Source organism: Acanthochromis polyacanthus, chromosome 4, assembly GCF_021347895.1.
Source record: "Acanthochromis polyacanthus isolate Apoly-LR-REF ecotype Palm Island chromosome 4, KAUST_Apoly_ChrSc, whole genome shotgun sequence".
Classification (NCBI taxonomy): Eukaryota; Metazoa; Chordata; class Actinopteri; family Pomacentridae; genus Acanthochromis; species Acanthochromis polyacanthus.
The window spans coordinates 9,970,960-10,043,048 of NC_067116.1; the positions used below are offsets into that span (position 1 = coordinate 9,970,960).

The window sequence follows — 72,089 nt, forward strand, 5'->3', positions numbered from 1 at the left end:
GTGTGCGTGTGTGTGTGTGTGTGTGTGTGTGTGTGTGTGTGCGTGTGTGCGTGCGCTGATTGGATGAGCTCAGAGCCCTTTTTTGGTCCTTTAAAGTTATAAGCTTACATAAATAAAGTGGAGCAAGATCGTTAAGAGCTTTTAAAAACACGTAAAAGTTTAAAAAGGTTTCTTGACTGGACTGGAAGTCAGTGGAGAGTGTAAAGAACTGGAGTGATGTGCTCACTTCTGGGCATGTTTGTTAAAAGATGCGCTGTAGTATTTTTGCATGAATTGCAGGCAGCTGTTGGACAACTGGGAGATGCCTATATAAAGTGCATTGCAGTAGTCCAGTCTTGAACCGATCAAAGCATGAATGGCTTTTTCAAGGTCAGTGTGGTTTAAAAAAGGCTTGACTTTGGCTAAAAGGTGCAATTGCAAGAAACATGCTTTGACAACATTATCAATTTTTTTCTTAAATTTCAAAATCTGTGAACTCATCCACACCTACTTGTCATTTCCACATCCAAGAACATTCTCATTTGCGCATTCTGTATCACTCTTGTATATTCTCGTATATTTTGTTAATTTTTTTTATTGCTGTATTACATATTCTATGTTCTTATCTTAACAGAATTTCCCTCTGTGGATTAATAAAGGCTGTCTAAGTCTAATTCTGTCATTTTGAAACTACAGACCAATTTATTTACCTATTACGTGCATTATTGATTACCTGACAGGAAGGCCACAGTTTGTCAGGCTGGGGAACCGTGTTTCTGGGACATTAATGAGTAGTACTGGGTCTCCACAAGGAACAGTCCTGGCTCCATTCCTGTTCACTCTGTATACATCTGACTTCAAATACAGCACTGAGTCCTGCCACATTCAGAAATACTCTGATGACACTGCTATCGTGGAATGCATCAGAAATGGACATAAAGCTGAATACAGGGATCTGATAAATGCCTTCAGTGACTGGAGTCACAAAAACTGCCTGTTATTCAACACCTCAAAGACAAAGGAAATGATCATAGATTTCCGCAGATCCAAAACCCCTCTTGAGCCAGTGAACACTTGTGGTGTGGACATCGAGGTGGTGACATCATATAAATATTTAGGTGTCCATCTTGACAATAAATTGGACTGGTCTAAAAATGTAGACTTCATCTACAAAAAGGGCCAGAGCTGACTTTTTTTTTTTTTTGCCTCAGAAGACTTAGATCTTTAGACATCTGCAGTAAGATGCTGCAGATGTTTTATCAGTCTGTGGTAGCAAGTGTCCTGTTTTATGCTGCAGTCTCCTGAGAAGGCAGTATAAAGAACAAGGATGCAAGGCGTCTGAACAAACTGATGAAAAAAGCTGGCTCTGTGGTTGGAATCAGATTGAACACATTGAAGGATGAGGTGGAGAGACAGGCACTGAGCAAGATGGAGGCCGTTCTGACAAATATGGATCATCCACTTCACATCTGCCTCAGTGAACAGCAAAACATTGGTGGACGGCTCCTATCCCTGCTCTGCAGGACTGAAAGATTCAGGAAATCTTTTTTGCCATCAGCAATCAGACTATTTAATTCAAAAGCAAAAAGATGAGACCAGACAATTGAATTTCCCTTTGGGGATCAATAAAGTCATTCTATTCTATTCTATTCTATTCTATTCTATTCTATTCTATTCTATTCATATATGTATTGCCTACATTTATTAATTTTAGGACTAATTTCAAAGCAATAGTAATTCATTTTACAGAAATATTCTTGTATTTGCGAATTAAATAAGGAATTAAGTTTCTCCACCACACTGGACTTTGTGAGTCGAGTTCAGCCATAGACTGGATGAGTTGAGCTGATGACCTCTGGAGGGCAGCAGTCCGTCTCTGCTGATTGTTGTGTGCCTAAAACATCATCAGAAGAAGAAGCAACCGGAAGGTTCGCAATTTTCGCGCGAAATGTCGTCACTGTGTCTCGGGCTCCGACTGGTTGTGTCATCGTTTTTTAGAAGCTGATTGTCCGTTAAAACAGATATAAGGCACAGATCAACCAGGAATTGTGTGTTTTTTTTTTAAATCGAACTCATAGAAGAGATAGAGAGGTAACACGATGAAATATTTCACCAGACAGAGAGTCAAACGAGAGTACAAGTGGCGTGGACAGCCTCTCAGTTTCAATAGGAAACTAAAAACCTACGATTATGGGTGAGTACCTTTGCTCATTTCCAACCGGTGATATCAGTGCTTCTTTCCGGGGTAAAATTGATGGGGACTATGTGGATAGATAAGTAAATAGATATGGATATATAGATAATGGATTCCTGGAACTATTATGAGATTATGTTGTCAGTTATCCAAATTACTGATTTACAGATTTTCATTGACCATTTGTAAACAAAAAAAGACAAAACGCTGAAAGAAAGAAAATATAATGATGAATATCCGCTGAGCCTAGATTTACAGACATTTACAAACATAGTGTGGTTAGCTATAAGTCGAGCTGAAAAAACAAACGGCAGCTCAAGGCTGAAACAAGTATTGATTGAACGACTTTTGTCACATCATTGATGTGTTACTAGACAATACTTGATGTGACATCAAGCATTGTCTTGTAACACAGTCCATACAATAACTGGAACAGGTATTGACAGATCAGTATACTGTATATACACGTGGCTGCACATTAATACTACCTTGGTGATTTGTCCTCAAACTGTAACTACAATTACAATCAAAAGTCCAAAGGGACAAATCCTTCACAGAAAAAATAAGAGTGAGGTCCACTTTCATACCAGCAAGCAAACAAACACATGAATGAATGATGGTGTCTGGTACCCGTCTTACCTTGTAAAACACCATGAACACTTCCTGGTGCCTCATCCTGTACCAGCCTACCCGTATATGTAGATTCCTCCGATTTGCCCACCCCCCTTCTTATTTCTCAGTTATGTATCCTAGATTCCTTTCCTCGACTCCCCTCCTCATGTAATTGTCCCTACCACCAGAGATCAGAATCAGCTTAAATGGCCAAGTACACAACATACAAGGAATTTGGTTTTGGCTGTTGATGCCACCCTAGGAATATGGAAAGAGAATAACTAAAAAAGAAGAACAGGGGAAAAATAGTAGTAATAAAATGAATACAATATATACAGGTAGTTACAAGCTGGAAAGGAATATATAAACACAGTAGTGCAAAATGATAATTTCTTCATGATTATACAAGGCAAAAAGCAGAGGATGTTCTTATATTACAAAAAGTACTGCACATGTCCATTGGAATACTGTATATTTTACAGGTGTAGAGGAATGGCTCAGCTGTTTACTCGGATGACGGCAGTGGGGACGAAGCTGTTCTTGTGTCTGGTGGCTCTGTAGCGCCTGCCAGAGGGGAGGGGGGAGAACAGTTTATATCCGGGGTAACTGGGGTCTGATGATGTTCCCTGCACTGCTTCCTTGTTCTAGTGGAGTACAGTTCCTGGATGGAGGGCAGGGTGGCTCCAGTGATGTTCTCTGCAGTCTGTACTGTGCACTGCAGTCTGTTTCTGTACTGCTGTGTGGCTGATCAGAACCACACAGTGGCAGAGGGGCACAGGACAGATTGGAGAAATCAGAGATGCAAGCAGAGGAGGAGATAGAGGATTCAAGGCAGCAGACATTTATCAAAGTGAGACATCAATGCTACAGAGCTGCTATTTCAATGAGTTCAATTAAATATGATGTGTGGCACAGTTGTATCACCTGTCCCTTGTTATGTTATAACATATGAGTTATCATTATCAGACGAGCAGAAAAGTGTTCATGGTGGTGCAGTGGCTAGCACTGTAGCCTCTCGAAGTCCTGGGTTTGAAGCTGTGTGAAGTTTGCATGCGCTCCCTATGTCTGACTGGATTTCACCGGGTGCTACAGCTTCCTCCCACAGTCCAAAACCATGCTGAGGTTAACTGGTGATTTTAAGTTGTGATTGCTATTTGTGTAGGCCCTGTGAGGATGTTCCCTGCCTTCGCCCTAAGTCAGCTGGGATAGATTCCAGCCCCCCCATGACCCTCTAAGGATGAAGCGGTGTACAGATAATTAATAGATTGTTTCTTTTAATTCAGTTCACAGCATGGAATAATGTGATAAGAATGTATGAATGTCACTTGTTTACCACACACACATGCGGTTAAGTTTGAAAGAGGTTTGAGACACAAACCATTGCTATACAAAAAAGTGATTGATTGTCAGAGAGATGTCTGTATTATACACACATTTGTCAGTCTTGCACCAGACCTGGTTTGTATATAACTGTTGTGTGCTGTGCTTCTTTTATATTGCAAGTGCATAAAATAATCAGTCGAAGACACATTAAGGATACAAGTGCATCCTTCATCATAGCTCTTCCAGCAAGCCTCCTTGATCCTTTGTTCTCAAGATGCATTTTAGGAATTAGGACATTGTTGATGGCAGGCAACCAACCCTAACTAAATGAATGAGATGAGCCCAAGCAGCCTAGTACCTGCAGCACTGAAGCATTAACAAGTACTCCAATGAACTAAAAGCATAATACCAAGGATGTAGTTCAGTCGATACAGCCACATTTAAAAAAAAACAATTAAGTTTTTCATTTTTCAATATTACCAAAGCAATGAAAAGCTCCAACACACACATTGACACCGATGTGAATACGGTTAGTTATATCCTAACACAGTCATTTGTTATGCATAGGCATTATGATTGGATAACAAACAAATCTTACATTGACTTCACTCATTACTTTTTCACAGTCTTTAAAATTTGCAACATTTTTGATTCATAATTTGACCCCTTTTTTTGAAAAGCTTTCATTTTTTAAAATTGTTCTTGCATTTTAAACAGAAATATTCCTTTAAGTGTTATGTTTTTTGCAAACATATCTACAATGTTACATGATAAACATTTTAATTTACTTCATGTATTATTTGTTTAAACCTGTCTAACCTAAATAATCACATTTTAAGGCCTGTAGTTTGAATATAGATTAGCTGAAGAAATAATTCATACATTTATTTTTTATAATATGAACCCTCTGTTTGTAAACTGGATTTTGTGCACATTTGCCAATATTGCTACACTGTAAATGGTCTATGGAGCCATACTGAGGATTACTAAACATGTGTTATGAGCATAGTGTGTGCTGATTTAACAGATCCTTGTATAGTTTTTGACTCTGAATAAGTCTGCAGCCCTGAATTATCCATCTGATGAACCTTGCTTATGCTTGTGTGTGTAACTGTTTTCTTCATAATGGGACACAATGGCTGCAATCTCAGTAACCTACCACACTGAAAAATGCGATTACAAATATGTCTGTTGTGACAGTTTTGCTCACCGTGGTTTCATTGTCCAAGTCTAGTTTTTGCCTGCATGATTGATGGTGTTTGTTCATTGTGTGTCAGGTCCTTGGTGATCAGTGTGGAGGGTCTCCCAAGGGCTACCATCATTTATCCTGAGCAACACATTCTCATAGAAGGGAAAATGAAGACGACCCATATGTGGCTAAAGTCGTCAGGCTGTTTGGTGACGGTGAGTTGTGATCAGTGATGATGAATTCAGGAACTGACATGTTATTACCCCATAATAAATACTTATTACCATTAAAATCCTGACAAGAATAACTAATATATGAATATTATATTTATTTATTGGTATCACTCAAATGAGTGTACAAGGAGTTTTGCATGGGACTTTGTGTGAATGTGGTGTATGGTTGTTCGCAAGTCTATTCAACTACAGGTAAATGTGTCTGTGTAAAAGAGTGAGAATATGTTTAAAGTAATTAATTAAAATCAAATAAATTAAATATATATAAACATGGGTGACAAACCCAAAGAATTTAGTGGAAAAACAACAAATGCAAGCAGTCCCACAGTGGTGCACTGCCTGATACATCCGACATCCAGTCAGGCTCAGCATGACTCGAGACACGTTTCAGATGACCTAAGATTTTTCAAACATCACATATGCCTTGTCTCCTGTTGTGTGTTTAGAGAGTGGGAAAGAGATGAAAGCAGTAGTTCAGTGGTTTGTCCGGGCGTCTGAGGTGCCTTTGAGCAAACTGAAGCTGCTGGGCAGGGAGCCTCATCCACAGGAGATCTTCTACTATCAAGGACGCATCTGTGATGACGAGGTCAACGTTGAGTCGATCCTCAGACCTGTGCAGGTGATCCTCACATGCGTACACCCCTAAGTTCTTTCTTTCTTTTGATTTTGTTATTCTTCATGAATGCAAAAGTTTGTCCCTATGATGTCCATACATAGACACAAAATGTGCACAACATACCTACTGATTTTAAGAGTATAAAATTGAAAAATGTACATACCACAACCTTTTATACTGACTTTTTATTCATTCTAGTGTGTGATATAATTCAAAATCTGTGTGGGAAAGAAATAACTCTACACACAGAGATCGGCCTTCTAAATGTCAGGTGTATCTGTGCAATCAATGAAAATGCTTAATAACGGGTGACAGAAAAGACATTTTAATCAAAAGATCAACATGGTTGCACTCAAGAGCACTAACCTGATAATAGCTTATGTAATATGGAATTAGTTTAGAATATTAAAAGCCATAGAAGACAGGCCCAAAAAGAAGATACCTACATTCTTACAGAATGTTTTTTGATTTTTATTTGTTTTCAGTCAAAAAAAGTGATTATCCAGCAGTCTGGGTGGGAGTATGATGGGCACAACTAACTAACCTATTGGCACAACTGACAGGTTAATTGATAATAATTATTAGTCGCAATGCAACAGTAAAGAGTGTTTTTTTCTTTGTTTTTTTAAATAGGATTTCAAGAAAACTGTTTTTTTAAGCATTGAAGATTCATTTTTCATTTCTTGTGTGCCAAAATACATAAAACACAAAATACTGTTCTCCCAATTCCAGCACATTGCAAATAACAATAACATTTTTTTGCTCAAGTTTGTTTATTGAGTTTTTATCATTGTGAGTAGTATTATCACAGATTCCAAAATTGTGTTAAGTATAAAAAAAACATGTACCACAAAAAAAAAAACACAACACCCCCCCCCCCCCCCCCACACACACACACACACACACACACACACACACACACACACTCCGGTCACCACACAATGATTGAGTTAAATGTAAGCTGCTCAGAGTTGAAATATAAATAAATAATTTTAAAATTAAATAGCATTCCATTGCCACCGCATGCACACAAATGGGCACCATGCACACAAACACAGTCCGGGACGTATGGTAACAGCAGTCAGCTTGGAACAACAGTAAACACCTGTAAACACCAGTACCTCTATGTATTTGAGGAAAGGCCTCCAGCTTTTGTTGAATTTGTCAAGAGAACCATTTAATGTACACCTTATCTTTTCCATCTTAATAAAGTAAAAAATGTCCTTGATCCATAAAGCATGAGAAGGAGGAATAGGAGACTTCCACTTCAACAAGATCAGGCATCTAGCTAACAGGGTAACAAATGCTACAAAGTCAGCCTTGTATTTAGGGAATGACAGAGCAGGGGGCAAAACACCAAATAATGCTGCAAGTGCTGTCGGTTCGAATCGTGTCATGGTACAAATTGAAATGGTGTCAAATATTTGCGACCAATAAGAAGATGATAACAGGCATGATCAAAACATATGAAGATGGGTAGCTGGAGCTTGGTGACATCTGTCACAAATGGGGTCAACATCATTATAAATTTTGAGAGTCTGACTCGAGTGAAGTCTATCCGATGCAAGATTTTGCACTGGTTCAGACCATGCCTAGCAAAGGAAGAATGAACCCGACGCAAAGCAATATCACAAAGCTCCTTGGAGATCCCCTCCCCCAGATCTTCCTCCCATTGTGTCTTGATTTTCAATAAAGAAGTTGGCCGCAGTAAATAAATAAGGCTATACAAACGTGAGATTATACCTTTCATGGCCAGAAATGGGATTAAGAATGAGTTAATAGGTGAGGCCCCCGGCAGAGCAGGGAAGTGAGAACTCGGATTGCGGGTGAAATTACGGATCTGTAAATATCTGGAAAAATGCTGCTTTGGCAAATGATACTTCTCTGAGAGTTGCTGAAATGATGCAAACGTATTATCAATATACAAATCGCTAAATTGTCTAATACCAGAAGTGCACCACAAAGAGAATCAAGAAGAGAGGGATAAAAAACAGGATTAGCCAAAATTGGAGCTAAATAAGAAAAGGTTTGTAGACTAAAATGATGTCGAAATTGCTTCCAAATTCTCAGAGTAGATTTAACTAAAATATTTTTACAATAGGAAGAGACCGTAAACCTGATGGGGTATGGACGAGCGCTGTCAATGAGGCAAGTTTGGTGGAAGACGTAGTTGGATAAGGTTCATTTTGTCGTTATACACGATACGATAATGTTGCTTATTTAAACCGACAATTCAGAAAAGTTATATTACCTTGCTGACATGTTTTGACAGCCACTGCTGTCTTCTTCAGAGCGTCATCTGACGTTTGGTGACGTGTCCTTTTCAGATCTGTCAGAATCTGTCAAACTGACCACGTGATAAAAAGGACACGTCACCAAACGTCAGATGACACTCTGAAGATGACGCTCTGTCAAAACATGTCAGCAAGGTAATACACCTTTTCTGAATTGTCTGTTTAAATAAGCAACACTATCGTATTGGTGGAAGACGCCTCTATATTTAGCCAAGAAGGGGGAACAGGTAACCCCTCCAAGGATCCATAGCTGAATTACTCTAAGGTTGGCTGCCCAATAGTAAAACTTAAAATTAGGCAGGGTGAGCCCTCCAAGAGATCTCGGCCTCTGCAATACTTCCCTACACAGCTGAGGGACCCCCCCATTCCATATAAACTCAGTAACTAAGCCATCTAGTTTATTAAAGAAGGTCTGGGGAATAAAAATGGGTATACACTGAAAAAGGTAGGACAGCTTGGGGAGAATGTTCATCTTAACAGCATTAACTCGAGCCACAAGGGACAAAAGTAGCAAAGACCACCATGATAACAATTTAAATAACAATAAAAATACACTTAAATAATAGTGGCTAGAAAAACAGCACAATGTAATTGGTATTAAAGTGCATACTGTCAGTCACAGTCTATTATGGTGCTTGTCGGAACAGTGTCGTTTGGTCTGCTTAAGGTGACAGGTACACGTCCAGGGACTTGTGATTAGACCGACCACTAACATGCCATTTGCAAACTGAATGATGAGAGTGGAGCTGAATCTCTCTTTGCCATCGTGGATAAACAAAGTGAACACCAAGGGGCTCAGAATACAGCCCTGAGGTGAACCTGTGCTAGTTGAGAATGTTCTGATGTATGGCTTCTGATCTTGACTGTCTGCCGCCTCAGTGTTAGAAAGTTGAAGACCTAGTTGCAGGTACTGGCATCCACATCCAGCCACTCCTGCTTTCCACCAGCTGTTGTGATTTGCCAGTTATTCTTGCATGTGCCTGATAAGGACCTCTTAAAAATAAATTTATTGAGTGAGATTGTTGGATTGAATCCAGTTTGAAAATCAGTTTGGAAAAAACAAGATGCTTTAGAATGAAAGGCCCCTTGAGATTCCTCTCCTTTACTCTCCCAGGTGAAACACCTCGATTCCGCTACTCCATTTCCCAACTCTGATGACAAATACACAATGTACGTCAAGCTGTCCTGGGACTCCAAGGCCTTCAGGGTGGTGGACTCTGCCCTGGTAGAGTCTGCTTCTGAACTTGCTTCGGCTTCATCTCAGCTTCCCCATGCAGTCAGTGCTGTGGTGACAGAATCACTTCACTCGGCCACCAAACTGTCAGCTTCAAAATGCCTCAGTACCAAGAGGAGGAAACTGGCGACCAGGACACCTGGAGTCTGCAAGAAGCTGGAGCTCCACAGTAAGGGGAGCGGAAGGCTTGTAAAGCACACAATGTTTTGTTTGTGTTCATTGTATGGTTTGTTTTTGCATTTCTTACTATATATGTGTAAAATATTACTTTATACCAGTTGCTGAAATCGGAGAACGATATTTCTGCATCAATACTGAATAAAAAAAGCTGCTTTTTGTGTTTGCCAGCTCCAGAGAAAAAATCTGTCATAGGGGAAGGTGTCATGAGCCAACTTCTGGACAAGGATCTGGATGCAAAGGTGATGCTGGCTCACAGGCTGTCATCCTCTCCGCTTCAGCCTCGCTCTGTCACCCACAGGCTCACCCCTATCAACAAAGCCCACAGAAGCCCCGTCACTCAGGCCACCATCCGCCTGAAGCCATCTACCATTGCCCTCAACGAACTGCCTCCCTCTAAGATGAACGGACCTCTGTTGTCTGCCAGGGACAATTCCACCAGGTCAGTGCTCACACACTCACCTCTTTTAAAACACACCTAGCAGTCTGTACAATACACCTCACTAAATTACAGTCAGTCTTATCCAACATGTCCTCACAAGTTCAGAGATTCATTTAAAACAACTTTTTAAGATAACATGCTCAGTGACATCAACAGCCTTATTCTTTAAACCTGTCTTAAACTTGAATTTACTGTGTAATATTTATGCAAGCTTTTCTTTTAACCAGTGTGAATACTGGTCAAATGGGCATTTAAAATGTTTAAACCTAACATAAACTGATATATTTTGGTTACTAATGGCTTAATTCACAATTAAGGAGGAATTGTTTTCAATAGGCCTCTACATTGTTTAAACCAAATATGAACCACTTTTGTTGATGGCTTTAACTGTAAACAAAGATATTTAAAAAGGTTTAAACTGGGCAAAATCAGAGTTTTAAGAAGTTTAAACCTCTGAAAAAATGTTTCAACTAGATATACCCAAAAATAAACTATTGTATTGGTTTATAACCAGAGATAACTTGTATAAAACCACCAACACTCTGGTCCACCATCCAATATAATACCTCATTCTCCATTTATTTTGAAGTCGCCACATTTTCCTGTTGAACTGCATTAGGACTAAACAAGTGGTGTGTGTGTATGTTTCAAGAGTTAATGTTTTTTGAGGTGTGAGGCTGCAAAGCAGGGGGAAGCTTAGTGTTACAATTTTATCCCAGAAGTGAAAATATACAGCCATACATCACTGATTACACTTTACTTGAGTTTTTCCGTTTTGAAGTTGCACAAAGAAGTGAAATTGGAAGAAATATGACATCTCACCCTGTATATCTCTAAACAGAGTTACCAACCCTTCCCAAAGAAAAGAACTACAGATCATTAAAGACAAGGACCCAGCCCAGGATGTGCTGTGAGTACATACACTCTTGCGTTTTCTGGGTTTCATTTCAAATTCAGCACACTAAAAACCAAACTCATCAGTTTTAGTTCAAGGCCATGGAATTTAAACCAGTTTAGGCTGAGAGTTACTTCTTTCTTACTTCAAAGTAGTAGCCATGGTTTATTTTACATACAGTAAATCGCAGCAGAGGTAGTGCTGGTAAAATATTGTGTTGTTTTCAAACAGTTTGCAAGCCTATTCTCGTAAGCCAATTTATGTTAAAACTGACTTACTGTACATAGCAACATGATGGAGCTGAAATGTTTTGTTCAAAACAGCATAGTCTTTGATATTGGAGGCTTTTGATGATGGCAGTTCTGGAGATGTAGATAAACCTTCATAAATCTGATCTTCTTAATGCAGAAAAGGAGCAAAAGAAAGGACAAATGACAAGCATTATGTTAAGTTAGCATATCAAGAGAAGTCAGGACTGAGGACAAATCTCAAATAGTTCCTGTTTCTGCCTCAGCCCTGCTGATGTGCACAATTAGTTTTCCAGGAAAAATGTCCAGCTTGTCATAGAAATCACTGACCTTCAGAGCAAGTTTGTGCAGGAGAAAAAGGAGACACTAAACACTGCAGACGCCATATCTGTTTACTCCACAGTGGAGTACTGCAGCTTGGTGCAGTAATCACAATCACAATCATGTGAATGTGATTAGTAATTACTGTGCTGAGTGATACTGTCATTCTATGAGAAATCACAGCAGCTATGTAAAAGGTCAGATAGCAGAAACATTAAATTTATCAGTTTAACTCAACTAATATTCACTGAGTTAGAACAAACACATTTGTCTGACTTCTATAATTGACTGTTTCAGAAATAAAAATGGAATTTTACCTGCTTTTCACTGTTAAACATACACTCTGGCGAGCTTGCAACAACATGATGCTGTATATAAAATATTTCAGGTTACTCTGTTAAGGCTTTTTGCTCTTTGTATGTTTTGTGGGCAGAGCTGAGAAGGACAGTACAAGTTCCCCAGTGTTGCCGGTGGCTGCCACACTGAGGAGCTCTCAGAGGAAATCGGCCCTGCTTGTGTCATCTCGCATCAGGAAGCAACTGTGAGTGCATCATGCCCTCTGACCACCTGCAACAGTTTTAGTTTACGTGCTCTACCCATCATTTACACTAGTACATACGTAGTAGGGCTGGACCCGAATATCCCGAATATCCAAATATTCGTTGGCTACGGCGGTATCCCCCCCACCTCCATCGGACATTAACGGGCGGAAAGAATATGCGGCGTTATTGTCTTCCCTCCGCCTTCAGCCCACATCGGCTCATATCAGCTCATCTCGTCCTGTGATCACATAAACATACACATATGTCTATGACATATACACATATGTCTATGTGATCACTCCTTCCTCCCTCAGATGAAAATGTCGTCGTGTTCGGCTCATCACGGCTCCTCCTTTCGTGTTTCTTACTGTTTATTACCACCACCAGAATGGCCGGGTGGCTGCCGACTCTGACGTCACGCTTCACTTCATTGCATATAAACAGAAGACAAGATGCTGAAGACCTCCACTGTTTGGTAATTCTTCAATGTAACTGAAGACAAAACAAAGGCAAAATTTGGACCTGGGAGACCAGACGAACAGATCCGAATATTCGGGCTGTCTCCGCCAGAAGCCGCCACCACCGTTGTCATTTGGAGGCCAGAAACCACTATTCGGGCCAGCCCTAGTACATAGTAGTGGTGCAACGGATCATCATTGATCCGTGATCCGTTTGGATCGACGTCATCGGTTTGGCACACACATGACCTGCGGATCGATTTCTGAAAAAAATTAAAAATAAAAAGAAGTTGTGCTCCCTCCGCACGCAGCTTGTGGAGAGCGGAGAAAGGAAGAGAGCAGACATGGCGAGTAGGGCCCGAATAGTGGTTGCTGGCCTCCGAATATTTGGGCCCTATTAAAGACGAATATCGAATATTCGTTCCGTCCCATAGCGTCCGACGGGGGGTGGAGTGGGGGAGCGGGGCTTGTGGCGGAGACGGCCCGGGGGGGCCGCGGCGGCAACGGGGGCTGCTGCTTGTGGCGGAGACGGCCCGAATATTCGGATCCGTTCGTCTGGTCTCCCGGGTCCAAATTTTGCCTTTGTTTTGTCTTCGGTTAAACTGAAGAATTCCCAAACAGCGGAGGTCTTCAGCATCTTGTCTTGTGTTTATGCAACGAAGTGAAGCGTGACGTCAGAGTCGGCAGCAACCTGGCCATTCGGGTGGAGTTTACAAACACAAATGGAGGAGCCGAGATGAGCCGAACACGACGGGATGAGCCGAAGTAGGCCGAAGGCAGACCTGCCAACCTGTACGCATTTTGCGTAGCAGGTACGCAATTTGACATCAAAATACACTGGTACGCTCCGCCTCATTAAACTACTCAAAAAGCTGCAGACATCTGTGAGTGCTGTTAGAAATGTGGACATGCAATACTCATGCCTGACAACACGATGCAGCAGTGTAGTGGTGCAATTTCAACCAATCATCATAGAGTAGCGGAGAATAACGAGTCTGCCGAACCCTTGTTGGCCCGCTCTCTCCTGTCCTCTGCCTCCCTCCGCCTCTCTCCCCGTTCCCTGTGCCCCCACCCGCAGCAGCTGGCGGTTAAAACGGTAAAAGTGTGTGTGTGTACGCGTGTGTGTGTGTGTGTGTGTGTGTGTGTGTGTACGCGTGTGTGTGTGTGTGTGTGTGTGTGTGTGTGTGTGTGTGTGTGTGTGTGTGTGTGTGTGTGTGTGTGTGTGTGTGTGTGTGTGTGTGTGTGTGTGTGTGTGTGTGTGTGTGTGTGTGTGTGTGTGTGTACGCGTGAGTGTACGCGTGAGTGTACGTGTGTGTCTTTTGGCAAATATGTACTGTTAATAACGTTACTTTCACGTTGAAAATACGATGTCATATCGGGGAAATAAACACCGAGAGTTTTTTTCCTATCGACATGAGTGCGAGCTGTGTGTGTGTGCGTGCATGCGTGCGTGAGATTAAGTGGTACTCAAAATATTTCGCCACGGTTGGCAGGTCTGAGAAGGTGAAGGGAAGAGACGAGCTCCAAATATTTTCGTCTGGGGGGAGGAAAAATGATCCGATCCGTGAGTCTTGATCCGAGATCCGATCCGTGAGTTTAGTGATCCGTTGCACCACTAGTACATAGTGTACTGTATATAGTACACTACAACAGTCAGTAGCGGGTGTTTCCACCATTTGCCGCAATGACAGCTTGATAGCGACGTTTCATGCTCCTAACAAGCCTCATGATGTTGTTCTGAGGCAATGCGTTCCACTCCTCCACAAGTGCTACACGCAGTTCTTCCAGGTCACGTGGGGGTGGATGTGAGCATCCAGTCGCTGCTTCAGCTGGTCCCAGGTGTGCTCTATGGGGTTCAGGTCAGGAGACATTGCTGGCCATACCATATGAGGCACTCCGACATCCTGAAGTCCATGTGGTGGAGCATTTTCATCCATAAACGGAAAATTGGGGCTGTGGTGGTGGAATTGGGGGATGATGATGGGTACTATGATGTCTCTGAGGTAAGAATGTGCAGTGACTGAACCATCTACAATCACCAAATTAGTTTTACGCTGACTGGTGATGCACGCCCAGTAGGGCTGGGCGATATGGCCTAAAAAAAAAAATCTCAGATTTTTTCACAAAAAAATCCCGATTCCCGATTTATTCGATTTTTTTTTTTTTTTACTCCCTACCTGAAATCAATTTGCAGATGACAAAGAGTGATGCCACATAACCCGAACCAATTCCAAACAAGAGAGGCACTCAGAGTGCGCAGTACTCTGCCAAGGATGCTCAGTGACGTATCAGTTCCGACAGATGAAATATTTAATAAACAATTACCCTGTGCTAAGTACAGGCATGTGTTATGCATGCCATGTATTTATACCTAATTACGTGTAAATTACTCTTTTAAAGGTCTGTTGATCAGTTCGTCAATTTTGGCAAGCCTTTGTTTTGCTCGTGTTATAATAAGTGTTCCCTCCATGCTTTTATTTTGAAGGCATATTTTGAATGCTATGGGCTTTTATTTTTTAACCATTCCAGCGGCACAGGAAGTGATTCTCTAAGAAGAGCTTTCTTGACATGACAAAGACGCTGCCGAAAGTCAGAAAATTCACATAAAGATTACAGTAAAGAAAACGGTTCCACACAGTTGCTGTTTAGCAAAGGGCGTGTTTAAACTTAGAAGCAGCTGGAATGAGGACATGGTCTTATGGTGAAGAAATGAGTGAAGGCAGGAAGGTGAATTTGTGTTCACAATAAGGCTGATGGCTGAACTTAACGTGTCTGGCTGGGGTTTGCTAGATCGTGACCTAAAAACATAGCAGGCAGCAGGAATTGATGGGACTCAGAAACACCCCACAGTTTAATCATTTGTTTCTTGTATGATTTCCAACTGATAAATCATGGTAATTTTGTAGTAGGATCGCAATCATGTGATCATCAGCGGGTAACTGACAGTGTTCACTTCATGGTTACAGCGACACCGTGTCTGCAGCTACAAATCCCAATGAGAAATCCTGAACAAAGCTGTGGATGCAGATTATAAACCACGTCATTGCCAAAATCTAATCACTTGGTCCTTGTGCCATTTCTGACCTTCCCTGGAATTTCATCCAACCCTGTTAGTCCATTTTTGAGTACTGTTTCAGACAGACAGACAGACAGAATCACAAACAAACGTACTCCGATCGTCACATAACTCCGCCGTTCCTTGGCGGAGTAATAATGACTGGAGATACGTTGTCTTTCTTCTGAGTAAGATCTGCACCCCTCGCCACCATGTTGGGGAGCGGGGTGCGCACTCTGAACTACGGGAGCCCAGCAGGCAGGCGTTGGTGGCGGATGTTGATGAGAAAATCGATTTTCATTAAAACAAATTGACATTAAGTACAAACTCGAATTAATCGATAAAATCGATTTATCGCCCAGCCCTACCACCCAGACTGTTGCACCTCCTCCATCAAAACCAACCCTGGGGACCATATTGGCCTCTGCATATTGCTCACCTTGCCTTCTCCAGCAATGCTGACGACCATCATTTCTGTGCAAGGTGACCTAACACACATCAGTGAACAGTACGGTAGACCACTGCTGCATTGTCCAGGCCACATGGTCTTGTGCCCACTGCAAACGGTCACAGCGATGTCTTGGTGTCAGTGGCATCACCTGCAACGGTCGTCTGGCATTCAAGCCAAAGCGGTGGAGTCAGCTGCCAATGGATTGTCTGGAAACCCTAGTACCCCTCACTTCTCGTAAACAGGCCTGCAACTGTGTGGCAGTTGCATAGCAGTGTCTGAGTGTATAGGTCCTTAGGTATTGGTCATCATTGCAGTCCATCGCTCATGGGGCTCCACTCCTGGGTCTGTCATGAACACTGCCAGTAGTTCTGTGTCTTACTGCAAGTCTGCTGATGACATTTTGAGACTCACCAAGTTCACAAGCAACATCTGACTGCCTGCTACCGACATGAAGGCGTGCTATGGCCAGGTGGCGCTGCTCGTCTGTTAAGTGACACCATGTGTTTATGGCTGCTTGAATGATGAACTGGGAATGACTTACTGACAATACCAGCTTTTTATACCCCCAGAATGTTGAAATTGATGCCACATTGAAAAGGGTTGTCTTTTTGTATTTTCTGGTATTATCCCCAATATGTAAGATGCACTGTACACAGTGAGACTATTATGTGGAAAACACAATATGAGGTGTGTCTAGCACCCGAATACAATTGCTTCCCTATCCCCAAAATCACTGAGGTGAAACAAACACCTTATGTATGAAATCCACTGAGGACCTCACAATATCCCTAACTTATTGTGAGTTGGCTACATTAGTGATCATTCTTGATGATGCTACAGCCTATTTACTCTGGTTCCTCCCAGTAATTTATTTTTTGCACTAAAAAAAAATTAGTTGACTTACAGTGAATTATTTTAACAGCTGATTAATATTTAATACCTGTTCTTATGTTGTTATTGTTGTTGTTCGATATTTCTAATTTTGGGCTTGTCAGGATTTACGACTTTTCCCAGCATTATATGAATGCAAATTGCAGTTGTTTGAGTTTTAAACTGTTGAGTGGACAAAAGAATACTGATTTCAAACCTTCTACTCTTTGCTTATTTATAGTAATTAGTCAGTACTGAAAATAATTAACAGTTGCAGCTCTCAAGGAAAGGCATTTTCAATTCGATAGCTTGATAGTGTGCAGGTAAACATGATGTACATAAATACTACTCTAGACATATTCTTACTGAGAAGTATTTAGTCCAGGAGATGTCAAGCAATGGTAATTATCAAAAGGCATAATGAGTTTAATTTTAACATCTTAAAATGTATCTAAATTACAACAATGATAAAACCAGACATTTTATGTCCTTTTTTGATGGTTATAGGTGTTGAAGACCGAAAATGCGACATTTATATACTGAACTCTGCACATATTTTGAGCATCAAATGGAAACAGAGAAAATGCAGCATTCACAAAATGTGTTCTTGTATTACACTAATGTAAAGCCATAGGTTGTAGCCATTTTGGCCCAGTCCCAAAAAACATTGTTCATTGGGGGCCAATTATCACAGACGTCATAATTCAACTAAACATTGTCCTTTAATAACTTAACAAGTGACATCTGGTATTTTTTGTTTTGTTAATCTGCCATTAATTATCTCTCGGCTCTCCAGATGTACAATACAATACCTTTATTAATCCCAGAAGGTAAATTCAATTGTCTGGGGTCTCATCTGTTTACTTTAGAATTAAATAATCTAATTGTTGATGGTAAGAAAGATTTTCTGAATCTTTCAGTCCTGCAGCGCAGGGATAGGAGCCATCCACCACCAATGTTTCGTTGTTCATTGAGGCAGATATGAAGTGGATGTTCCATGTTTGTCAGAATGGCCTCCATTTTGTTCAGTGCATGCCTCTCCAATTCATCCTCCAATGTGTTCAATCTCATTCCAACCACAGAGCTAGCTTTATTAATCTGTCTGTTCAGATGCCTTGCATCCTTGTTCTTTATACTACCTTCTCAGCAGACTGCAGCATAAAACAGGACACTTGCTACCACAGACTGATAAAACATCTGCAGCATCTTACTGCAGATGTCTAATGATAGAAGTCTTCTGAGGCACTGGAGCTTTTTGTAGATGAAGTCTACGTTTTGAGACCAGTCCAACTTATCAAGGTGGACACCTAAATATTTATATGATGTCACCACCTCGATGTCCACACCACAAGTGTTCACTGGCTGAAGAGGGGCTTTGGATCTGTGGAAATCTATGATCATTTTCTTTGTCTTTGAGGCCTTAAGTAGCAAGCAGTTTTTGTGACTCCAGCCACAGAAGGCATTTATCAGGTCCCCGTATTCAGCTTTGTCCATTTCTGATACATGCCACGATAGCAGTGTCATCAGAGTATTTCTGAATGTGGCAGGACTCAGTGCTGTATTTGAAGTCCGATGTATACAGTGTGAACAGGAATGGAGCCAGGACTGTTCTTTGTGGACCCCCAGTACTACTCATTAATGTCCCAGAAACACAGTTCCCAGCCTGACAAACTGTGGCCTTCCTGTCAGGTAATCTATGATCCAAGAAACACAGGAAGGATCCAGTCCCATCTCTGTGAGCTTGTCTTTGAGTATGGTGGGTTGGATGGAGTTGAATGCGTTTGAAAAATCAAAGAACATGATTCTCACATAAACTCTAGGTTCCTCCAGATGAGACGGGGCACGATGAAGCATGAAGAGGATGGCATCATCCACTCCAATGTGTTCTTTATAAGCAAACTTCAGGGAATCCAGTTTGTCTTTGACCTCAAGCCTCAGTAGGCGTAGAATCAGCCACAGTTTTCATGATGTGTGAGGTAAGGGCAATAGGTCTGTAGTCATTTAGTTCAACTGGACATTTGATTTTTGGTACCGGTACAATAAAGGATTTTTTTCCATAGAGCATGCACCTGCCCCAGCTGTAGACTCAGGTTGAAGATCCTGTGGAGAGGTTGACACAGTTGTGCAGCACAGTCTTTAAGTAGCCTTGGACATGCACCATCTGGACCAGCTGCCTTCCCAGAGCAAAGTCTCTCAAGCTCCAACATCACCCCTGTCTCTGTGACAGAGAAGGGTACAGGTGGTAGAAGGGGAGTAGCTGTAGCTGTGGAGATGTGTAGGAGAAGGAGGAGCTATACTGGGGCTTTCCATATGTTGAGGAGAAGGAGGATGAGCAGCAGTGGAAGTAGGTGTGTCCACAGTATCAAATCTGTTGAAGAACAAGTTCAGTTCATCAGCTCTTTCCACATCACCCACTATTGGCTCCCTTTTCTTTTTATTGTTGTGTCCAGAGATGGTACTGATTCTCCTCCACACATCACAGATGTTGCTGTGTTGAAAATTCATCTCTATCTTCTTTTTGTATTCCATCTTTGCCATCTTCAGTCTCCTCTTCAACTCATGTTGCACTTCTTTGAGTTGTTCTTTGTCACCGTCTCTAAAAGCTTTCTGTTTTCTGGTTGAGGGTTGCCTTTATGTCGCTTGTGATCCATGGTTTGCTATTGGGGAAACAGCGAACAGTCTTTGCAGGTGTGACTGTGTCTCTAAGAAGTTGATGTACTCGGTAAAACAATCAACCTGTCTGTCAGTGTTCATACTGTCCTCCTCTGTTTCCAGAAGCACATTCCAGTCTGTTGATTCAAAGCAGTCCCTCAGAGCTTCACTAGCTTGAGGAATCATCTTCTGATTTTGACTTTAGTTGCAGGCTGTCTCCACAAAACAGGTTGTAACAGGTCTGCAGATAAACCAAGTTATGATCTGACCTGCCCAGTGGTGGTAAGGCAGTAGCTCTGTAAGCTTCTTTGACATTGGCATACAGCAGGTCTAGGGTTGTATTTTCTCTGGTAGTGCAGTTAATAAACTGTGTAAATCCAGTCAGGTGAGAGGAGAGGTTGACATGATTGAAATCTCTTGATATTATTACAAGTGCCTTAGGATGTTGAGTCTGTATCCTAGTAACAGTATCATGCAAAACATCACATGGAATCAAGTCAGTTGTCTTGGGTGGAATGTATTCAAGTATTGTTATGATGTGACTGAACTCCCTTGGAATATAATATGGCCAAAGGGCAACTGCCAACAGTTCAATATCTGGATAACACAATTTCTCCTTAACAGTTATATGTTATGAGGAGTTACACCATCTCTGGTTAACAAATAAAGCCAGACCCCCTCCTTTCTTCTTGCCACTAGTTTTAGTATCTCTGTCTGACCTTATGAGAATGAAGCCAGGTAGATCCACAGTTGAGTCTGAGCTGTTTTGATTCAACCAGTGTTCAGTAAAACACAGAAGACTGCATTCACAGTATGTTTTGTCAGTCTTCACGAATGTCTCCAGCTCGTCACTTTTGTTTGGCAAAGAGTTGGCGTTTCCCATGATGACTGATGGAAGAATGGGCTTATATCTCCATTTCCTAGCCTTCACCTTTGCACCAGCACAGCAACCACGAAAACACCTCAAGATGTCCACTGGAATTTGATGTTGCTGTCCAGATTTGTTCTGTCTCAATGAAAAAAAGCTCCTCTCTTGAATAAACTCTTCTCCCAACAGAAACCTCAATCAGCTGCCGACAAAACACAACAAAAAGTTTAAAGTATATTAGGATACATAAACTGAAACAAATCAAGTAAGGCTATGTAGAACCAGAAAATGTCTGAAAAAATTATTAGTGTCCCCGTGTAGCTTCTGCCGGTTGATATGTCCTGCTATTATACAATGTATTTGAACGGCCAACATATTTCACAAACACTGATCAGTTCCTGCCTGGGCCTGGGATCTTTCTGCATGGAGTTTGCATGTTCTCCCTGTGCATGAGTGGGTTTTCTCCTGGTACTCCGGCTTCCTCCCGCAGTCCAAAAATATGCTGAGGTTAATTGATAACTCTACATTGCCCGTAGGTGTGAATGTGAGTGTGGTTGTTTGTCTGTATATGTAGCCCTGCAACAGACTGGCGACCTGTCCAGGGTGTCCCCTGCCTTTGCCCGAGTCAGCTGGGATAGGCTCCAGCACCCCCCATGACCCTAGTGAGGATAAAGCGGTGTATAGAGAATGGATGATCAGTTCCCTCTAACGTCTGAGATTTTACTTTGAAAGTGTAGCGTACTTAACAGAATTTGTGTGACTCCTTGTAAGCATAAGTGTTTTTCTTGTTGTGAACTATGCGTTGAGACTTCAAAAAATAAACAAAAAGCTTCATTATCAAGGGGAATAGAGCTGCGCACCAGGCTCTGTAACTGGGTATGGGCTCTTATTTTGAAAATAAACCCAAATGTACAGATGGTTTGTCCATCAGTACATGTGTGAGAAAGAGACCGAAAGAGGTACTGTTTGATGAGCTCCTTTGACATCAGGGAGATTGGTTTTTTTGAGTCCAGCACAAGGGGTAGCTGTGAGGTGGCATGCTTATTTTGAAATGCTCTTAGCATTTTTTCAGCTAACTTGGGGCTTTCACTTTGAAATGCACACACAATTGAACTTCCTTTTAAATGGAATAAAGCAATAACATGCAGCTGCTGTAGATCCTCAAACTGGTGTTAACTGGGAGAGACTTTTTTTGTTTGTTTTGTTTTATTTGAAAATTATGGCACATCAAAGACAGAATTGTCATTTCAGAAAATGAAAATTTGACAGGTAAATGTCATAGTTATTTTGTGCATCACACAAAAAAATCAGCCAAACTTAGCTTTTTTTTTAAGGGTGTTTATCAATCACATGAAAGTAATTGAATTGATTTGAAGAAAGTTACGAAAGGCTGCCATTTCCTGTAGAACTTAGAGGGGTCAGCTCTCAGAGAATATCTGATCTTTGCTGTTTTTAAGAAAGACGTAACATCCCTGAGACATTGAGTACTGGAAGGAGTCTTTGTGGATTTCAAATGAAGGAGAAGGTGTCGTCTTGCCAATATTGAAGTGAAAACAACAACATCCAATGGGTTAGAACTGTATCTGTTGGAATCAAATATGGCAATATAGGGAGAAGTATTTACAGTGACTGAAAGCCCTTTGGAAATAATGTTGACGTACTTCTTCTATTAAGGGCGACGTCTCACTAATTGTGGTGTAATTGGTGTGCCACTGTGTTAAAGCTGAAAAAGATGTCAATACACCGATTTAGACAAGTCATATTCAAGACTTTGGGACCCTTTTAAACTTTGAATGATGTTCCTACTGTAAAATATGCTAGAGCTACAGGATTCCAAAGATTGCTGGGTTTTGCCGGTTAGCTGGTTGACTCAACATTTATTTCAATGGGGATTTTTAATGCAAGTTTTTTTTACTAATTATGAAAAGAAAAGAAAAAACCTTGGACTAAGTGCTACCAAAAGACATAGTACACCATTTCTGATTGAGCCACACATTTTGATATATAATTTGTATGGGTTTTCTCAAAGCTGCGGTACGAGTCAGGTGCCAAAAATCATGTTGGAAGAATCTATAATGCGAACAAGCCCTAATAATAACAATGAGTGTGCTTCAATGCTTGTAGAATAGAATAGAATAGAAAAGAAATACTTTATTGATCCCAGAGGAAATTCTGTTGTTCCAGCAGCAAGCAGAAAAAGTAAAATGATCACCACCACAATAGAAAAATAGAATATACAGTATAAATATAGACAAATATATACCGCCAGTCAAAAGTATGGACACAACTTCTCATTCAGTGATTTTTATTTATTTTCTACATTGTAGATTAATACTGAAGTTATAAAAAAAACTATAAAATATATATGACATTGTGTTGTAAACAAAAAGTGTTTATCTTCAGTATTAATCTACAATGTTGAAAATAATACAAATAAATAAAAAGCATTGAATGAGAAAATGTTCCCGAACTTTTCGTTGGTAGTGTGCTAAGATACAAAATACACAATAAATATACTATGAAAAAAGAAATGTACTAAATTGAAAAATGCACCATAATCTGCCCAATGCTTCCAGTTAAAATATAGAGTGAATGAGGAAATTAAGTTTTGCAAACGGCAGTGCAACATGTCAAGTAATGCAACAAGTGCAAGAACAACAGGTAACTGCAGAAAGAGCTGAGAGCCCTGTTAGTGTCCTCACCTTGAACCGAGAGATGTCCTTCTTAACAGCCCACAGCTCCTTTGAGTTTGTTGCTGGAGCTTGGCCTCCAGCTTCTACTGCAGGAGTCCCTGCACTGCTTTAGCTTCACCTTAAGGTCATTTTGAACCCTTTTCAACTCCTCTTTGTCTCTGACCCTGAAATCTTCTTGTGGTTCAGAAGTATCTTCAGGTCACCGCTAATCAAGGATTTGTTGTTTGGGAAGCAGCATATAGTCTGGGGTGGCAAGGTGAAGTGTTCACAGAATTTGATGTATTCTGTGATGCAGTCATTATAAGTTCTCCCCATGTTGTTCACTAATCACATCTCAGTTTGTAGAGTCAAAGCAGCCCTGCAGTGCTGCATCTACCCCCTCCTTGTGAGGGGATGGATGACATTATATGCACTGACATTGTATGCATTGCTCTATTGTCTCTTGTGGGACAGTCAGCTTACTCGTGAAATGTTGGTAATGTTTTATCCAGCGTGACAAGATTGAAATCCCCAGTTATGAGTATTAAGGCATTTGACTGTTGATCCTAAAGTTTTGCCACAGTGTAGTGAATAGTGTCACATGCCACATCCACATAAGTTGATGTGGGAATGTAAGCAGCAGCAACAATGGCAGAGGTGAATGGCTTCTCCCTGAACTTCATGCCTTGTGCCAGGTCATAGCAGTGGTTGTATCACCAAGAGAACCACAAGAAAACTTGTGTAAAACATAGTTGTTGTGACAGGGGTGACAAAAACGTAGAGACACAGCAAGTACAAGGAAGTAAACAAAAATCAAAAAGACTGCAACTGGCTGTCGCTCAGCACGGCACCTACCACCAATGAAGGTCGTTGAATGAACTGAAGCACAATAATGATAAATCAAACTCAGAGGATATTTACTTGAAATTTGTGCTTTTGCCGTGATTCTATAAGTATATTTTATTAAATCTCTCTTTTTCATGTTTCTTTGAGTTTTTGTCTCTTGGCTTTGTTTGAATTAATGAAAAACATTAACTTTGAAAAATGACTCGTGTATTTTCACAGTATTTCAGCTTTGCTGTCTGTTTGATCAGGAATCTTTTGGACAACCAGCAGGACTTGAACTCAGATGGAGAGGATGAGGATGAGTTTGTTCCATCCCAGAAGGAGCTAAAGGGGAGCAGTGAGGAGGATGAAGATGATAGTGAAGAAGAGGTTTTAGTAAAAAAAGGCCGACACACAGCTGTGTTTCGCACTCCTCATTCAAAGCAGAAGACCCACTCTTTGACCAGAACGCCACGAAAGAATCACAAGAAGGTTTGAATCCTGACAGAGATAGACACTTGGACCTCTGGTCATCATTTACTCACCTTGTTACTTCTGTTTCAACAGATCTTGCCTGGCACGCCACGAACCCCTCATCAAGCCACACCCAGCATCCCCTGCAGATCACTGCCGACTAGACAGCCTGCTAATATCCTGGAAGAGGCCAGAGCCCGGTGAGTCTTTCTCAAACACCACAGTCCCTGACCCCTCATTCTGATCAATGAAGGCCATGATTGTGCAAAACAATATTTGAGAGGAAGCGTAATTTCTTATGCCTCGGCAAAAAAGATACAAAAGATTGCGAAACAAATAGAATTGGAGGAAAAAATTTGAGAATTGGAACATAGGCACAAACAAGGTTCGTCGCCTAACCTTTTTGCTGATCTAAATGTAGCTCGTAAAGAACTTTAGGAGTTGCTAGCGGAAAGGATAGAAGGAAAATTGCGATTTGCCAAGCATAAGTATTACGAACATGGAAATAGAGCGAGTAGGCTTTTGGTTTTCAAATTACAGAAGCAGCAATCCTACAATACTGTACATAAATTAAAGCTGGGAGACAGATCCATTGTTAAGCCTAAGGAAATAGCTGAAACTTTTGCGAAGTTTTATGAATCTCTTTATCAAGATTCTGATACATGTCCTGATGAACCTAAAATAGCTCACTTTCTACAGAATATAAATGCAACTGGACTATCTGCAGCAGACCTAGATGAGCCAGTTCAGGCCTGGGAAATTCAACAGGTTATTTTATCTCTGAAAAACAAATGTCCTAGTCCAGACGGATTCATTATTAAATTTTAGAAATGTTTCCAGGAGGACCTTACTCCACTTCTCTTAAATGCATATCACTATTCATTAGAAACAAAAAACTATGGTCCATCATGGTCAGAAGCCACAATAGTTGTATTATATAAAGAGGGCAAGGACCCCACTGATTGTGGCTCTTACAGACCTTTATCTATGCTAAATGGAGATGTTCGTATCCTGACAGCTGCGCTGGCATGTCGATTAAACAACATAATAACAGAAATCATTCATCCAGATCAGACTGGATTTATTGCCGGCAGACACTATGGGAATAACTTGCACCGAGTACTTAATATTATATCTCATCAACAGCACAATAAAATTATGACAACTGTGTTATCTTTGGACGCTCAAAAAGCATTCAATCGAGTGTCATGGAAATATTTAATTCAAACGTTAATAAGGTTTAATTTGGGACCTAAATTTAGAGATTGGATTGAAACGATATATTCTTCACCCCAAGCAGCAGTCAGAGTCAATGGGTTTCAATGTGCGAGGTTTAATTTGGAGCGTGGATGCCAACAAGGGTGTCCACCGTCTCCCTTGCTCTTTGCTATCAGCATTGAGCCCTTAGCTCAACTTATCAGAGATGACAGCGACATAGAAGGAGTCACAATAGGCGAAGAAGTACATAAAATATCTCTGTATGCAGACGACGTCCTCTTATATTTGACTGAACCGTCCATTACGGTTCCTTGTTTACTAAGAGAGATATCATCTTACGAATATTTTTCGGGGTACAAAATTAATGTCGACAAGACTGAGGCAATGGATGTCTTGGGTGATATACCACTGGAGTTAAAACAACAAAGTGGCTTTCATTGGGCTAAAGATAACATTAACTATTTGGGTATCTATATTCCTCTCTCACTGGACAATTTATTTGAGGCAAATTATGGTAAAATGGTTAAAGCTATAAAAAATGATTTAGACCGCTGGAACGCGTTGCCCTTATTTCTTCTAGGACGCATTGAATCAATTCGTATGAATATACTTCCAAGGTTATTATATTTATTCCAAATGTTACCCATAGTGATTCAAAGGGCAACATTTGAAGAGATGGACAAAATCATTTCAAAATTCATTTGGCAAGGCAAGCGCCAACGAATAAAATATAAAACACTCCAAGGACTCAAGGAAGGAGGACTCAACCTCCCTAATCTAAAACATTATTTCTGGGCAGCACAATTAAAAGCATTGATTTTGTAGATGCAAAATGATGTCCATACAAGATGGTTGGGCATCGAACAAGCAATGTGCTCTGGATCATTACAAGCCTTGCCATTTGTTGATACCCCAGTTAAGAGTACTTCAAGATAGACTAAAAACACGCTTGACATTTGGAAGAAAGTCAGAGTTGCTTTCAAATTACCAACTAAATTATCAGCTCTATCTAATATTGGACATATTAAATCCTTCACACCAAACAGATTGGATTCAGGCTTTATAAAATTGGTTAATCATGGTCTTGTTTATATCCATCAGTTGATTGATAGGGACGGTAATTTGTCATTTGAACAGTTAAAGACTCTTTCAACTTCAAAAAAATGATTTCTTTAGGTATCTCCACATACCGTCTTTCTTGTTATCTCACAAAGACTGGGAACAAGTGATGGACCCATCACCAATTGAAAATTTCTTGATTCAAATTCAAAAGCGGGACGAGGATAAAAGAATAATTACAAAGTTATACAAAATATTTGCGACAATGGCTCAAAATAAACCTGTTGTGACAAAATAAAGATGGGGAGGCAGAAACGGCCCAAAGTATATCCGATGAAATGCGGAAAGAGGGTTGCATAGTGGCACACCAGACCACAAACTCAAATATATGGAGAGAATTTAAATGGAAAATAATATTTTAGAACCCCAGATATTGTTGCTAAAATGACCCCTAATGTCCCCAACTTGTGTTGGAGAAATTGCGGCACTGAGGTGCCTAACCATACACATATCTTCTGGACATGCTCCAAAATACAGACATTCTGGGATGATGTTTATAAGGCAATAATCCAAATTTTTCAAGTTGTAATACCGAGGGACCTAAAGGTTGCTATACTAGGTATCACCCCACCAGGGGTACAAGGTCGAGCAGAGAGGTACCTTCTGAACATACTTTTTGCAGCAGCTCTGAAATGCATTACAATTTTGTGGTTGAGAACAGAGTCACCCTCTCTTCAAACCTGGATTCATAAAATGAAAGAACTCTCTCATATGGAAAAGAAAACTTATTTACTGAGACTCCAAATACATATTTAGGGTCCGAGCACCGAGGGTGCGAAGGACAGGCGGTGCCAGGGCACCGACTGTCCAAGGCACCAGCGGTGCCAAGGACCCTATTGAAACCCTAGGGTTTATTATTATTATTATTATTATTATTATTTTTTTATTTTTTTATTTTTTTCTCCCGTAAAGTAAATTGGCTTTTTGGCGGCCTTATCATACTCCAAAACGCGTGAAATTTGGCATGCACATCAGGACTGGCGAAAAATTTGATATTTTATGGGAGTTGCGCATGTGCGTGGCAAAATGGCTCTATAGCGCCACCTGCAAACTTGAAAAAGTAGTCATTAGGCCAACTGCCACAATGTTTCATGTACAGCTACAATATTTGGTGGGCATATGCAGAACATCTGGACACACCAAAAAGTCAATTACAGCCACGCCCTAAACCCAACAGGAAGTCGGCCACCTTCAATTTGCTGTAAATTTTTCAAACTTAATCGCTCCTCGGGAAATGACTTGCCTTTTGGCGGCCTTATCATGAACCAAAACGCGTGAAATTTGGCGTGCACATCAGGACTGGCGAAAAATTTGATATTTTATGGGAGTTGCGCATATGTGTGAAAAAATGGCTCTATAGCGCCACCTGCAAAATTGAAACAGTGGTCATTAGGCCAACTTCCACAATGTTTTATTTACAGCTACAATATTTGGTGGGCATATGCACCACATCAGGACACACCAAAAAGTCAATCACAGCCACACCCTAAACCCAACAGGAAGTCGGCCATCTTGAATTTGCTGTACATTTGTCAAAATTTATAGCTCCTAGTGGATAAGTCTGAGAGAACTGAAATTTGGCCAGTACATGCACCAGACCTTTCTGATGAAAAGTTATCAAAAACTCAACCAGAAGCCAAAAGGTGTGGCCATGGCGGAGCCTCAAACAACTGATCCTTCGCCATGAAACAGGAAGTGGTGTCTAATTCTTCTCAACATGCTCCAATCTGCCTGAAACTTTACATGTATGATGACAGTCCTGTCCTGATGTCATCCACATAGGGATATTCATTGACAGTCATAGCGCCACCTTGTGGTTTCAGGAAATAGACATCTTTTACACTTTCATGCCCTATTGTTACCCGGTTGATCATATTCACTTCAAATGCAGTGACAACAGCCTAAACACATTGATGATGCATCCCAGTGAAAATGGTGACTTGTCATCAAAGGGCGTGTCTGTGGCGGCCAAACCAATTTCGATGTTTCGCCATGAAAATTTAACGATTCATATCTCAGCTGAACAACATCCTATCTGCCTCAGACTTCACATGCTGGATACCAGGTCCAGTCTGAACACATCCACACTCATAAATTTTGAAAAAGTCATAGCGCCACCTGTTGGTAATAGTAAGTTTAAGGCCTTATATTTTCAGGTACAATGGCCCCAAACTTGGTGATATCATGCTGGAAATTGGTCAGTCGAGTCTTCACCTCTTGACAATCACACACTGTGAAGGGTGTGACATTTCATGCAACGCTGTTGCCGTAGCAACCAAATATCGCCATGAAAAACAAAGCCCTTTCTGACAGGTTAGGAATACTCCAATGCTCACAAAAATTACCACACACATCACCATTGACCCAAGGAACAACACCGTATGCATCTCGGCACTGCACATGCTATAGCGCCCCCTACAGTATTTTTAACAAACAGCCCCCCCAGCACGTTTCACCTACATCCATGAAATTTGGGAGGCTTATAGAGCACATCAGGACGCACAAAAAAGCCTCTTGGAGCCATGTCCTAAACCCAACAGGAAGTCGGCCATCTTGGATTAATTGTGAGATTTTTGATGATTTTTCTCATTTTTGAGAGTTAATACCTCCTAGGGGATAATTCCAGGAGACCTGAAATTTTGTCAGTCCACACAGCAGGACTTGGTTTGGAAAAGTTATCAAAAGTTTAACCAGAAGCCAAATGGCGTGGCCATGGCGACCATCAGCGTTTTGATGCTTCGCCATGAAACATCAACTGCTGTATAACTCTCCTCTGCATGCTCCAATCTGCCTCAAACTTTCCATGTGTGATCACAATCCAATCCTGATCACATCTACAGGCCAACAGACACTCTCAGTCGCAGCGCCACCTGATGGAGGGACAGTAAATGCTGTATAACTGGCCTCTACATGATCAAATCAGCCTGAAACTTTTCATGAGTGATCAGAGTCCAACCCTCATCACATCCACTGTGTGAAATACACTGAGTTACAGCGCCACCTGGTGGATAGACAGGAAATGCTCTATAACTGCTCTGAACATGCTACAGTCTGGCTGAAATTTTAAATGTATGATTGGACTCTGGTCCAGATGCGATTCAGAGGCCGACATACACTCTCAGTCACAGCGCCACCTGGTGGACGTGCGTGGATTCACGACCAGCGTGGATGCGAGGACCCGTCCATCGCTGCTTGCAGCTTTAATTTTAGATTGCGATGGCGTCCAGTAGAGGCCTTTCTAACTTAGACACTTTTTATTATACTTTCCTTCTGGCTGTGCCACTTAGCCTGAACTTCTTTAATGTTGTGCAATCACAGGATCCCACTGTATTTGTTTTAAGAAACAAGTCTCTTGTCGTATTTCTTTTTAGGGTCCGAGCACCGAGGGTGCGAAGGACAGGCGGTGCCAGGGCACCGACTGTCCAAGGCACCAGCGGTGCCAAGGACCCTATTGAAACCCTAGGGTTTATTATTATTATTATTATTATTATTATTATTATTTTTATTTTTTATTTTTTATTTTTTTCTCCCGTAAAGTAAATTGGCTTTTTGGCGGCCTTATCATACTCCAAAACGCGTGAAATTTGGCATGCACATCAGGACTGGCGAAAAATTTGATATTTTATGGGAGTTGCGCATGTGCGTGGCAAAATGGCTCTATAGCGCCACCTGCAAACTTGAAAAAGTAGTCATTAGGCCAACTGCCACAATGTTTCATGTACAGCTACAATATTTGGTGGGCATATGCAGAACATCTGGACACACCAAAAAGTCAATTACAGCCACGCCCTAAACCCAACAGGAAGTCGGCCATCTTCAATTTGCTGTAAATTTTTCAAACTTAATCGCTCCTCGGGAAATGACTTGCCTTTTTGGCGGCCTTATCATGAACCAAAACGCGTGAAATTTGGCGTGCACATCAGGACTGGCGAAAATTTGATATTTTATGGGAGTTGCGCATATGTGTGGAAAAATGGCTCTATAGCGCCACCTGCAAAATTGAAAAAGTGGTCATTAGGCCAACTTCCACAATGTTTTATTTACAGCTACAATATTTGGTGGGCATATGCACCACATCAGGACACACCAAAAAGTCAATCACAGCCACACCCTAAACCCAACAGGAAGTCGGCCTTCTTGAATTTGCTGTACATTTGTCAAAATTTATAGCTCCTAGTGGATAAGTCTGAGAGAACTGAAATTTGGCCAGTACATTCACCAGACCTTTCTGATGAAAAGTTATCAAAAACTCAACCAGAAGCCAAAAGGTGTGGCCATGGCGGAGCCTCAAACAACTGATCCTTCGCCATGAAACAGGAATTGGTGTCTAATTCTTCTCAACATGCTCCAATCTGCCTGAAACTTTACATGTATGATGACAGTCCTGTCCTGATGTCATCCACATAGGGATATTCATTGACAGTCATAGCGCCACCTTGTGGTTTCAGGAATAGACATCTTTTACACTTTCATGCCCTATTGTTACCCGGTTGATCATATTCACTTCAAATGCAGTGACAACAGCCTAAACACATTGATGATGCATCCCAGTGAAAATGGTGACTTGTCATCAAAGGGCGTGTCTGTGGCGGCCAAACCAATTTCGATGTTTCGCCATGAAAATTTAACGATTCATATCTCAGCTGAACAACATCCTATCTGCCTCAGACTTCACATGCTGGATACCAGGTCCAGTCTGAACACATCCACACTCATAAATTTTGAAAAAGTCATAGCGCCACCTGTTGGTAATAGTAAGTTTAAGGCCTTATATTTTCAGGTACAATGGCCCCAAACTTGGTGATATCATGCTGGAAATTGGTCAGTCGAGTCTTCACCTCTTGACAATCACACACTGTGAAGGGTGTGACATTTCATGCAACGCTGTTGCCGTAGCAACCAAATATCGCCATGAAAAACAAAGCCCTTTCTGACAGGTTAGGAATACTCCAATGCTCACAAAAATTACCACACACATCACCATTGACCCAAGGAACAACACTGTATGCATCTCGGCACTGCACATGCTATAGCGCCCCCTACAGTATTTTTAACAAACAGCCCCCCAGCACGTTTCACCTACATCCATGAAATTTGGGAGGCTTATAGAGCACATCAGGACGCACAAAAAAGCCTCTTGGAGCCATGTCCTAAACCCAACAGGAAGTCGGCCATCTTGGATTAATTGTGAGATTTTGATGATTTTTCTCATTTTTGAGAGTTAATACCTCCTAGGGGATAATTCCAGGAGACCTGAAATTTTGTCAGTCCACACAGCAGGACTTGGTTTGGAAAAGTTATCAAAAGTTTAACCAGAAGCCAAATGGCGTGGCCATGGCGACCATTAGAGTTTTGATGCTTCGCCATGAAACAACAACTGCTGTATAACTCTCCTCTGCATGCTCCAATCTGCCTCAAACTTTCCATGTGTGATCACAATCCAATCCTGATCACATCTACAGGCCAACAGACACTCTCAGTTGCAGCGCCACCTGTTGGAGGGACAATAAATGCTGTATAACTGCCTCTACATGATCAAATCAGCCTGAAACTTTTCATGAGTGATCAGAGTCCAGCCCTCATCACATCCACTGTGTGAAATACACTCTGAGTTACAGCGCCACTGGTGGTGGATGGGCAGGAAATGCTGTATAACTAGTCTGAACATGCTCCAATCTGGCTGAAATTTTACGTGTGATTAAACTCTGGTCCAGATGTGATTCAGAGGCCGACACACACTCTCAGTCACAGCGCCACCTGGTGAACGTGCATGGATTCGCCGACCAGCGTGGATGCGAGGACCCGTCCATCGCTGCTTGCAGCTTTAATTTTATCTTTGTATTCTGTGATTAGTTATTTTGTATGAAATGCTCTGTTGCCATACAAATTTCAATAAAATGTAAGTTCTAAATAAAAAAAAAAAAAGCTGCTGAACTTACCACATGGTGCTGATCATGCTTTTAAATGAACTTGGCTATGTATGAAGTGTTTACCACAATAATAGAGTTAACTTGATTTCAGATATTTTTACATTTTCAAAGCTGTTGTCCAGTGTTGAAAATAAATGGTAGGCTAACACCACTTTGTGGCTAAATCTAGCTTTCCAACAGGATCATTTGGCTGCCTGACTGAGGCTGAAATTTCGCATTCTTGTTTCTAAACAACTTGATTTTGGCTTTTTTATAAATGTCCTGTAGCATACAATGTCACTGCAAGGTTTGTGTTAAACCCAAACAAACCACTTTGGTACATAAGATAAGATAAGATAAGATAGACTTTATTAATCTACAAGGGAGAAATTTAACGTTACAGGGCTCTTAGAAACAAAAAACAGAGGAGTGCAAAAGTCACGAAAGTGCAAGATCAAGACAATAAATATTGCACATAATAACAACTACACAGTAGTGTTATATAGTCTGATGGCAGTGGGGATGAAGGACCTGCGGTAGCGCTCCTTCTGGCACTGAGGGTGTCTGAAGTCTTGTGCTAAAGGAGCTGCTCAGCTCCACTACAGTCCGGTGCAGTGGTGGGAGCTGTTGTCCATGATGGATGAGAGCTTGGTCAACATCCTCCTCTCACCCACATCCATCACAGAGTCCAGTGGGCAGCCCAGGACAGAGCTGGCCTCTTGGTCAGCTTGTTCAGTCTCTTCATGTCCCGCTCTGTGCTGCCCGGGGCCCAGCAGACGACAGCGTAGAGGAAAGCCAGAGGCTACCACAGTGTCATAAAAAGTCCTTAGTAGAGGTCTGCGCACTCCGAAAGACCTCAGCCTCCTCAGAAGGTGGAGGCGACTCTGGCCTTTCTTGTACAGAGCATCAGTGTTGTGGGACCAGTCCAGTTTATTGTTGAGGTGAACACCCAGGTACTTGAAACTGTCCACTGTTTCAATGTCCTGCCCCTGGATGTTCACTGGTGGATGTGGGAGTGTCCTTCTCCTGAAGTCGACCACATCTCCTTCGTCTTACTGGTGTTGAGGCACAGGTGGTTGCGCTCACACCAGTCCACAAAGTCCATGATGACGGACCGATACTCCAGCTCGTTCCCCTCAGACACACGGCCCACAATGGCGGAGTCATCGGAGAACTTCTGGAGATGGCAGCTGTCCGTGTTGTAGGTGAAGTCCGAGGTGTAGATGGTGAAGAGGAAGGGCAAGAGGACGGTGCCCTGGGGCGCCCCCGTGCTGCAGACTACCACCTCTGACTCATAGCCGCGCAGCCACACGTACTGTGGATGGTCAGTGAGGTAGTCAGTGGTCCAGGCGCGAGATGTTCATCAACTCCCGCACCCACCAGCTTCCCCCGCAGCAGCGCCGGCCTGATGGTGTTGAAGGCGCTGGGAGAAGTCAAAGAACATGACTCTCACAGCGCTGGCCGGCGCTCTCCAGGTGAGTGAGTGCTCGCTGCAGCAGGTAGATGACAGCGTCTTCTACCCCCATGCTGGGCCTGTAGGCAAACTGCAGCGGGTCCAGGTCAGAGCTCACCATGAGCGGAGGTAGTGGAGGAGGAGCCTCTCCATGGTCTTCATGAGGTGGGAGGTGAGGGCGACAGGTCTGTAGTGGGCCAGTTCCTTGGCGTGAGCTGTTTTTAAGGGACTGGGAGCACGCAGAGGTTTTTCCACAGGACGGGGCTCCAGGCTGAGGCTCAGGTTGTAGAGGTGGCAGAGGACCTCACAGAGCTGGTCTGCGCAGGTCCTCAGCAGCCTGGACTGATGCCGTCTGGTCCTGCAGATTTCCTCTGCTTCAGTCGCCTCAGCTCTCTCCTCACCTGGTCCAGTGTGAAGGAGAGGGGGGAGTGAGGGAGTGAGGTGGGCTGGCAGGGGGTGGGAATAGTCCGTGAGGGTGAATTGGGGGCCGGTGAAGGTGTCGCAGGAAGGGGAGGGTCTGCTGGGCTGGGGATGTTGAAGAGGGGGAGCAGGAAGGGGGGCAGAGGGGGTGGGGGGAGAGTCAAATCTGTTAAAGTAACCATAGATATATACAAACGCTAGATGGCTTCATGAGTGCTGTCGCCTATGGGGAGCGACGTCGCCACATGGCGGCCCATCTTGGGAACAGGGCTGCTCGATCACTCATAACATTAAAGTCAGTGGAGCATGGATTTTAAAATCACTGTAGATTGCTCAATTTCAACCGATTTTAGAACAGCTTGGTTTGTTATAAACGTCAGAGATGTACTTCTTTTACTGCTTACATAAGAATAATTAAAACCATTGAATTCATATAATATGAACACAGATATCATCTTTTTTCAGCATGAATGGATGTAAATGTAATTTTATTATTTAGCATTGCACTTCTTTATTACTATCAGCTTTCTAATGCACAGATAAAAACAAAGCTCAACCAAATCAATGCACAACAAACAGAGATGTTGTCTTTTCTTTCATGAACCTGGTGCCTACATTACCCACAACGCATTTCGGCTGCAGGCTAAATAATCCAGGCATAGATGTATACAAGGTCTAAGGTCTCAATCAAAGTCTCTTAACAAGCAAATAAATAAAACCACAACCACAAAGAATGTAATTTCACCTAAAGATTAGGTTCTCAAAAACGTTGGTCTCAGGAAAACCTAATAATTGAAAATCAGATTGTGAGTAACACCATCTTCAATGTGAGTAGCCAGGCAGAAAAGACACACAACTATGCCGTATTTTTCAAAACGAAAGCTGCGATTTCGGAATTGAGCCTGAATCATAGCCACGTTAATAAGGCTTGTAATAAACTAAACCGTTTGTAAATCAATCAAGAATTGAGCGAGTTATGAGTGTTAAAGTGAGGAAATCATCCACCTTACCATTGACTACAGTACAGTGCGCCAGAGCAGTCACCTGTCCTAAGATGGCCGCCAAGTGACGCCGCCGCCGACTCCGTCTTGAGACATCTAGCGTTTGTATATACACGTGGACAAAATTGTTGGTACCCCTCAGTTAAAGAAGGAAAAACCCACAATTCTCACTGAAATCACTTGAAACTCACAAAAGTAACAATAAATAAAAATTTATTGAAAATTAAATAATCAAAATCAGCCATCACTTTTGAATTGTTGATTAACATAATTATTTAAAAAAACAAACTAATGAAATAGGGCTGGACAAAATGATGGTACCCATAACTTAATATTTTGTTGCACAACCTTTTGAGGCAATCACTGCAATTAAACGATTTCTGTATTTGTCAATGAGCGTTCTGCAGCTGTCAACAGGTATTTTGGCCCACTCCTCATGAGCAAACAGCTCCAGTTGTCTCAGGTTTGATGGGTGTCTTCTCCAAATGGCATGTTTCAGCTCCTTCCACATATGTTCAATGGGATTCAGATCTGGGCTCATAGAAGGCCACTTTAGAATAGTCCAACGCTTTTCTCTCAGCCATTCTTGGGTGTTTTTGGCTGTGTGTTTTGGATCGTTGTCCTATTGGAAGACCCATGACCTGCGACTGAGACCAAGCTTTCTGACACTAGGCAGCACATTTCTCTCCAGAATGCCTTGATAGTCTTCAGATTTCATCATACCTTGCACACTTTCAAGACACCCTGTGCCAGATGCAGCAAAGCAGCCCCAAAACATTACTGAGCCTCCTCCATGTTTCACCGTAGGGACAGTGTTCTTTTTTTCGTATGCTTGGTTTTTGAGTCTATGAACATAGAGTTGATGTGCCTTACCAAAAAGCTCCAGTTTGGTCTCATCTGTCCAAAGGACATTCTCCCAGAAGCTTTGTGGCTTGTCAACATGCATTTTTGCAAATTCCAGTCTGGCTTTTTTATGAGTTTTTTTCAGCAGTGGTGTCCTCCTTGGTCGTCTCCCATGAAGTCCACTTTGGCTCAAACAACGACGAATGGTGCGATCTGACACTGATGTACCTTGGCCTTGGAGTTCACCTTTAATTTCTTTGGAGGTTGCTCTGGGCTCTTTGGATACAATTCCAACGATCCGTCTCTTCAATTTGTCATCAATTTTCCTCTTGCGGCCACGTCCAGGGAGGTTGGCTACTGTCCCGTGGGTCTTGAACTTCTGAATAATATGAGCCACTGTTGTCACAGGAACTTCAAGCTGTTTAGAGATGGTCTTATAGCCTTTACCTTTAAGATGTTTGTCTATAATTTTTTTTCGGATGTCCTGGGACAATTCTCTCCTTCGCTTTCTGTTGTCCATGTTCAGTGTGGTACACACCTTTTCACCAAACAGCAGGGTGACTACTTGTCTCCCTTTAAATAGGCAGACTGACTGATTATGAGTTTGGAAACACCTGTGATGTCAATTAAATGACACACCTGAGTTAATCATGTCACTCTGGTCAAATAGTTTTCAATCTTTTATAGAGGTACCATCATTTTTGTCCAGGCCTGTTTCATTAGTTTGTTTTTTAAAATAATTATGTTAATCAACAATTCAAAAGTAATGGCTGTTTTTGATTATTTAATTTTCAATAATTTTTTATTTATTGTTACTTTTGTGAGTTTCAAGTGATTTCAGTGAGAATTGTGGGTTTTTCCTTCTTTAACTGAGGGGTACCAACAATTTTGTCCACGTGTGTATATCTATGAAAGTAACAGTTCAGCTCATCCGCCCTGCGCTGGTCTCCATCAGCTGTCCCTCTGGCACTCTGTCCATGTCCAGAAATGTTCTTAAGTCCTCTCCACACGTCCCACGCGTTGTTCTGAACCAGCTTCTCCTCCAGCCTCTTCCCATAGTCCTTCTTGGCCCTTCTGATCCGCCACTGGAGCTCACGCTGCACTCTCTTCTGCTCCTCTCTGTCCCCTGAGATGAAAGCCCTTTTCTTCTGGTTCAGGAGGGCTTTGAGCTCAGGGGTGACCCAGGGGTGGTTGTTGGAGAAGCACCGTACTGTCCGAGTTGGCAAAGTGCTGTCCACGCAGAAGCTGATATAGTCTGTGATGCAGTGCGTGAGGCCATCGATGTCGTCTCCATGAGGACTGTAGAGCACGCTCCAGTCTGTGGTCTGGAAACAGTCTCTGAGTCTCTCACTGGCCTCATCTGTCCATGCCTTCACAGTCCTCTTCTGCACAGGTCCTCTTCTCACCTTGGGTGTGTAGTAGGGGAGCAGATGAACCAGGTTGTGGTCCGAGCGACCCAGTCGGGGGAGGGAGGCAGCGGTGTAGGCGCCTTTCACATTCACATACAGTAAGTCCAGTGTCTTGTCGCCCCGCGTGTGACACGTGACATACCAGCCCGATCTCACGAGGATTCGTGAAACTGTCACGTAAATTTTTGTTTCGGTTTCGTGCGCACCAACACGATTTCGTCATGTTTTTCGTGCCGCTCACCACGAAATGCGCACCAATGTATTTTAAACGGCGGACTTTTCGTGCCACTCAGAACGTATTTCAAACGAATGGGTATATTATATTTTTAATGTAAAACCGTGGCGAATCCAACGCTATATTTTGCATGACATCGTCCCTAACCATAACCTAACCATAACCTAACCATAACCCTCACCATTACCCGGTGGTACACTTACCAATTTGCATAGGAATTTAAAGAATGTCCAACGGCCGCAAACGCGATCACACAAGCAGTATACGCCGATGGACAGCTTAGATCGTCATGAATCCGCCGGTATAAACCACTTTCAGATGTGATTACCACAGCGGGTTTCGTTGTGAGCAACACGAAAAGCATTTCGTGGTGAGCAGCACGAAAAACATGACGAAATCGTGTTGGTGCGCACGAAACGGAAACAAAAATTTACGTGACAGTTTCACGAATCCCCGTGAGACCGGGTTGGACATACTGTGTGAAAGTTGGGAGAAAGGCAGAGAGGGAGGCGTGGTTGAAGTCTCCGCTGATCAGCACTAGTGCCCGGGGATGGCGGCTCTGGGCTTCGCTCACGGCACTGTGGAGTCTTTCACACGCTGTCACTGCATGAGCTGATGGTGGGATGTACACGCAAAACACAATCATGTGCGAGAACTCCCTCGGTAGATAATACGGCCGCAGCGCCACCGTAAGCATCTCCAAGTCCCGCGTGCACAGCTGTTCCTTCACGTGCACATTTGCTGGGTTACACCACCGCTCATTCACGTACACAGCCAGTCCTCCCCCAGACTTTTTGCCACTTCCCACCGCGTTCCGGTCCGCGCGCACGAGTGTAAATCCGTTCAGGGAAACCACAGAGTCCGGTGTATGTCCATTCAGTCACGTCTCCGTGAAACACATGAGGCTACACTCGCGATGTTCCTTCAGCCGCGTCAGCGTGGCCAGCTCCTCTACTTTGTTGGTGATGGAGAGAACGTTCCCCATGATGATAGAGGGAAAATAAGTCCTGCGCTTTCGCTGTCCTCCTCTGCAGCCTCTTCTTTTCCTCCGTATCTCCGCGGGGACATGGGGCCTCTCCGTGTAGAGAAAGAATGAGCTGCGGAGGCCGAGAAGGGTCTCACGTGTGTAGCGTCTTTGTTCCTCAGAGCGGCCGCCGCTGTGTCCAGAGGGCTCTCCTGAAGCACGTCCAAAAAGTGCAAAAAAAAGCACAACTCCGAATAAAAGTGGGATAAAAGTGGGTTTCCTATATGCACGATTGCACGAAGCCTCACCCACTTTAAGGAAAAATAAGAAAAAGTGCCTATTTACAATAGAAAAAATGAAAAGTAAGAAAATAGGGTTGAGAGCTCCCGTAACCAGCTGCTGCTCGCACAGCGCCATCTTGAATCTCATCTTGAGTGTAACAGAAAAACACAAAGAAATATTAGCATGCCCTCCTCTATATCTGTCAGCCTCACTTTCCACTGGTAAAGATTAGATTTGACATGTCATTTTACCATTAGCAAGTAAAGAAAAAAAAACAATGAGCAATGCCAAAAATAAAGCATGCTAACAAATACTCAAAAAAAATATAACCTACAGTTTGTTGCTGTTCTCTTCTTCTTTTCCTTTCGGCTTTTCCCTTCAGGGGTCGCCACAGTGAATCAATTGCCTCCATCTAACTCTGTCTTCTGCATCCTCTTCTCTCACACCAACTACCTTCATGTCCTCTTTAACCACATCCATAAACCTCCTCTTTGGTTTCCTCTAGGCCTCCTGCCTGGCAGTAGGAAACTCAGCATTCTTCTACCAGTATATTCACTCTCTCTCCTCTGGACATGTCCGAACCATCTCAGTCTGGCCTCTCTGACTTTATCTCCAAAGCCTCTAACATTGCTGTCCCTCTGATGTACTCATTCCTGATCCTATCCATCCTGGTCACTCCCAAAGAGAACCTCAGCATCTTCAGTTCTGCTACCTCCAGCTCTGCCTCCTGTCTTTTCCTCAGGGACACGGTCTCCAGACCAAACAACATGGCTGGTCTCACCACAGTTTTGTAAACCTTTCCTTTCATTTTAGCTGAAACTCTTCTATCACACATCACACCTGACACTTTTCTCCAGCCGTTCCAGCCTGCCTGTACACGCTTCTTCACCTCTTTTCCACACTCTCCATTGCTCTGGACTGTTCACCCTAAGTACTTAAAATCCTCCACCTTCTTGATCTCTTCTCCCTGTAACCTCACTCATCCACTTGGGTCCCTCTCATTCACACACAGATACTCCGTCTTGCTGCGGCTAACCTTCATTCCTCTCCTTTCCAGGGCAAACCTCCACGCCTCTAGCTTCTCCTCCACCTGTTCCCTGCTCTCACTACAGATCACAATGTCATCTGCAAACATCATAGTCCATGGAGACTCCTGTCTAACCTCGTCTGTCATCCTGTCCATCTCCATAGCAAACAAGAAGGGGCTCAGAGCTGATCCCTGATGTAGTCCCACCTCCACCGTGAACTCCTCTGTCACACCTACAGCACACCTCACCACTGTCTTACAGTCCTCATACATGTCCTGCACCACTCTCACATACTTCTCTGCCACTCCAGACTTCCTCACACAAAACCACAGATCTCCAAAGACACAATGCAGCTCCTTCTGACCTTCTCTGTACTTCTCTATCAACATCCTCAAAGCAAATATTGCCTCTGTTGTACTCTTTCTTGGCATGAAACCATACTGCTGCTCACAGATGTTCACCTCTGCCCTTCAACTACTCTTTCCCATAGCTTCATCGTGTGGCTCATCAGCTTTGTTCCTCTGTAGTTGCCACAACTCTGCACATCTCCCTTGTTCTTAAAGATGGGCACCAGCACACTTCTCCTCCATTCCTCTGGCATCTTCTCACTATCTAAGATCCTGTTGAACAACCCAGTCAGAAACTCTACTGCTACCTGTCCGAGACACTTCCATACCTCCACAGGTATATCATCAGGACCAAGTGCCTTTCCTCTCTTCATCCTCTTCAATGCCCTCCTCACTTCATCCTTACTAATCTTTGCTACTTCCTGGTCCACAACAGTCACCTCTTCTACTCTTCATTCTCTCTCATTTTCCTCATTCATCAACTCTTCAAAGTACTCTTTCCATCTTCCCATCACACTATTGGCACCTGTCAACACACTTCCATCCTTATCCTTTATCACCCTAACCTGCTGCACGTCCTTCCCATCTCTCTGCCTTGCCAGCCTGTACAGATCAGTCTCTCCCTCCTTACTGTACAACCTGGCATACAAGTCATCGTAAGCCCCTTGTTTGGCCTTTGCCACCTCTACTTTCACCTTACGCTGCATCTCCCTGTACTCCTGTCTACTCTCTTCAGTCCTCTCAGTGTCCCACTTCTTCTTAGCTAACCTCTTTCTCTGGATTCACTCCTGCACCTCCTCATTCCACCACCAAGTCTCCTTATCTCCTTTCCTTCCAGATGACACACCAAGTACTCTCCGACCTGTCTCCCTGATCACATTTGCTGTAGTTGTCCAGTCATCTCCTGACTATCCAAAGCCTGTCTCAACTCTTTCCTGAAAGTCATACAACACTCTTCCTTTTTCAGCTTCCACCATTTGGTCCTCTGCTCTGCCTTTGCCCTCTTCATCTTCTTCACCACCAGGGTCATCCTACACACCACCATCCTATGCTGTTTGGCTACACCCACATCTACCACCACTTTGCAGTAACTGATCTCATTTCAGGTTACACCGTCTACACAAGATGTAGTCTACCTGTGTGCTCCTACCTCCACTCTTATAGGTCACCCTATGTTCCTGCCTCTTCTGGAAGAAAGTATTCACTACAGCCATTTCCATCCTTTTTGCAAAGTCAACCTCCATCTGTCCTTGCGTTCCTCTCCTGGATACCAAACCTGCCCATGACCTCCTCATCATCTCTGTTTCCTGCACCAACATGTCCATTGAAATCTGCACCAATGACAACTCTCTCACTTCTAGGGATGCTCTGCATCACTTCATCAAGGTCCAACCAGAATTTCTTCTCCTCCTCCAACTCACATCCTACCTGTGGAGCATACCCACTAACAACATTGAACATCACACCTTCGATTTCTAGCTTCAGGCTCATCACTCGATCTGACACTCTTTTTACCTCCAGGGCATTCCTAACAAACTACTCCTTCAAGACAACTCCTACTCCATTTCTCTTCCTAGCTACACCATGGTAGAACAACTTGAACCCTGCTCCTAAACTTCTAGCTTTACTACCTTTCCACCGGGTCTCCTGGACACACAGTATGTCCACCTTCCTCCTCTGCATCATCTCAACCAGCTCTCTAGCTTTTCCTGTCATAGTTCCAACATTCAAAGTCCCTACTCTCAGTCCTAGACTCTTGGTGTTCCTCTTCTCTCTCTTCCTACAAACACACCTTCCTCCCCTCCTTCTTCGACCAACAGTCATCCATTTTCCATCGGCACCTTGTAGGTCCACAGCACCGATGGCGGTCGTTGTTAACCCGGGCCTCGACCAATCCGGTACAGTTTGTTGCTATTCTCTGCTTTGTGTCAACTAACAATTATTCAGTTTTAAATATTGACAGATGAATTTTACCATTCAGAAAAATTAACATTTTATAGTAAACTATTTTGAATTTGATACCAGCAAGAATGTGCAAAAAACATTTAATCAATTGTCTAACTGTTCTTTGGGTCCAAAGAATAAAATGTATGAATGATGAATTTTGTGTGCTGTTAAAAAATAATAATGTGCCATTTAACTGTAGCGAATGTTATAAAATACTTAACAGGAGGAACAAATAATTGAAAACACCGGTTAAAGACAAAATAAAAACTTAGAGATCAAAAGACAGAGGTAGAAAAATACTGTTATACCAAATATCAATGGTCAAAAGGGGATAACAAGGTACAACTTAGCTTCTACCTTAGGAGTGTTGTGGGTCACTCTAGTTATGTTCCATTTTCATTGCAATTTTCTGCACTCTTCTTTCAGTGATTGAATATCATCACTGTATGTTGGAGTGTGGTAGACTTTAACTTTCTGATCTTCAGAAGGTGTCATAATAGGAAAAGATCGACAAGGTAACACACCACTGAATTTGGCTAGAGTCAGCAGGAAAACTGCCCTTTCATTTGGTAGAGTGGGTACTACAAAGAAGAGGAAATAACTTTGCTGCCCAAAACAAAGACACTCACCACCTTTTGGCAGAGATGAGAAGCAAGTACCGAGAGAACATGACCTCTGAAAACTAACAAGTGACAACGCATTTAACATTGAACTTCTCAAGGTTTTATTGTGTTGTGCAGGTAGATAATCTGCAGAATTAATTCAACTTTAAACACTTAATAAAGTGCATATCGATCATTATGTTTTTCTTTAGGCTGCATGTGTCCTCGGTGCCAGAGTCCCTACCATGCAGGGAGCAGGAATTTCAGGACATCTACAACTTTGTGGAGAGCAAGATTATCGATGGCACAGGAGGGTGAGATTCAGATCAAAACTAAAACTTTTAGCAGTCTACTGGCTCCAAACTGAATGGACAATTTCGGTTTCAGGTTCCATAGGTCTCAGAGCTCTTGGTTTTTACAAATACAAGAATTTAATAATCTTATTTAGGAGAAATGGTTTAGACCTGTGGTCCTCAACCACTGGGCTGTGGACCGGTACCAGGCCATGGGTCATTTGGTACCAGGTCGCATGGAAAGAATAAAAATTTTGTATTTTTAAATTTTACTTCTGGGGCAGTCTGGAGGTCATTTAATTTTTGAAAAATGACCTCCATCTGTGCTTGGTTTCCACACTTGACTCTGTCAGTTTTCATGCCCGGCCGGTGAAAAAAATCTAACCCCTGCCAGAATGAATAGAAAGCAAACATCTCTGGAGTGCTTCTTTTAATAGAGGGAGAGACTCAATGCTGAGAAAAAGTAATTGCACATTTATCAATGAAAAGTAATTTTATTTCTTTAGGACGCTTTTTGAACTAAAAACAAAACAAATATTATTTGTTATGTGCACGATTACCGGTCTGTGGAAAGTTGTCTTGCTTGAAACCTGTCTTTGGTGCAAAAAAATTGAAGAACACTAGTTTAGACTGTCTTGTGTTTTTATTGTTGTTGTGTTTCAGTTGCATGTATATCTCAGGTGTACCTGGAACAGGAAAAACTGCCACAGTCCATGAGGTGATGCGCTGTCTGCAGCATGCAGCGGATGTGGATGAGATTCCAACTTTTCACTTCATTGAGATCAATGGGATGAAGATGACGGACCCTCACCAGGCCTACGTTCAGATCCTGCAGGTGGGAACAGTTTAACAACCCAGCAGACGGTTGGTCAGAAATGCAATACAGTAATTCATATAGAGTATTCATTATCGATAAGCGGCAATTTTTCTGAGAAGCTGAATTTCCCTCTGAATCAATAGGTTCCTTTCTACGAAAATGCTATCTTTCCTGTGAAAGAGAAAATGCCAATCATATTCCTTAATAAAAGATTTATGTTTAACAGCAGGGAACAACACATTCACAAATGGAACAATGCAATAACAAGGCTACTTAAAACATGAAAATAAAGAAGTGCACTGTCTGTTAATAGACTGATGGAACACAGCACACACGACCCACCGCTGCTCTGTCAGTCTATTAAACATGTCACTGACAGAATTCCACCTGGTTTTGCAGGATTGGATGAGTTTATGAGACGACAGCTGCATTTGTTGCTGTTCTGCTTTGAGCGCGTTGTTTGCTATATTACTGCGATTGAAGTGTTGTACGAGTCTGCTTGCAGCTGCAATGACTCGGTTCATGTAGGTGAAGAAACGTCGTTAATGGCCAGCTGCAGGGTGTGAGCGAAACATGGAACTGAGTGCCAACTGACTTGTGTGGGAATGTTTGCTGAGACGACATTCTGTGGCGTCTTTGTCATCATTAACCAACTTACAGTGGTTCCATACCGAACTCCGTCTTGTCCTCTTCATCCTGTCAGCTTACCGCTTCTCGTTTGTCGTGTTGTTGTCGTCAAGGGCCAGCTCTTGTGTTCCCGCGTGTGCGTCAAGGATGTCTGACGTCAAGCGCGCCCTCATGCAGGCTGGCAGGGAATTATGAGTTCAAAATGCAATTAATTGCAATTCATTTTTTTAATCGAGTAATTTCTTATCGACAATTAATCGATAATCGATTAATGTTTGCATCCCTAATTGTAGACAGGAAGGGCAAAAGTGAAACTGGTCTGTAGTTTTCAACCTGGGCTCACTACAAAACTCAGTACAACCAGGCAGAGCTGCAGATTCAGCTTATCATTTCGTCACACTTTTTGCACGTAATTTCATACATTGTTAATAAAATAAATGTAGGAGTTACGTACCCCCTTGTTCAATTGTCATGTTGGTAGTTGCACTGACTGTCTGCTCTCATCTTTGCAGAATCTGACAGGTCAAAAAGCCACTCCTGACCATGCAGCTGCACTGCTGGAGAAGAGATTCAACATCCCAGCACCCAGGAAGCAGACCACTGTGCTGCTGGTGGACGAAGTGAGAACTCCTATGTATTTATTATAATGTCTTTTATGAGAATTTACTATAAACATTGAAATATTGCCCCAGACAGAAACAGAATGGGGGGAAAAATATATATGTCTAAGAGTGATTGCATTCAACAGCTCACCAAACAGATCAGAAGGAAAGTGGCTGGCTGGCTGACTGGCTGGCTGGCGGGGGGCTGGCAGGCTGGTGCTTCACAGCTATGAACACGCTGTAGTTTTATGCGCTAGATCCAGAGCTCAAACAAACATTAAAACAATTAAACTGAAGGTAAATGCGCTACTTCCTTCTCTTTTTTTTTTTACGTGTTCAAATAGATGGATGGCTAGCATTTTTCTCCCTGTGCATAAATAGAAAACACAAGTAAAGACTTAAAACAACTTATACCAAATACAGGGTTTACAGGGACCCTTTCAAGACTGAGGTGACAGACACAAAGGCATTGACGGTTAACACACTGCTGGCTGGATTTCTTATGACTTCAGAGGAAGTTACTAACTTGTGCTTGGTATTGCTGCTGGAACAGAGCTCTTGCTCCAAGCATTCCATTCCATGAAAGGCATTTAAAATAAAAATCTTTGAATGAGAACATGTTTTTATTACTTCTTTTAAATTAATCAGCAGTGCATGCAACTGTTGCCGTAAAATTGTTGGACCCTCAGGTGCCATTATTGGCTGCACAAACGTTTAACAGAGGTCCTACACTTGTAGTAATAGAATATGCGCTGCTGTCAGTTTCATACAGTGAAGGCGAACATGTGAAGCTCTCTGAAAATGCAAACGACATTAGAGGAATATTTATTTTTATACAATCCATCAAAGTCAACTAGAAAGATGGAGAGTAGGGATTTCATCTGTTAATTATAAGGGGGAAAAATCCCTCTGTGGACTTGTGGTTGTCACAGTGCACTGATCATGGAATTTGTCCCAACAATATGCAAAAAAAAACAACTGATGTGGCTATCCAATATGGATGTGGTGCTCTATAAATGTGTGATTTAGGTTGTTTTTTTTTTGTTGTTGTTGTTTTTTTATAAGAGTATTTAGCTTTTCTCTTTCGTACTACACTTACTATGGCTAGTAGAGTCTTTTAGGTCTGCGTATTTTGCAATCAGACACTCCTGACGATAATCTTCCACTTTAAACCTGCAAAATATTTATTCATGAGCGCTTCTTTTAAATTTGTTATGTGGTAAGGTCCTATGTTGAAGATCATTAGTGAAGTGATGTAAGGAGGTGAATAAAGCAGTAAGAGCTTCACAAATAAATAAAACCCAGTGTCTTTCACATCTTACAGAGATGTAAGATGGGCTATCCAACTTGAACATACAGCTCACAGTCTTTATTGAGGCCTTTTGTAAGGACGAGCCATGACAACACAGTAATGACCCAGTTCTTTGTGTTTTGCATTCCTGCAGTTAGACCTGTTGTGGACAAGGAAGCAGAACGTGATGTACAATCTCTTTGACTGGCCAACACAGCGCCACGCTCGTCTGGTGGTGCTGACTATTGCCAACACCATGGACCTGCCGGAGAGGATCATGATCAACAGAGTGGCTAGCAGACTGGTGAGAATTTTTATATCAACACTGTGTTCTGGCTTACTCAGAGTAACCATCAGAGGTTATAACATAAATAACATACGATATGCAGCTGACATAGTTCTGATATTATCGATACAAACCATAGTATCGATACAAACAATAGTATCGATAATTAATACAGAGAGCCAAAAACTTGGTCTGTCTTTAAACAAAAAACAGAAATAATGATAATTTCAAAGAAAAATGTCATCCCAACCTGTAACATAGAATTAGACCGAGAAATACTGAAGCAGGTTCATCATTTCAAATATCTCGGTTCATGGATAACATCAGATGGAAGATGTGAAACAGACATCAAATGTTGAGTAGCAATGGCAAGAACAGCATTTACAAAAATGAAAAATATACTGACAAATAAGAAAATAGCAATTAGCATCCGTATGAGGACTCTCAGCTGTTACATCCTACCAGTTCTGATGTACGGATGTGAATCTTGGAACATAAATAATAAAATGCTAAACAAAATCACTGCAACAGAGATGTGATTTTGCAGACGCATGCTGCGTATATCTTACACAGACAGAATAGCCAATGAAGATGTTTTAAAACACTAAACACAAATTATACACTAGTGAACAAAATTAGGGAACGACGAGCAACATTTTTTTGGACACATCCTAAGGAAGGAGACCCTGGAATATGTTGTCAAAACCGGAAAAATTAACGGGAAGAGAAGACGAGGCAGACAGAGAATAAAAATGATAGATGGACTTGCATCTTGGCTACATATGGAACGGGCAACAGTCACAATTTAGCAAACAAGAGATTGGAGGAGCAGGAGAGAAATGATTGCCTACACTGAATGGCATGGCACTTGATTGATTGTTCTGGCCCAGTAAAAAAATACCATCTCAGTTTGCACTAACTATTGTTCTGTCATTCATCCAAATCACTGTTTCTCACAGAAAAGTGCATGATTCTTTCAGAAACTTCCTTTAATTCTGGCACCATCCTGCAGTGGTGCACACTTTTTTATGGATGGCTGTAGCTTGACTGATATCAAAACTCCAGGCTTGTAAAGAACAGAGTAATTGTAATTCTGAGTATCTGACTTAGAGTCTATAGCAGGGGTCCCCAAACTTTTTTTTTCCGATGAGGGCCGCATAACTTCTCTTTTCTCTGGTGGGGGGCCAGGGTCAGTTTGTAACAGAAAAAGTGTGACGATCGCAGGGGTGCCTAAACGTAAACATTGTTTTCCAGAAAGCCACACATAACCAAATATTAATAACCCTTTCCGGGTTATTAATATTTTTTTCACAGAAAAAAAAGTCAGGAAATAAATAATAACACTATTAATGACATAAATAACACTATTTATGAAATAAATAATAACCAAATAACCCTCTCGAGGTTCATCACAGAAAAAAGAAAGTCAGGAAATAACACTATTTGTGAAATACATAAGAACCAAATAACCCTCTCTGGGTTCTTCACAGAAAAAATAAAGACAGGAAATGTATAATAATCCTATTTATGAAATAAATAATAACCAAATTACCCTCTCAGGGTTCTTCACAGAAAAAAAGTCCATGGAACATTAATTTTCTGTTGTGCCGTGCACAATCTTAGCAGGTAAAAGTTCAGCTTAGTTGTCAGAGCAGAATCTCTGACTTAAATGACTCATATGAGCAGTGTCTCAAAGGTCTTGTGTTCCTTCCTTTTAATCCCAGGCTTTCTGCTACAGTCATTCTGCAGCGGCAGCCTGGTGCTACTAAAATTCCAGCGCCGCTCCTTTAATTATTATTTTTTTAATCGTTACAAATACTCCACCGCCGCATGTCTCCACCTTCACAGCAGTCTTGCACCGTGTTGGGTACTCGCGAGTACTAAGGTAAACTACAGATAATTGTGGTGCTCTCAGTACCTTTGTGTGTTCATAAGCGGGGAGCCTGCCGCCTACAGAAAAAAATCTTAGTGGAAACACTGAATCCTTTTGTAGGTTCCAGTAGAATGTCACGTTCTATGCGTGTATTAGTCTCGATCTCGTGGCCAGACTGGAAAAAAATAAATCATAATGTGTCTCTGGTGTTGTTCAGGGTGCTGGGCCAAATGTGGAGGCGGGCCGTATCCGGCCTGCGGGCCGTAGTTTGGGGACCACTGGTCTATAGTGTCACTGCAGGCAGTTTTTAGTTGTTTTTTTAAAGCTATGTGTTTGCTGTACACAGCTTTTGAACAGTTTTTCTTTATTTTACACAGATTTAGATAGGTATTTTTTACCTTAATTCATAAATTATTTGAAAGTCATCAATTTATGTGTATGTAAATGTTAGCTCTTTACATAGACTGCCATCCTCACCTCCCCAGCTCTGTGCAAAATATTGCTCTGTACCCAAAATGTGTGTACATATGCTAATAAAGTTCGTAACTTGACTAGAGTGCCAGCAAATAACTGAAATTACATGAAAGTGCATACTTATTTCAACCTGCTGTATTTCCAGTTTATATGTATACAGTGTATTTGTGGTATTTTTTGGAAAGTTGTGGTCACAGTTTTTGCTTTGATATTAAATGAATTTCTACCATGTAAGTGTAAACTCAACATGAGCCCGAGACGCACGAAAGACGCCTTAATGGGAAATACAATGGGGGGAAAAAAACATCCACTTTTGACTTTGATGGAACAGAGCACATGCAGAAGGGAGCATGTGGGTTCAGAGAATGGTACATTACTTGGCAGAGTTCAATGTGCCATCACAGACAGTGGGATGACCAACACCAGCAGCACTCATGCATCCCCAAATCATGATATTGCCTTCACCATACTTGACAGTAGTACTGTACATGCTGGAGATACTGCTTCGTCTTCTTCTGCGTACCCTCACATTAACAGGAGGAAGATAAACTGGACTCATCTGACCACAGAATCTTCTTCCAATTCCTGGCTGTCCAGTTCTTGTGTGCTTGGGCCCATTGATACCGGGCTAACCTTTGTCTCTCCTTGAACAGGGGCTTCTTGACAGCCTGGTAGGACCTTAAACCATGGTCTAAAAGTCAGCCACGTACAGTGCTGGTGGAACACCAAAAATGGTTTGGTTTGACTACTGCTGCTGTAGCTCCTGTGATGTCATTCAGCAGTTTTCCCTGCACATGCAGATCAGGATGCATTCATTTCTTGCTGAAGAAACTCTTGGATGTCCAGATCTAGGTTTGTCTTCCAAGCTGTTGGTTGGTCTGTATTTCTGCAGAGTATATCCAACTGCTGAAGGACTGCATCTGCACTTTTTGGCTATCTACTGCAACTGTACCCTACCTGGCTGAGATTCTGGCTCTTCAGGTGTGTTTGCTGCATTAGGTTCCTTGTTTTAGCCATTTTTGTCTCTTTCAAATGTGCTGGCTTTAAATAGACATGAGGCATGGCAACAAAAATTACATCTTTTAATAAAAAACACGACCTTCATTAGTGGATCACTGGTACCAATATGACCCAATACTCAAAATTTCTTATGTATTTTTATGGAACCAATTAATTGTTTAGGATTTGTTTCGTATTTTGTCTGTGACTGTACTAAAAGAAATTACACTTGAAGACCTAAGAGTAATTCTTAATGCAATATTTCACAAATGAATGGGGTGTCTGAAAACTGTTTTCCACCACTGTATGAAAAAAGTGAAGCTACCGTGAAAAGTCCCATATTTGAGCACGTATCACCAAATAAAATTGATAATACAGAAAATATTTTCTGAACCTCATCTATATGCATATCACAGTCATATAAAACAAAAGATGAGATTCCTGAAGGTAAACTCTTAGCCACTTACTATAAATACACATATACCACTGGGACTAGTGATCTTTAAATGTATCTGCTCAACCAGTTTTGAAAGTTAAATTAACCTTTTTTTTAAAGCCAATTTTTTCATGTTTTATTTTATTTTGGTTCTGCTTTCATGTCCTAGCTGCTTTTTGTACCAACTTTTCATATTAATTTTATTGTTTTAATTTTTTCCATCTAATTTCTCACCATTTGCAGACTGACAAAACAGTTTTTAATGGTGATGAAGTTGGCTTAAAATTTTGTTGTCCTTTTTGGTAGTTAGATTATTTTTTTCTACATAAACAAAAGCCCTGATGGTTGAAATGCTGCGACACCATGCTCAGTTGTTATGTCAACATGTGTAGGGCTTGACCAGGATGTCATTCCAGCCATACAGTTTCAAGCAGCTGCAGCAAATCATCATGTCCAGGCTGAACAAGGTGAAAGCCTTCGAGGAGGACGCTCTGCAGCTGGTGTCCAGAAAGGTAGATAAACTAGACATCTTTCACAGTAACTTACCTGTTATAAGCTCACTCACATGCCTGCCCACTTTTAGATCAGACATTTTTGTGTCCTTTTTCTCTGGCAGGTGGCTGCTCTGTCGGGTGATGCTCGGAGATGTTTGGACATCTGTCGCCGGGCAACGGAGATCTGCGAGCACTCAGCCACCAACCCTTCAGCCACAGGATTGGTAGGAATGAGTCATGTGATGGAAGCGCTGAATGAGATGTTTTCCTCTGCCTACGTCACTGCCATCAAGTGAGATTCTTGCTTTGGTTGCATTTGTGAAACACTGATTACTTTGTAGTAGTTTGCATTGGTAACTGTATGGACATGAAATGGCACGTTTTGTTTATTTTTATTTTATTTTATTTTTTTACCAGGTAAGATCAGTTGAGAACAATTTCTTATTTACAATGATGGTGTGTTTTAGGTGTTCATCGATGCAGGAACAGCTTTTCCTCAGGGCTGTCATTGCAGAGTTTCGACGACTTGGATTGGAGGAGGCCACTTTTCAACAGGTGAAGCTCTAGTAAACATATGAAGAAACTTAAAAATGGACACTTCAAACCAAATAAGAAGGCCTAATATACTACAAATACTAATGATCTAGTGATCCTAAAAGTCCTTTGAAGCTGTACTAACAAATTTGTCAAGTGACGTATTAAAAAAAAGATACAACTCCGCTATAGAACAACTCTAGCTATAACTCCTGGTACCAAAACTTGGGATTTCTCTGGAAATGGAGATATTGACACAGGATTGTCATCTAAACACTGTTTCAGTTGAAGGGTACAAGTCAAAGATACCTGGCCTGACAAAGGAGTTAACATGATGAATGGCACTAATCTCATAGTTTTGCTTGATGACTCAGATATGGAGCGTAATCTGAAATATTTCGTCTTTATTTAGCACGTCGAACCTCTGGTGTATTAAAATATTTCTAAATCTTTAAACTTTCAGATAATTTCAGGTTTACATGAAAGATGACTTAATTTTTATTTGTATTTACGTACTCAGCATTTTTTCTCTCTGCAGCACACTGTCACTGCAGCTGATTGTCTTTCAGTTTGTGGTGTGGACATCTTCAAATTTTCAATTTTGTGTGGCTAAATGTCCAAGACTAAGATAAAGAACCTATCAGTTGAGCTCTAATATAACAATTGGTAAATTTTTCAAGTTCTTGTATTTTGTGTTTGGTCTGTCAGGTTTTCGTGCAGCACCAGGCTCTGTGCCGGTTGGAAGGTCTGCTGCCCATCAGTGTGTCAGAGGGCCTGGCGGTGTGTAGGCGTCTAGGAGCCTGCAGGTTACTGCTGCTGGAGCCTAGCCGCCTGGGAGTCCTGCAGCGCGTCCGCCTCAATGTCAGCCAAGACGATGTCCTCTACGCTCTGAAGGCTGACTAAAGGAGGAACCTCTTCTCTTAATGAACTAAATCATATGAGAGAGTCTGTGTACAAAACCACAGCTTTGTGTTATAGTGAAGGTGGGAGTCGCTTGATTGGCAGCCAGATCCTGATCTGTGGCACATACTAAAATCAAACACATTGGGGCTTTGAATCCTTAAATAACTTACTGTGTTGACAACTTCAACTGCTGAGGCAGAAATCACACTATAATGTCCCCAATTTTATTTGTAATATGAGGTTTTGCTCCTCTTTGAGGGGTTATTTTAATTTTGTCTGATTCTAATGTTACAGAACTTGAATGTGCAATAAAGGTAATCTCTGATACCAACATGTTTTCTTTTTTTTTTTTCTCTTTGGACCATTTATCAAGGGTCTAATTCTTTCTCTGCTTAGCCCAGGTAAGATGCTTCTGGCATTGTTGGGTTTTCAGGAGAGGCTTGACAATAGGAATTCGACACTTGTATTCCATTTCCTGGACAAATCTGTGTGTGGTTGCTCTAAATGCACGGACTCCTGTGACTCCATGTGAGTGATGGAGAAATGAATTTTCGACATAGCTCTAGTATTTAGCCAGGCAGGCAGCTTAGCAGCTCAGCTAGCAGCTCAGCTAGCGAAAAGTATGGGGCAACTTGCCCCCCCGCATCAAAGTCCGCCCTAACGTGCTTTTCCCCCCACACTGACTGACTCGGATAGTCTCAACGAGTGTCCCACAACATACTAGAGATGAGAATTGAACGAAAACTTCCAGATTACCTGGCGATCGCTCTTTGTTGTGGTCTGTATCCAAATCTCAGGATGCTAGAAAGCAAATCTCGTTCCGAAATCGCGTGATAGCTCGCGCCAAAACCGGTGTTTTGGCGCGAGCTATCCTGAGATTGTACCAAATCCTGAGATTTGGATACAGACCACAACAAAGAGCGATCGCCATGTAATGTGGAGGTTTTCGTTCACTTCTCATCTCTAGTATGTTGTGGGACACTCGTTGAGACTATCCGAGCCGGTCAGTGTGGGGAAAAAAGAACGTTAGGGCAGACTTTGACGTGGGGGGGGGGGCAAGTTGCCCCATACTTTTCGCAAGCTGAGCTGCTAAGCTGCCTGCCTGGCTAAATACTGGAGCTATGTCGAAAATTCATTTCTCCATCACTCACATGTATGAAATGACATGAAAACAGACTCCAGGTTGGAAAAAAAAAACGAAGTTCCCCTTTAAAGCATCTCTGTTTTTGTAACATGCTGTTGTAATTTTGACTAGAAACAAAAGAAAAAAGAAGCACGTGAAAGATTAAAATAATAAAAGAAGTTGTGTAATTGTTTGGAAAGCTTCAGCAAAATCTTGCAAGCCCTGATTTAAATGAGCTGACGGTGTTTGGTCCTTGAAGAAGCGGCCATTCTGGAATGCCTAGGGTCATTGCTTTTTGGAAACAAAAAGAAAAGTCAAAACTTCCTGTTATTTTTTTATTTATTAACAGTTCTTTCCATAACAAAGCTTTTTCAGTGGTTCATAAGTTTACATACACCTACCCATCTTGCCCATTAAACAGTAAATTGGTTGAAGTCAGCTTGTTCAGTCAACCATGCAATGATCTCTTTTAATCTGGTGTTCATTCATAATGCAGAACAACCAGGCTGTACACTTTTTAGGGGTATATAAACAACCCAACTTTACACACACTGCATTGAGACTTAAGACTTGAAATGGGGAAGTCAAAAGAACACAGTCAGGACATCAAGGACCGAATAGTTGCCCTGCACAAGGCAGGTTCATCTCTAGGGACCATCTCCAGGCAGCTTAAAATCCATAGGGCATCTGTTCAGACAATTTTAAAAAAATATAAGAACCTTGGAAATGCAGCCGTAATGCCATGGTCTGGAAGGAAGCGGAAGCTAATACCCAGAGATGAAATTCATTTGGTCAGAAAAGTGAAAATTAACCCAAAGACGACCAAGAAAACCATCTGCAATGAATTGACTGCCTCTGGAACAGATATATCAGTATCCTCAGTCAAGAGAGTTTTCCATAGACATGGGCTGAGAGGGTGTCGGTCCAGAAAGAAGCCATTACTTCAAGAGAGGCACAGAAAAGCACGGCTGAAGTTTGCCAAAGAGCACCAGGACAAGGATAAGGCCTTCTGGAAGAAAGTTCTGTGGTCTGACAAGATGAAACTTGAACTGTTTGGTCATAATGACCAACAATACTTTTTCCAGCGAAAGGGTGAAGCCTTCCATCCCAACAATACTGTCCCAACTGTTAAGCATGATTTGGGAAGCCTCATGTTGTGGGGTTGCTTTGCAGCATTGGGAACTGGAGAACTTCAGCAGATCAATGGAATAATGAAGAAAGAGGATTACCTAGACATATTGCAAGGAAACCTCAAAAAGTCCGTCAAATCTCTGAAGCTTGGTTGAAATTGGATCTTTCAACAAGACAACGACCCGAAACACACGGCGAAAGTAGTTTCAAAATGGTTCCAAGCAAGCAAGGTGAACGTGCTTGAGTGGCCTTTGCAGAGTCCAGACCTGAATCCTATTGAGAATTTGTGGAGTGAGCTGAAGAAAGAGGAGACCAACAAACCTGACCCAACTGTACGAAATCTGCCAGGAGAAATGGCCCAAGATCCCCAGGGATTCCTGTGAGAAGCTGATTGAAGGCTATCCAAAGCGGCTTGCCCAAGTAATCAAGGTCAACGGAAATGCAACAAAGTACTAAGTCCTGAACGAGTAGGTGTATGTAAACTTATGAACTACTAAAAAAGCTTTGTTATGGAAATAACTGTTAATAAATAAAAAATTAACAGGAAGTTTTGACTTTTCTTTTTGTTTCCAGAAAGTGATGCCCCTTGGCATTCCAGAATGGCTGCTTCTTCAAGGATCAAACATGCAACTTGAAGTTAGCAGGGGATTTAGTGTTAGAACGTGTACTGTATGTAAACCTTTGACCACGACTGTAACTCAACCAGTGAAGGACGAATTAGCTAAAGGATTCAACTGTGCCATATCACATCAGGTACTAGTAGCAGACCTCATCACATCCACAGAATCAGCCATTAGAAATTGCAATCTATCAGAAGCAGAAACAGTACAACTCAGGTTGAAGGTTTTAGCAATACTCTCCATTACTAAAATACGTCTTTCCAACCTCAATTCAGGAAAAGAAGACAGTAACATCAATTGAGCAAAGACAAGACAATCACTATTCTGTTGGCTGTCAAAGGTAGATGCTCAGTGGTACTTAGCACATCATGCTACCACTGACATAGCAGTGTTACTCATTGACAATACTACAGTCAGGTCCAGAAATATTTAGACATGACAGTTTTCAGCATTTGGGCTCTGTACACCACCACAATTGGTTTGAAATGAAACAATCAGGATGTGCTTGAAGTGCAGACTTCAGCTTTAATTGGAGGCTATTTACATCCAAATCAGGTGAATGGTGTAGGAATGTTTAAGAGACCAAAAGTAATTGGACAGCTGGCTGCTCAGCTGTTCCATGGTCAGGTGTGTTATTCCCTCATTCTTTCATTGACAAGGAGCAGATAAAACATCTGGAGTTCATTTCAAGTATGGTATTGTCTTTTGGAATCTGGTGAGTTCAACTCTCAATATGAAATCCAAAGAGCATCACAATCAGTGAAGGAAGCCACCATTAGGCTGAAAAATCAAACAAATCCATCAGAGAGACAGAAAAAAACAGTAAGTGTGGCCAAATCAAGTGTTTGGTAGATTCTTAAAAAGACAAAATGCACTGGTGAGCTCAGCAACACTAAAACATACAGAAGACCACAGAAAGCAAGTGTGGTTGATGATAGAAGAATCCTTTCCCTAGTCAAGAAAAAACCTTCACAACAGTTGGCCAGATCAAGAACACTCTCCAGGAGGCAGGCGTGTCTGTGTCAAAGTCAATTATTAAGAGAAGACTTGACCAGAGTGAATACAGGGGGGTTCACCACAAGGTGCTGATTTGTCATTGTCCACACGTTTTAACTTTATTCTTCAGTTTAAATGCCATAATTATATCATCTTTTATTTTTAGCATTTTGAACTCAAAAATATTAAACTACAGTGTAAACTACAGTTTGTGATGAGCCTCACAAACAGGAAGGCCAGATTAGAGTTTTCCAAAAAAACATCTGAAAGAGCCTGTGCAGTTCTGGAAAAACATCCTATGAACAGATGAGACAAAGATCAACTTGTACCAGAATGATGGGAAGAGAAGAGTTTGGAGAAGGGAACGAACTGCTCAAGATCCAAAACATACCACCTCATCACTGAAGCATGGTGGTGGTAGTATCATGCCATGAGCATTTATGGCTGCCAATGGAACTGATTCTCTTACATTTACTGATGATGTGGCTGCCGACAAAAGCAGCAGGACGAATTCTGAAGTGTTTTAGGCAGTATTATCTGCTCAGATTCAGCCAAATGCTTCAGAACTCACTGGACGGAGCTTCATGGTGCAGATGGACAATGACCCAAACCATATCGTGAAAGCAACCAAAGAGTTTTTTAAGGCAAGAAAGTGGAATGTTCTGCAATGACCAAGTCAGTCATCTGACCTAAATCCAACTGAGCTGCATTTCACTTGCTGAAGACAAAACTGAAGGGAAAATGTTCTAAGAACAAACAAGAAGTGAAGACAGCACTAGTAGAGACCTAACAGAGCATCACCGTGGTCCAAACCCAGCATCTGGTGATGTCTATGGGTCATGTATCTTTACATGTATTGCAGGGTTGTTGTTTTTTTTTTTGGTCACATCACAGAACAAAATATTTGAGAATCAGTTTGTTTATGCATAGGCGATTAGGGAAGTGAAGGGAAGAGACAGACCACAGCCTGCTTTGGGCTCCAGAGGCCTTGAGGCCAGTCTTTGATGGTATTTTATTTATTGTACCTTTTCCTCTGTTATGCCGAGGAACAGGTACGGTACATAAAATATAGATATAGTTTCAATAATGTCAACTGAAGATCCATAAGTGAGAGAAAACATACTTTATTCCAGGTCTTTAGTTGCAAGTCTCAAGTCAAACAAAGAAAATGTATTTGTGTCAAAGGGAAGAAGTGTTCATTTGCCAAAAACTTTAAATATTGTTTTCTCAAGTCCAGATACCATGTTGTAGATATCCAGTAAATATATCTGAAAATATATCTGTTTCGGTATCCGTGCGTAACGTACACATGCAGAACGCACGCCTGCACTCAGCACTCAGCACAAGGTCATTTTTTATTAAAGATTTCATCCGTTAGAAATGATACAAAGACTTGGCGGGGTTCTGAACTCTTTGGGTGCTTTTCTTGTTTTATTATTAACATTACTGAAATAGATTAGTCTACATTCTGCATACAGAGCTGCTTTTTATCCTCAAACATCCAGAGGTTTATAGTCTGACAGGTATACAAACATCACTATACATGAATTGAATTACCAGTACCTCACCTGTACCACACACTGAACATCATCACTAATTAAAGATGCAAATAGAATATTTCAGGTTCATGGCAACACTGCTGGACACCATCTGAGTCAGTATGTTGGTCTTGTTCTCTTCTGACTGAAAGAATGTCTCTTATCAACACAGTCATCCTTTTCTTTTCATCAAGGTATGTTTAATTTAGTCTCCTTGTACATGTTTCATTCTATTTTGTATGATATGTTACACTCTACTGTGATGATTTTTTTAACCAATTGTCTTCTAATAAACTATTTTCTCAGTCTTTGCATTGGAAATATTGACATTATTCACAAGTACTTTGTATTTTTTTCTACTTAAAACTCAAGCTGACTCCTTAATGCACTGTTGGAGAACATTAGAAGCCAGGATTGCGATAGCGGTAATAGGTTTCCCTCACACCACAATGAAGACATTGCTGCAGTTGCAGCCTAGTATCACCAGACTTTACTGTTGCTCACAAGAAATTTATCTTGAGTAGTAATGCTCTGGGGCCTCATTTATAAAGCTTGCGTACGCACAAAACAGGGCTAGAAAGTGGCGTACGCCACTTTCTGCACAAAGGTTGTGATTTATAAAAACAAACTTGGCGTGAGAATGTGCGCACCGGTACGCCAACCTTGATTCTTGATGCTTCCTTATGCACAAAACAGGGCGTAAATCACAAACTTTGCGTAGAAAGTGGCGTACGCTGTGTACCTTGTGATTTCTAAAACAAACTTGGCGTGAGAATGTGCGCACCAGTGCGCCAACTTTGATGCTTGCTTAAGCACATTTTGGAGACGGAGGGAACGGCAGTGCCAGAGGGTGAAGTGGCGAATTGAAACCAGATTGATCTCAAACCTTTATTGTTATCACATATTAGACTTGTAGAGCCGGATAATCATAAACCCTCATTGTTGTAGATGTTCATATAGTGCGTCATTCGGCCGACGACTGTATTTGCAGAACTATGTTCATATATTAACAGGGGCGGATTGAACGTTATTTCATTCGGTCGTTTGACTGAAGGGCCGGTCTCTGGGGCCGGTGCGGTGATCTTTATTAATTTGTTGACTGATCACCTGGTGCCCGTATGGCTCTTCGGGGAAAGCAGAAGACCTATTTGCAGGGGTGGTCTCTGACGCAATGTCCCAGGTTCGATTCCTGCCCGCGGCACTTTTATGCATGTCTTCCCCCTACTCTTCTCCCCATTTCCTGTCACTCTTCACTGCAACTATCACAGTAAAAAGGCAAAGAAAAAAAAAACTAAATAATTTTGTTTATTTATCCATGTGCGGCCGAATGGGATGAGCGTCCAACCATTAATCAGCCCTGTACAGGCACGCAGGCACACATGCTTCACACCACAACCCCCGAGTGAAAATGAATTTGTCTATGTGAACCGAAAAAAATGTACATTCAATCAGTGTACAAATTATTTGTACATCGGACATGATCCTAGCAAATTTAGTGGCAGGGTGGCCTGGGTCAACACATGACTCATTCATCCTGACGCACAACAGTGAAAAGACTGCCGGCCAGCGCTGCGTGAAATGCCGTGGATCCCGCAGCTTATTTATATACAGATACATTCATGAGTTACTTTGCATTGACCATTCATGGTAAAATGTGGGTGTGTTGTGGGCGGAATGTGAGGTGGATCCACCTGTGCAATCTTCCAACTGGTGTGTGATTCATCAAGAAATTGCATGCAGCTGTGCTTACGCAAAGTTTTATAAATGAGGCCCCAGGTGAACATTAGGGCCTGCACTCTAAAAAGGAAAGCAAGGGGGTAGTAAATTCAACTTAAAGTAGATGTGCAATTTGAATTCATTTAAGTTTGCTGCATCTATTTTTATATCTAAGTAACCAACTTAATATATCTAGTTAAACCAATTCGAAAATAAAAAAATGATCCATGCTCATTTTTATGTGTTATTTGACTGCATAATGGTGCATCAGCCCAACAAGACAGAAATATCAAGTTGGCATTACACAATCTTTTATTCTGAAATTTAAAACATGCAGTGCTTCTCAAACCACGAGGCGCCAGGTGCAACCGTTTTGGAAAGCCGAGGCATGCTGTCTGCTTGCAGAGAACTGTGCCAACTGCCTTGGAATCTCACGTCTTCAGTCTGCAGACTTTGGAACTGTGTATTATTGTTGACCTGGATCGCTGCGCTGCCAGGTTCTCTGTCGGGGCTTTGCAAATATGAAACTCCCAGAAAGACCAAACTCTTAAAGGGGCGGCTGTGGCTCAGGTGGTAGAGCGGGTCGTCCAATGATCGAATGGTTGGCGGTTCGATTCCCGCTCTCGCCTAGTCATGTGCTGCATGCCGAAGTTTCCTTGGGCAAGATTCTGAACCCCGAATTGCCTACCAGTGACTGTTCCACTGGTGTGTGAATGTATACTGACTGATGTTGCAGGTTGATTAGCAACCTGCACATTAGTGTGTGAATGTGTGTGTGTCTGGGTGAATGGGAGCAATTGTTGTAAAAGCGCTTTGAGTACTCTGATGAGTAGAAAAGCGCTATATAAGAGCAAGTCCATTTACCATTACCATTTAAAACACTACAGGCTACGGCATGTGCATGGTGGGCAATGTCTGCCGTGTATCCACTGGGAATGCTATTGCTCTTTCAAAACATGGACCAGCCTTAAATCACACATGACAAGAAGTCATTCATCTCATAAAATGACTAAAGTGAACGATGTCTTGTCTTTTAAATGTCCATGTTGTACCCTAAGCACCTTCACAACAGAGAGGGAATACTTTGAACATATTGGCCGTTGTTAACCTTTCCTGTTGTCTGCTTCCTGACCGTGGTAGCACAGGGGAGAACCGTCTTCTCCAGGGCTGAAGTAGCTTCCTTCAGGGCTAACTCCCCAGACTCGACTCCACACTTGTTGCGGCGGTGGCACACACATCCACCAGGAAGACAGAGGCCGTCTTGCCGAAGAGAGGGGCTTTTATTTTGACTACTGCACTGTTATCAGCAACATGCCATTGCACCCCCCACCATGGGGGTGAAACCTGTGGCACTGTGTTTAGTCGCTCTATCGGCCATAACGGCATACGGAGTCATTAGATCCCAATCCCAGTGGCAGTGGTCTGCAGTCGAAGCCAGGATCTTCTGAAGTGTGGCGTTGAAACGCTCGGCCTGGCCGTCTGACTGTGGTCTGAATGGTGTAGTATGCGTCTTGTTGATGCCGAACAGATGACACATTTCTTGGAACACCTGCGACTCAAAATTGCGCCCTTGGTCGCTGTGAAGAGAGTGAGGCATCCCAAAGCGGCACACCCATTCTGTTGCAACCACATGCGCCACTGTCACAGCCTTTTCGTCTGGGATTGGAAAAGCTTCAGCCCACTTCGTGAAATACTCCTGTATTACCAGTATATAACGGTTTTTGCGTTCAGTCTCATTAAGTGGGCCCATGATGTCCAGTGCAATGCGCTCCATGGGGGCTCCAACTCTTACAGTTCCCATGGGCGCTTGTGGGGTTTTGTGGGGTCTGACTCTACATGCACAGTCAGTACACGTCCGGCACCAGAGGGCTACATCCTCCCTCATGTGGTACCAGTAGTACCTGGTCTGGAGTCTGGCAACAGTCCTTTCAACACCAAAATGTCCCCCTACCGGCCCCTCGTGCATCTGACGCATAACGTGAGGCTGCATGTTGCGTGGCAGGACAATTTGGGGATAAAACTGTGTGTCATCCAAACAGTAAAAGCGACGGACCAAAACTCCATCTCTGAAATACAGTCTTTTCCACTGACTCCAGTACGTTTTGGTGGCTGGACTGCATGGGGAGACTGTGGTCCAGGGGGGGGCGGTCACTGCTGGCCTCCAACCAAGCCCTGATTGGTGCAATGTCTGTGTCAGCGGCTTGTGCCTGGCACAACTCCTCCATAGTCCAGCCAGAGAACAGTGTAGTCTCATTCGTGTTTGTCACATAGATAGTCTCCGTCTTAGTGTCTGCATTGATCAGGTTGTTTGCGTTCACCTCCACCGGACTCACAGCTGCAGTTGTTGTGCAGGTCTCCACCCCCACCGGACTCACAGCTGCAGTTGTTGTGCAGGTCTCCACCCCCACCGGACTCACAGCTGCAGTTGTTGTGCAGGTCTCCACCCCCACCGGACTCAACAACCTGGAACTGGTGTCGGAGTCCAACTCGCACTGAACCGCTTGGTGAATCATGGCTTTCTGCTGTGAGGAGGGGTCCTGCAGTCGACACGGACAGGACTGATGACATGGCCTGTGAGAGAGACTGTCAGCATTAGAGTGCAAACGACCTGGGCGATGAATGATTTCAAAGTCGTACTCCGCTAGCTTCTCTAGCCACCGTGCTAACTGACCTTCTGGCTCCTTCATCCTTGTCAGCCAGCGCAGGCTGCTGTGGTCAGTACACACCTTGAACGGCCGCCCAAGTAGATACTGCCTAAAGTGTGCAGTGAAATCAACAATAGCTAATAGTTCTCGTCTTGTAGTACAATAGTTCTGTTCGGTTTTTGCCAATTTGCGGCTTCCATATGCCAGCACACGTTCCGCACCATCCTGCATTTGAGACAGGACAGCGCCGATGCCTGTGTCACTAGCATCCGTGTCGAGTATCATTTGGCCCTGGTCTCGTGGGTAACCTAAGACAGGAGCGGTGGTGAGGCAGTGCTTAAGCATGTCAAAGGCAGCTTGGTGTTCTGCATGCCACTGGAAGTGTGCGTTCTTCCTAGTCAGACTGTGTAACGGTTCTGCAATGGAAGCGAAGTTCTTTACCAATCTGCGATAATAAGAGGCCAGGCCTATGAAACATCTCACCTCTTGAACCGATGTGGGAGGGGGCCAAGCTTGGACTTCGTGGACCTTCTTAGGGTCAGGGGCCACACCGTGACCAGACACAACCAGTGTTAATTTCGTTGACGAAGTATTTTCGTCATAATTTTCGTCAACGACCTTTATTTCCCTGACGAAAACTAGAAGATGAAGAAAAATACAGCATGATTTTGGACGAAATCTATGACGAAAGTTGTTTACATTTTCGTCAACGAATAAAAATGTGACTAAAATACCCGCAAGATACGAAAACCAATCACAAGTACACACGTGGACAAAATTGTTGGTACCCCTCAGTTAAAGAAGGAAAAACCCACAATTCTCACTGAAATCACTTGAAACTCACAAAAGTAACAATAAATAAAAATTTATTGAAAATTAAATAATCAAAATCAGCCATCACTTTTGAATCGTTGATTAACATAATTATTTAAAAAAACAAACTAATGAAATAGGGCTGGACAAAAATGATGGTACCCATAACTTAATATTTTGTTGCACAACCTTTTGAGGCAATCACTGCAATTAAACGATTTCTGTATTTGTCAATGAGCGTTCTGCAGCTGTCAACAGGTATTTTGGCTCACTCCCCATGAGCAAACAGCTCCAGTTGTCTCAGGTTTGATGGGTGTCTTCTCCAAATGGCATGTTTCAGCTCCTTCCACATATGTTCAATGGGATTCAGATCTGGGCTCATAGAAGGCCACTTTAGAATAGTCCAACGCTTTTCTCTCAGCCATTCTTGGGTGTTTTTGGCTGTGTGTTTTGGATGGTTGTCCTGTTGGAAGACCCATGACCTGCGACTGAGACCAAGCTTTCTGACACTAGGCAGCACATTTCTCTCCAGAATGCCTTGATAGTCTTCAGATTTCAATTCAATTCAATTCAATTTTATTTATATAGCGTCAATTACAGTCAAATCGTCTCAAGACGCTTTACAGAACCCATATGCCTGACCCCCAGAGCAAGCCCAAAGGCGACAGTGGCAAGGAAAAACACCCTTTTAACAGGGAAGAAACCTCGAGCAGAACCCGGCTCTAAATAGGGGGGACCCATCTGCCTGCTGGCCGGGCGGGTTGAGAAGGACAGAAGAGGGCAAGGGGGAGGGATGGGAGAAGAGGGAGGGGTGAGAAAGCAAGGAAAACACAACACACATTTGAATACATGCATGACAGGATATGTGACACAGACAAAGTATAAGCTAACATTGAAAACTGACTCATAGTTTACTCTTATGATGTACGGCTCTGACATTAAACATACTCCTTATATAGCTAGCAGTAAAATTCAAACAGTATGTAAGTTAGCATAACAGTATATTGAAGGCGATGCAGAGTTGACTCGTGGAAAAAGGGAATTGGAATTTCATCGTACCTTGCACACTTTCAAGACACCCTGTGCCAGATGCAGCAAAGCAGCCCCAAAATATTACTGAGCCTCCTCCATGTTTCACCGTAGGGACAGTGTTCTTTTCTTCGTATGCTTGGTTTTTGAGTCTATGAACATAGAGTTGATGTGCCTTACCAAAAAGCTCCAGTTTGGTCTCATCTGTCCAAAGGACATTCTCCCAGAAGCTTTGTGGCTTGTCAACATGCATTTTTGCAAATTCCAGTCTGGCTTTTTTATGAGTTTTTTTCAGCAGTGGTGTCCTCCTTGGTCGTCTCCCATGAAGTCCACTTTGGCTCAAACAACGACGAATGGTGCGATCTGACACTGATGTACCTTGGCCTTGGAGTTCACCTTTAATTTCTTTGGAGGTTGCTCTGGGCTCTTTGGATACAATTCCAACGATCCGTCTCTTCAATTTGTCATCAATTTTCCTCTTGCGGCCACGTCCAGGGAGGTTGGCTACTGTCCCGTGGGTCTTGAACTTCTGAATAATATGAGCCACTGTTGTCACAGGAACTTCAAGCTGTTTAGAGATGGTCTTATAGCCTTTACCTTTAAGATGTTTGTCTATAATTTTTTTTCGGATGTCCTGGGACAATTCTCTCCTTCGCTTTCTGTTGTCCATGTTCAGTGTGGTACACACCTTTTCACCAAACAGCAGGGTGACTACTTGTCTCCCTTTAAATAGGCAGACTGACTGATTATGAGTTTGGAAACACCTGTGATGTCAATTAAATGACACACCTGAGTTAATCATGTCACTCTGGTCAAATAGTTTTCAATCTTTTATAGAGGTACCATCATTTTTGTCCAGGCCTGTTTCATTAGTTTGTTTTTTTAAATAATTATGTTAATCAACAATTCAAAAGTAATGGCTGTTTTTGATTATTTAATTTTCAATACATTTTTATTTACTGTTACTTTTGTGAGTTTCAAGTGATTTCAGTGAGAATTGTGGGTTTTTCCTTCTTTAACTGAGGGGCACCAACAATTTTGTCCATGTGTGTAGTTTTGTTAATGTGACTAAAATACTCGGAAGAGACGAAATCCAATCAGAACTACTTTTGTTGATGACGGGGAAGGACAACCAATCAGATCAAACACAAGAAACCCGCAGAATGCTCATAGACCACCCCACTTCTCAGTCTCATGGCTGTTAACAATGGCGGGGCGAAAGGCAAGTGTCCAGAGGATCCTTGTGAAAACCAGGTCTGTTGTCAACCTCTTCCGCAAATCCTCGGTTGCAACGCAGAAGATTTTGGAGAAATGTGGCCTTGTCCTTGTGACTGACTGTCCGACACGGGGGCCAAGCACATTCAGCATGACTGCTCGACTCTTCACAGTGAAAGATGCAGTCTGCCAAGTTGCGAATGAAATGGCATGGGACAATTTGCTCCCGAGTGAGTGGCAAAAACTGAACTCTTTGCATGAGCTACTGCTGCCATTCGCAGAGCACACTCAGACACTACAGAGTGACACAATGTCCCTCTCTCTGGTGGTGCCTGCCCTCTTTGATTTGTTGAACCACCTCTCCAGCTTCGAGGACTCCACAAACCACAGAGACCTTGCTGGTTTGGCACAGAAGATGAGGGCAGGGATCAAACAGCGCTTTGCGTGGGCCTTGGACCCAACAGATGAGAAGTTTGCACCAATTGTGGCAACTGCCTGTTTTCTGGATCCCACAGTGTGCAAAACGCTCGCTGATGTCGCAGACGACAACATTCAGGATCTCCTGACAGCTGCGGAGAATTACATCATGCAATCCACTGATTCACAATCAAAAGATGGGGATGCGCCTGAAGATGGTGAGCAGGCCCCTGCAGAGGAACCAAAAGCACCATCCACACAGCCAGTCTTTAGATTCCTGTCCAAGTACCGCAGAAAGCCCAAAGAGAGGAACGCCACAAACCTGAGGCAGCAGCTGTCGAAGTACAAGGAAGAGCTTACACAAGCTATCACTGCAGACAATGGAACTGACTTTTGGCTGGGGAAATGTGACGGCATCTACCCGCACCTAAAGCCATTTGCATTAGATGTACTAGCGATGCCAGCTTCTCAAGCATTTGCTGAGCGAGTGTTTAGCGTGACGGGTGACCTCACTAGAGGAAAACGCAACCGAGCGAGGGCCACGTTGGCACGCAGTGCTTTCCTGAAAATGAACCGAAACGAATCTTGAGTCAAGCAGTGCATAGTTGTACAATGTACAGAGTACAATGGTTAAATGTTTTGATGTTAGTATTTGGAGAATAATTTTATTTTTATTTAATATTTTAAGAACTTTTAAGTTGATATCCCTGCTTCACTTTGAATATATAAAATATGTTCAGCTAAAAGTCTCTCTGTCTCTCTCTCTCTCAATCCCCCGTGTGTGTGTGTGTGTGTGTGTGTGTGTGTGTGTGTGTGTGTGTGTGTGTGTGTGTGTGTGTGTGTGTGTGTGTTAAACACTTAATGTTTAGGGGGAGAGCATTATTTTTTCCTGGAAGAAAGCAGAGAGGGTGTTAGGTTTACATCATTAACCTGTTGAGTTGTTTTCATTTTTGCAGGTGCTGAAAGACAATGGTTGCACTTTATGTTTTGATGGAAATTTAAGTTAATCCCTGCTCGACCTTGAATATATTCAGCTAAATGTTTCATGGTTTTGTACTTTGCACTTAAATTGTGCTTGTAATGCACTAAAGTTAGGGCCTGCCTGGCATTTCTGTTACAGTTGATATAAAAGGTATTTGCCTTGATGTATCTCTCGTTCTTGAGCTGCTTTGATTATGCACCACTTCTTTCGCAGAAGCCGTTAATTCAAGTGGAATGATTTGGTGAAATCTTATGTGCATTACACAATGGGTCTTATATTATATTTAACAACAACAACAACAACAAAAAAAATACTGGTCGTCTAAATTTTAGTCAACTAAAATTATTTTAGATTTCGTCGACTAAAATTTTATGAATTTTAGTCGACTAAAACTAGGCTAAAACTAAAATGATTTAGATGACTAAATTGTGACTAAAGCTAAAATTCCATTTTCGTCAAGAGACTAAAACTAAAACTAAATTAAAAATGTCTGTCAAAATTAACACTGGACACAACGTGACCTAAATAGGTGACTCCATGGTGGAACAAAAAACACTTCGCCGGTTTCAGTTTGAGGTTTGCTTGTTTAAGTCTCTGGAACACTTGGCTTAGCCGCTGCAGCATCTCAGGCATGTCCCTGGCCAGCACGATGATGTCGTCCTGGTAGACGAGGCACGTCTCCCACTGCATGCCAGCCAGGACGCGGTCCATGAGACGCTGGAACGTCGCCAGCGCATTACATAAGCCGAATGGCATGACGTTCCACTCGCACAGTCCTTTCTTTGTGCAGAAGGCGGCTACGCAGCGGGCTCTTGGCGTCAGCTCCACCTGCCAATAGCCCGAAGCGAGGTCCAGGGTGCTGAACCATTTGGCAGTGGAGAGGGTGTCCAGGGTATCCTGGATGTGTGGTAGTGGGTACGCATCGGTGATGGTGCGGTTGTTGAGGGCTCGGTAGTCCACACAAAGGCGGTATGTCCCATCCCTTTTACGCACCATGACGACTGGCGCGGCCCAGCTGCTGTGGCTGTGGGTGGCAAGGCCGCTCTGGAGGCTCTCACGAATCTGCTGGTCTGCGTGATGTTGCTTTTCCCCAGCCATCCGGCGAGGGATCTGCTTCACTGGAGCTCCAGGCCTAGTTATTATGTTGTGCTGTACGAGACTGGTCCGGCCCAGGTCACCAGGTCCCCAGGAAAAGACACATTCATAGGTACACAACAGGTTAGACAGTTCGAGTTTTTCACTATCACTGAGGTCTGTGGAGCTCTGGACATAGAGCTCTCGAAGGTGCTCTGGGACTGCAGGAGAGCTGCTTGGGAGAGCTGTCTTTGCTGGGGTGCTGAGCGCTGGCAGAGCTTTGGCTGAATGGAGGAGGCCTGCGACAGCACCTTCTTTGATGGTGACAGCCTTGTTGCCAGGGTTAAAGAGGCGTAGTGGGACAACATTGGTGGGCTGAGCATTGACCAGAACTCTAGCACTCAGTACTTTATGCTTTTCGATAAAGCCCTTCATGGGGCTGAGCATCATGTCTCCCTGAACTGCTCGGTTACCATGCACGGTGCCCCTGACTAGGTACTCTTGGCCAGGCTCGACCACCACAGTTCTGGCTACTCTCACTGCATGTGACTTTTGGACAGTCTCCGGGTGAAAGTAAGGCACTTCTTCTCCAAACAGAACTATGCGATGTCTACCAAAATCGAGTCGGGCCTCAGCTTGAGTGAGGAAAGGATGTCCAAGCAGTACATCATTGCCCACTATATCAGCTACAAGGAAGTTCACTTCAACCTCACGGCCATTGATACCGACAGTTACGTTGGCCTCACCAAGCACTGGTACATCTCCTGGTCCCACCCCATGCAGAGTCTCTACATCAGATGACTGAAGTGGGGGTCTCATATCCTGGTGAATGGCATTATAATGGTGAAGTGGTAGCACGCTCCTCCGTGCTCCGCTGTCCAAGACTGCACACACCTCCACCCCATATATGTGCATGTGGATGCTCATTTCACGATTCTGCCCTTTAAGGTGGAGTACAGTGGACTGTGATCTCTCCTGGAGGGCGCTTTGAGAAAAGGTCTTTACATTTCTTCGAGGAGACGAACACTGGCTCTGCTTATGACCCCAATCATCACAGTTATGGCAGCGGACGCCACCCTTGTTAAAGTTCCTGTGCTGCTTTGGTATTTTTGCAAACGTGCCTGGTGTAAAACAATAGGGTAAGGAGCTAGGTGCAGGCTTAGGAGCAGTCACAGTCTTGTTCAGATCCCTTTCTCTGACAACAGCAGCCCGGGGCCTGCGTTCATTGAGGCTGCGGGCCCCCGGTTGCATAATGCTGGTGACATAGGATGCAGCTCTCTTTGTGGTCTCATGGCGATGAGCTATCTCATAAGCTCTGGCTAGCGTTGATGGGCGCTTTTCTAACAGTCTTTGAACTAGCTCTGCATCACCAAGGCCATTTGTGAAGACTTCTACAGCTATAGCATCTTGCTCTGCTTCCGACCAATCACCATAAGCTGTAGCCACTTTTCCATAAATGTCATCCCTAAACACATGAAGAGCCTCACCAGGTTTGCGTACTCTTTGCCTCAGCTCCACTGCCACAGCCGCTGCGTGATCTGAAGAAGGGCCATATGCAATTTCAAGTTATTCCACTAGGTGGCGATAGTCCCACTTGGAAGAACGTGGGTTGCGGTGGATGATCGCGCCTGCCGCTCCCGTGAGGCAGAACTTCAGCTGGACCGCCATGGTCCTGGCTGACCAGTGATTTGCCTCCGCACAGCTTTCAAATCGGTGTAGAAACTCTCTCCAGGATGCGCTGCCGTCATACTGGCCAGGACGTAGAGTTGGGACTCTCTCTTTGGGGTCGTAGTCCTCATCACTGTCCGATGGGGGAGGGTGACGGTACGCAGAGTGACATGAATAAGAGGATTTCCTTAATCGGGAATGTCCATGTTTAACAGTCTTTTCGGTATTTATGCAAGGGGACAACATGGGAAGTGTAACTTCTTCCAGTTTGGAAGCAGCTGGTGTGCTATGTACAAAACCTCCCCGGTAAGCGGTGGAAAAGGGGTTAGTGTCCGCATAATGCACCTTTGATGACACATTTGTAGCAGGGGAAAGGGGCATGTAGACATCTGGTCCTCCTACAGGGCTATGACACTGACCGTCAGCTCCGAGGAAGGGATTTGTGGCGGCTAACTGAGCGGGGCTGATGACCGATGTGGAGGAAACTCCCTCATTAGCATGCGTGCCAACACAGTCTTCGTTGCACAGAAAGGGGTTACAAAGTTCATGTTTTCTCTCCGCCCTGCATTCATAAACATCCACAGCGCCATGTCCATTGCTAACAGCGGTTAACGACATAAAAGGATTGGAGTAGTATGTCTGTAGTCCGTAAACATCATCGGTGGGGTAGCGAGCGGCCGCCATGTCGCGTCAGCTTCGCTGCTACCACTGCTTATATTAGTCACTCGGCTTTAGCCGTTACTGTCTTTTAACGTTCAGTGCTCACCGCTCGATAAACAATGTGAAAGTCCCTTCGTGGTCGCCAGTGTTAACCTTTCCTGTTGTCTGCTTCCTGACCGTGGTCGGGAAGCACAGGGGAGAACCGTCTTCTCCAGGGCTAAAGTAGCTTCTGTTGTGTTCATGTGAAATAACTTTGCAGTATTACAGGCTGTTCATAAAAGAGTCCTACAGAGGGCGCTATCCCAAAGCTGTAGCAGGATAGGACCTAGAGCATGAGAGAAGAAGTGAAGACACATGCTAATGAATAAAGCTACATCCTGCCTGTTCCATTCTACTGTGTGGTGAATGTCTAATACCCACACACAACAAAGTGGCGACGAGGCAAGTAGTGAGGAAGAGATGGCTCTACTTTCCTTACAACCTCCTGCGGTTTTCCTGGAGTGCCCGGGTGAACCAAAGATCGCTTTTGAAGCGTGGAAAAAGTTGTACGACAACTATTTGCTTGCTATCGGGGGAAATGGCTTTTCCGCCGAGAGGAAGAGAGCCTTGATTATTCACTGCTTGGGAACAGAAGGACAACGAATCTACAGCACTTTGCCACTCGATAGTGATGACTATACAGGGACTGTGAGTGCTTTGGAAAAATACTTTTCTCCAAAAGTGAACGTTGTTGCCGAGAGGTACCGTTTTCGCCAGCGAGCACAAGCGGTGGGTGAGTCTACAGATCACTATGTTGCAGCATTACATGAGCTCGTTAAACATTGTGGATTTGGCAACATGGAGAATGAGATGCTGCGCGACCAGATTGTAGAAAAGACTAACAATCCTCGAATACGTGAAAGACTGCTAATGGAGGAAAATCTGACTCTAGTAAAGACACTGGATATAGCTCAGCGCATTGAATCTGCCATAGCCAATGCAAAAGCCATTGCTGATACCGACACTTCAAAAGATGTTGCCGCGGTGCATGTGAGGAAAAAGAGCAATTTCAAAACAAAGCGGAGTAAGCCAAAGATGGATGGAAAAAGCAATACATGCTACCGTTGCGGGTCAGAAAACCATCTTGCAAATGATAAATCTTGTCCTGCTAAAGACTGTAAATGTAAAATGTGTGGAAAAATAGGGCATTATTCTCGAGTTTGTAAATCCTCTGCTAAGCCTGTAAATGAAGTGTCCAATAAGAGTGATGATGTGATCGTGCCTGAAATAACTGTCTTGGCTGTGAACAGTGGTATTGACATTTCTAAGCTAATGTGTACTGCTACTATTACTGCACCTACTGCTCAGGCCTGTGATATTGAGATGCTTGTCGATACAGGGTCAGGTGTGTCTATACTGCCTAGTGATGTGTACCGTAAACACTTTAGTTTGA

The 72,089-nt window shown here is 42.7% G+C and overlaps 2 protein-coding genes across 5 annotated transcripts in view; both read left to right on the forward strand.

Annotated features, from left to right (window-relative positions):
- Nucleotides 1-1,897: 1,897 nt before the first annotated feature.
- Nucleotides 1,898-53,361, forward strand: orc1 (origin recognition complex, subunit 1). The gene is given in 18 exon segments (XM_051947288.1): nt 1,898-2,173; nt 5,386-5,459; nt 5,462-5,512; nt 5,977-6,149; nt 9,555-9,843; nt 10,023-10,293; nt 11,135-11,203; nt 12,191-12,298; nt 24,420-24,642; nt 24,718-24,824; nt 43,614-43,715; nt 44,358-44,529; nt 45,651-45,758; nt 47,186-47,335; nt 51,492-51,611; nt 51,716-51,885; nt 52,061-52,148; nt 52,836-53,361. Coding segments are annotated over 18 exon segments (2,565 nt in total). The 5' UTR covers nt 1,898-2,078; the 3' UTR covers nt 53,031-53,361.
- Nucleotides 53,362-70,691: 17,330 nt separating this feature from the next.
- LOC110970029 (sterile alpha motif domain-containing protein 3-like) overlaps nt 70,692-72,089 on the forward strand; it is a 14,630-nt gene continuing 13,232 nt past the window's right edge. For 2 of the 4 annotated variants that reach the window (XM_051947280.1, XM_051947283.1), the window contains exon 1: nt 70,692-72,089. This exon is cut by the window's right edge and continues 3,805 nt beyond it. The gene's annotated coding sequence lies outside the window, so the exon portion shown is untranslated. The other 2 variants (XR_007941414.1, XR_007941415.1) reach the window with 1 other exon arrangement.